Source organism: Procambarus clarkii, chromosome 19 (assembly GCF_040958095.1).
Source record: "Procambarus clarkii isolate CNS0578487 chromosome 19, FALCON_Pclarkii_2.0, whole genome shotgun sequence".
Classification (NCBI taxonomy): domain Eukaryota; kingdom Metazoa; phylum Arthropoda; class Malacostraca; order Decapoda; family Cambaridae; genus Procambarus; species Procambarus clarkii.
The window spans coordinates 13999891-14071979 of record NC_091168.1 but is presented as its reverse complement, the minus strand read 5'-3'; the positions used below and the strand labels follow the sequence as shown (position 1 = coordinate 14071979).

Sequence of the window (72089 nt, the reverse complement as noted above, 5' to 3'; positions counted from 1 at the left end):
AGAACATGAACAAGGTGACACAGGTAGAACATGAACAAGGTGACACAGGTAGAACACGCACACGGTGACACAGGTGGAACATGAACAAGGGGACACAGGTGGAACATGAACAAGGGGACACAGGTGGAACATGAACAAAGTGACACAGGTGGAACACGAACAAGGGGACACAGGTGGAACACGCACAAGATGACACAGGTAGAACACGAGCAAGGGGGACACAGGTGGAACACGAACAAGGTGGACACAGGTGGAACACGAACAAGGGGGACACAGGTGGTAACTGAGTACCCAAATGAGCAACTGAGACATTGGAAAGAATTGGTTCAGTGTCAGAGTAGTTAATAAGTAGAATGCATTAGGAAGTGATGTGGTGGAGGCTGACTCCATACACATTTTCATATGTTGATGATATAGGCCAGTAGGCTCAGGAACCTGTTCGCCAAGTGATTGATGGTTAAGAGACGAGACCAAAGAGCCGGAGCTCAACCCCTGCAAGTACATCTAGGTGAGTACACACCCACATCGTATTATTAACGACTCAAACACAATATACTTGGCGACGAGATCTGGACGACACCGTGTGGAGTCGCAGGTGAGGGCGTCGTCCAGCTGTGTGGCCGCCGTCCAGCTGTGTGGCCGCCGTCCAGCTGTGTGGCCGTCGTCCAGCTGTGTGGCCGCCGTCGCTGCCTCACTTCAAGCGTCATTAAATATCTTGATTAAACGTGGCTTTCCTGTGACTGGCCACCAGTAAGTTCTCACAGTAATTGTTTGGAAGCACTCCTACAGCTGACCCCAAGATCTAATAACCTTAGTAATAATATTGACTTTTATCGTTATAAATTACTGTTGGGTAATGACTAACAAAATATTAAGGTCAAACGGATGACATTCCTGTGGTATGTGTATGTAATTGGTGTCTTAATTATTTTCCCAGTCATAGTTTGTTTTCAATCTCCTACATGGTTAGAGTGAGAGGCGGGACCCCAGAGCCGAGATGCTGCCAGCGAGGTCCCGCAGCAGGCTGTTCCAGCACCTCTCATGTTCTTGGTGTTTGTAAATGATCTTCCAAACAAAATACTCCTTACTCTCAATGCTTAATGATATCGCAAATATTATGAAGAAGATTAAGACAACGGAAGGCCAAGAAGCAGGAGGATGACATAAGTACACAAGGGCTGCTGCAACACATGGCTACTGGAGTGTAACTCAACTTGGTGTCAGGCCGTACACAAGGCGCCAGAGGAGAGATCAAGGCCACCTAGCATCAGGCACACAAACACCACATGTCACACTGAACCTCCCACCAGAACGGCTACAACAACCGCATAACACCAGCTGCATATGCAAGGTTTGCTAACAAAAGAACTGCCTTTGAAGATCTCAACAAGGAATAATTCAAGACCTTATAAACCACGTACGTCAGAGTAATTTTGGAATATCAGACGCCTTACGCCATCAAACATAAAACAAACATTGAGACTGTAAAAACTATGTGACCAGACGCGTCCCTAGAGCTTAGATTTATGAGTTATGAGAAAACTGTAAAGATATGTACTTCATGTCACGAGAAGAGAGATACGACAGGGGTGACATAATCACCACAAATAAAATTCTTTGGAATATTCTCTAGTCAGACAGTACCAAATTATTTACCACAGTGGTACACGAACAATGAAACACAGCTATTACTCGAATAAAGGGGACACAGATGTTACACAAACAAGGGGTACACGAATAAAGGAACACACACACCGAACACGAGCAAGGGGATTCAGATGATTACACGAACAAGGGAACACAGAAGGTACACATACAAGGGGACACAACAAGGAGACACAGAAAGTACATGAACAAAGGGGCCACAGTGGATACACATACAAGGGGACACAACAAGGGAACACAGAAGGTACACAAAAAGGGGCCATAGTGGATACACACACAAGGGGACACAACAAGGGAACATAGAAGGTACAGGAACAAGGGGACACAGTGTATACACTTATAAGGGGACACAACAAGGGAACACAGAAGGTACACAACGAGGGGACACAGTGGATACACTTACAAGGGGACACAGGTGGAACAAACTGCTTCAAAGCCACAGATATATTACGATAAATTTTTTAGCAATCAGTCTTTTAAACAAATTCAGTTCGCTAAGAATCGAGGTGATGTAGGAGTTTATGTGTGCAGGTTCCAGAACCTACACACCAATCCATTCAAATTTGAGAGGTTGGTCCAAAGAACTGAAGCTCAACCACCCACCAATACGATTAGGTGAATAAACACACATACACAGATACCTCGGCAGGGATCGAACCCCGGCGAGGAAGAAACAATGTTGTAGTTTATTTTCCCCTGATGGCCCTGTTCACCTAGCAGTAAATAGGTACCTGGGAGTTAAACAGCTGCTACAGGCTGTATCCTGGGGATTTGTGTGTGTGTGTGTATGTGTTTTAGAGAGAAATATATATATATATATATATATATATATATATATATATATATATATATATATATATATATATATATATATATATATATATATATATATATATTAAATATGACCGAAAAAGTAAGATTAATAATTCTAACACGAATTTTCTCAATCTTTCGTACATTACGCTTCACTGTTGGAGGTAAATCAAAAATCACTTCTCCAAAATTCATTTTTATTTCTAGTCTGACGCGACACGGGCGCGTTTCGTAAAACTTATTACATTTTCAAAGACTTCACAAATACACAACTGATTAGAACGTATCTCTGATTTTATATCTACATTTGAGTGAGGTGGGAAGGGTGATGTGGCATTAACACAAGACAGAACAGGAGGGGATATTAATAGGGTATTAAAAGTATCAACACAAGACAGAACAGAAACAATGGGTATTGAATAGAAGTGTTTGTAGAAAGCCTATTGGTCCATATTTCTTGATGCTTCTATATTGGAGCGGAGTCTTGAGGTGGGTAGAATATAGTTGTGCAATAATTGGCTGTTGATTGCTGGTGTTGACTTCTTGATGTGTAGTGCCTCGCAAACGTCAAGCCGCCTGCTATCGCTGTATCTATCGATGATTTCTGTGTTGTTTACTAGGATTTCTCTGGCGATGGTTTGGTTATGGGAAGAGATTATATGTTCCTTAATGGAGCCCTGTTACTTATGCATCGTTAAACGCCTAGAAAGAGATGTTGTTGTCTTGCCTATATACTGGGTTTTTTGGAGCTTACAGTCCCCAAGTGGGCATTTGAAGGCATAGACGACATTAGTCTCTTTTAAAGCGTTCTGTTTTGTGTCTGGAGAGTTTCTCATGAGTAGGCTGGCCGTTTTTCTGGTTTTATAGTAAATCGTCAGTTGTATCCTCTGATTTTTGTCTGTAGGGATAACGTTTCTATTAACAATATCTTTCAGGACCCTTTCCTCCGTTTTATGAGCTGTGGAAAAGAAGTTCCTGTAAAATAGTCTAATAGGGGGTATAGGTGTTGTGTTAGTTGTCTCTTCAGAGGTTGCATGGCTTTTCACTTTCCTTCTTTCCTTCTTTCCTTCTAGTTGAAGAGACAACTAACACAACACCTATACCCCCTATTAGACTATTTTTACAGGATATTTAATAATATATGTCTACAGGAAAGACTGCTACCAAAATATACTAATATATATATATATATATATATATATATATATATATATATATATATATATATATATATATATATATATATGCGAACAAGCCTGAATGGTCCCCAGGACTATATGCGTCTGAAAACTCACACCCCAGAAGTGACTCGAACCCATACTCCCAGGAGCAACGCAACTGGTAACTACGGGGCGCCTTAATCCGCTTGACCATCACGGCCGGACAAAAGGAAGTGATAGCCGAAGCTATTTGAACCACTTCCCCGCCGGCAACTCGGATGGTAATCTTGGGCATAGCATTTTATCAAATCACCTCATTCTTTGGGGCACACGTGAGGAACACAAATGCGAACAAGCCTGAATGGTCCCCAGGACTATATGCGTCTGAAAACTCACACCCCAGAAGTGACTCGATCCCATACTCCCAGGAGCAACGCAACTGGTTACTACGGGGCGCCTTAATCCGCTTCCCCTTAATCCGGGAAAGTGGTTCAAATAGCTTCGGCTATCACTTCCTTTTGTCCGGCCGTACTATACTGGATCTTATATTAATCAAGAAGGAACAATTGATATTTGACATCCAGTATCTTCCTCACTTGGGAAAGAGTGATTATGTCCTGTTGGAAATTAAAAATGTTTTGCAAAATAATATAGAAGAGAAAGGGGACATTAAAATAGTTGATAAACTGGATTTCAAGAGAGGACACTATGGGGAACTTTGAATTTTTTTTAATGAGTTTAGTTGGACACACTTGTTGATAGGCAACAAGTAGTAAATAAGATGTATGACAAATTTTGCGAAATATACGATGACGGCACAAAAACGTTCATACCAAAACAGAGCAGCAGGACCAGAAAACCGGACTGGTTCAACATAAATTGTGAGAGGGTATAGGGAGAAAAAGATAAGAAAATGGGTTCAATATAGGAAGAGGCCTAACCCACAAACATACCAGCCCTTGAAGCAAGCAAGAAACACATACACAGCGGTGAGGAGAGTGAGGCACACAGGAAAATTGAGAAAGGAACAGCTGTCAAATGTAAAACAGATCCTGGCCTTTCGTATAAATTCATTAAAAAGCAAGCTACATCACACACCACGACCCGCCCCACGACCCGCTCCACGACCCGCTCCACGATCAGCTCCACGACCCGCCCCACGACCCGCTCCACGACCCGCTCCACGATCAGCTCCATGACCCGCTCCACGACCCGCCCCACGACCCGCTCCACGACCCGCTCCACGATCAGCTCCATGACCCGCTCCACGACCCGCCCCACGACCCGCTCCACGACCCGCTCCACGATCAGCTCCACGATCAGCTCCATGACCCGCTCCACGACCCGCCCCACGACCCGCTCCACGACCCGCTCTACGATCAGCACCATGACCCGCTCCACGACCCGCTCCACGACCCGCTCCACGATCAGCTCCATGACCCGCTCCACGACCCGCCCCACGACCCGCTCCACGACCCGCTCCACGATCAGCTCCATGACACGCCCCACGACCCGCTCTACGATCAGCTCCATGACCCGCTCCACGTCCCGCACCATGATATGCTTTATGATCCACTTCACGACCCATTCCACGACCCACTCCATGACCCACACCATGACGCACTCCATGACCTGCACCATGACCCGCACCATGACCCGCTCCATGACACACACCATGACCCGCTCCATGACCCGCACCATGACCCGCTCCATGACCCGTTCCATGACACACACCATGACCCGCTCCATGACCCGCTCCATGACCCGCTCCATGACACACACCATGACCCACACCATGACCCGCTCCATGACCCGCACCATGACCCGCTCCATGACACACACCATGACATGCTCCATGACACACACCATGACCCGCACCATGACCCGCTCCATGACACACACCATGACACGCTCCATGACCCACACCATGACCCGCACCATGACCCGCACCATGACCCGCACCATGACCTGCTCCATGACCTGCTCCATGACCCGCACCATGACCCGCACCATGACCCGCTCCATGACACACACCATGACCCACACCATGACCCACACCATGACCCGCACCATGACCCACACCATGACCCGCACCATGACCCGCTCCATGACCCACACCATGACCCGCACCATGACCCACACCATGACCCGCTCCATGACCCACACCATGACCCGCACCATGACCCACACCATGACCCGCACCATGACCCGCTCCATGACCCACACCATGACCTGCTCCATGACCCACACCATGACCCGCACCATGACACACACCATGACCCGCACCATGACCCACACCATGACCCGCACCATGACCCGCTCCATGACACACACCATGACCTGCTCCATGACCTGCTCCATGACCCACACCATGACCCGCACCATGACACACACCATGACCCACACCATGACCCACACCATGACCCGCACCATGACCCGCACCATGACACACACCATGACCCACACTATGACCCACACCATGACCCGCACCATGACCCGCTCCATGACACACACCATGACCTGCTCCATGACCCGCACCATGACCCGCTCCATGACACACACCATGACCTGCTCCATGACCCACACCATGACCCGCACCATGACCCGCACCATGACCCACTCCATGACCCACACCATGACCCACTCCATGACCCACACCATGACCAGCACCATGACCCACTCCATGACACACTCCATGACCCGCTCCATGACCCACACCATGACCCGCACCATGACCCGCACCATGACCCACTCCATGACCCACACCATGACCCACTCCATGACCCACACCATGACCAGCACCATGACCCACTCCATGACACACACCATGACCCGCTCCATGACCCACACCATGACCCGCTCCATGACACACCATGACCCGCACCATGACCTGCTCCATGACCCACTCCATGACCCACACCATGACCCACTCCATGACCCACACCATGACCAGCACCATGACCCACTCCATGACCCACACCATGACCCGCACCATGACCCACACCATGACCCGCACCATGACCCACACCATGACCCACACCATGACCCACACCATGACCCGCACCATGACCCACACCATGACCAGCACCATGACCCACACCATGACCCACACCATGACCCACTCCATGACACACTCCATGACCCGCACCATGACCCGCACCATGACCCACTCCATGACCCACACCATGACCCGCACCATGACCCACACCATGACCCGCACCATGACCCGCTCCATGACCCACACCATGACCCGCACCATGACCTGCACCATGACCCACTCCATGACACACACCATGACCCGCACCATGACCCACACCATGACCCACACCATGACTCACTCCATGACACACACCATGACCCGCACCATGACCCGCTCCATGACCCACACCATGACCCGCTCCATGACCCACACCATGACCCGCACCATGACCCACTCCATGACCCACACCATGACCCGCACCATGACCCACACCATGACCCGCACCATGACCTGCTCCATGACCCACTCCATGACCCACACAATGACCCGCTCCATGACCCACACCATGACCCGCACCATGACCCACTCCATGACCCACACCATGACCCGCACCATGACCCGCACCATGACCCACTCCATGACCCACACCATGACCCACTCCATGACCCACACCATGACCCACACCATGACCCGCACCATGACCCGCACCATGGCCCACTCCATGACCCACACCATGACCCGCACCATGACCTGCTCCATGACACACACCATGACCCGCACCATGACCCGCTCCATGACACACACCATGACCCGCACCATGACCCGCACCATGACCCACACCATGACCCACACCATGACCCGCACCATGACCCGCTCCATGACCCACACCATGACCCGCACCATGACCCACACCATGACCCGCACCATGACCTGCTCCATGACCCACACCATGACCCGCACCATAACCCGCTCCATGACCCGCACCATGACCCACACCATGACCCGCACCATGACCCGCACCATGACCCGCACCATGACCCGCACCATGACCTGCTCCATGACCTGCTCCATGACCCGCACCATGACCTGCACCATGACCCGCTCCATGACACACACCATGACCCACACCATGACCCACACCATGACCCGCGCCATGACCCACACCATGACCCGCACCATGACCCGCTCCATGACCCACACCATGACCTGCACCATGACCCACACCATGACCCGCTCCATGACCCACACCATGACCCGCACCATGACCCACACCATGACCCGCACCATGACCCGCTCCATGACCCACAAAATGACCTGCTCCATGACCTGCTCCATGACCCGCACCATCACCCGCTCCATGACACACACCATGACCCGCACCATGACCTGCTCCATGACCCACACCATGATCCACACCATGACCTGCACCATGACCCGCTCCATGACACACACCATGACCCGCTCCATGACCCACACCATGACCCGCTCCATGACCCACACCATGACCCGCACCATGACCCGCTCCATGACCCACACCATGACCCGCTCCATGACACACCATGACCCGCACCATGACCTGCTCCATGACCCACTCCATGACCCACACCATGACCCACTCCATGACCCACACCATGACCCGCACCATGACCCACTTCATGACCCACACCATGACCCGCACCATGACCCACACCATGACCCGCACCATGACCCACACCATGACCCACACCATGACCCACACCATGACCCGCACCATGACCCACACCATGACCCACACCATGACCAGCACCATGACCCACACCATGACCCACACCATGACCCACTCCATGACACACACCATGACCCGCACCATGACCCACACCATGACCCGCACCATGACCCACACCATGACCCACACCATGACCCATTCCATGACACACTCCATGACCCGCACCATGACCCACTCCATGACCCACACCATGACCCGCACCATGACCCACACCATGACCCGCACCATGACCCGCTCCATGACCCACACCATGACCCGCACCATGACCCACACCATGACCCGCACCATGACCTGCACCATGACCCACTCCATGACACACACCATGACCCGCACCATGACCCACACCATGACCCACACCATGACCCACTCCATGACACACACCATGACCCGCACCATGACCCGCTCCATGACCCACACCATGACCCGCTCCATGACCCACACCATGACCCGCACCATGACCCACTCCATGACCCACACCGTGACCCGCACCATGACCCACACCATGACCCGCACCATGACCTGCTCCATGACCCACTCCATGACCCACACCATGACCCGCTCCATGACCCACACCATGACCGCACCATGACCCACTCCATGACCCACACCATGACCCGCACCATGACCCGCACCATGACCCACTCCATGACACACACCATGACCCACTCCATGACCCACACCATGACCCACACCATGACCCGCACCATGACCCGCACCATGACCCACTCCATGACACACTCCATGACCCACTCCATGACCCACACCATGACCCACACCATGACCCGCACCATGACCCACTCCATGACACACACCATGACCCACTCCATGACCCACACCATGACCCGCACCATGACCCACTCCATGACCCACACCATGACCCGCACCATGACCCACAACATGACCCGCACCATGACCCACACCATGACCCACACCATGACCCACTCCATGACACACACCATGACCCGCACCATGACCCGCTCCATGACCCACACCATGACCCACACCATGACTCGCTCCATGACCCACACCATGACCCGCACCATGACCCGCTCCATGACACACACCATGACCCACACCATGACCCTCTCCATGACCCACACCATGACCCACACCATGACCCGCTCCATGACACACACCATGACCCGCACCATGACACACACCATGACCCGCTCCATGACCCACACCATGATCCGCACCATGACCCGCTCCATGCCACACACCATGACCCGCACCATGACACACACCATGACCCGCATCATGACCCGAGTAGTAGGGATGGCAACGCACAGACGAATTTTTTTTTTGGAGGAAATTCGTCTGTACGTTGCCAGGGTTTTCAGGTAAATTTAGAAATTCGTCTGTGCGTTGCCAGGGTTTTCAGGAGAATTTGGGCAGTCACAGATTTGGAATTAGGGAATTCTTATGAGAAAAATAATTTCTGAGACTTTAGAAGTTTGTTAAAAGTTCTTATGCTGAAAATAAGTTCATACAAGTTTGTTAAAGTTCTTAAGGGAGAAATTCAAATTCCTGTTTAGGAGCCAGCATTTCCAGGTAAAATCTACGGACATATTTTGCCTGTTTTCAACATCGGAGAAATTCGTGTTTAAGAGCCAGGGTTTTCAGGTGAATTTGGGCAGTCACAGATTTACAATTCTTATGATGAAATAATGTCATACGAGTTTGTTAAAGTTCTTATGATGAAAATAATGTCATACGAGTTTGTTAAGAGTTCGTATTGGCAAATTCAAGTCACTGATATGGAATTAAGGAATTCTTATGAGGAAAATAATTTCTGAGATTATAGAAGTTTGTTAAGTGTTCTTATGAGGAAAATAAGTAGGAAAATCTTATAGAAATTTTTTAGAAATATCGTGTTTGTACTCACAGCATCTCCAGGTAAACTCTATGGACAACCTTTGTCCGTTTTCAATCACACATTTTTCAAAGAGCATTTTCAGAGAATATTGTCTTAGACGTTTTGTTAAGGAAAACAGACAACTTAGCCATAACATTTAGTTTTATAACCATTTACGGCTATTTCACCTGTAAAGACCAAAATTGAACAGAGCCCAATTATAGACAGAAATTCGTCAGAGACCAGTTTGTGCCCAAAATTCTCAGAGACCACTTTGTTAGCAAAATTAGTCAGAGACAGTTTAAAGCTCAAATTTCATCAGAGTTCTGTTTATGCCTGAAATAATAAGAGTCAAGTTTTTTCCTGAAATTAACAGAGTCCACTTTGTTAGCAAAATTAGTCAGAGACCATTTTCAACCCATTTTTCATCAGAGTTCATTTTATACCTAAATTTCGTCAGAGTCCAATTATCAACAGAAATTCGCCAGAGTCCAGTTTTCTAGCAAAATTCGTCAGAGTCCAGTAAAGGCCAAAAATGATCAGAGTCCATTTAACAACAGAAATTCATCAGAGTCCAGTTTTCTAGCAAAATTCGTCAGAGTCCTGTAATCTGTGAAAATTTGACAGAGTCCATTTTATACCCAATTTTCGTCAGAGTCCAATTTATTCCGAAAATTCGCCAGTCCGCTTTGTGACAAAATATTCAGAGTCCAGTTCATGATCGAAATTAATCAGAGTCCAATTAAAGACCCAAATTTGACAGAGACCACATTTACGCTACTAGCAGTCCAATCCCCCTGAAATTTTAAACAGTCATATTTCAGACGTAGTAAATAAGATCAAGTCAGTTACTGAGCTCCAGCTCTTGTCCCCCACCTTACTTCTTTCTCATGTCTTTGGTAATATCCTATCAAATTCCCTGAAATTTATACCATCTGTATTTCAGACCCCGTACATAAGACCAAAACAGTTAACGAGCTTCAGCTCTCGTCCCCACCTTAGTTCTATCTCGTATCTTTGTAAATAACCCATCAATTTCCCTGAAATTTTTACCCTCTGTATTTCAGACATAGTAAATATGATGTAAACAATTATAAAACTCTAGCTCTTGTCCTCTGTCCAAGTTCACTCCTGTAAATTCATTACTATCAGTCCAAATCCCCCAGAGTTTTGAACACTCAACTACATTTTCAAACCCCCCTGCAAATAAATCAAAAGCAAATTATCGAGTTCCAACTCATGTTCTTCACTTAGTTCAATGTTCATCAAATTATTTCAGATCAAGCCTATCTCCAGTCTATCAAAGTAAACATCATTTCCTTTAATACCCTTTTTGTACTCAGCTCTGTAATATTCACACTGTCATATAACACCTTACCTTCAATACCTTTTGTTTACCCAAGTAAGCAATAATCACACGGTCAAAATCTCACCATACACTTTCCCTCCCTTACCTTCTCATCCCCAACTTATCCAATCTTCAATAATCCTACTGCATTTTCATATTTTCTCTATATTCAGCTGTGTTCTTCACATTTTGTCCATGTTATCTGTGTTCGCTCCATGTTCTACAAATGTTCACAGCAGGCTCAGTTCAAATTTTTTCACCTGTTTTTCTCATTTTTTCTGTTTTCTACCATTTTCTCCGTATGTTCATTATGTTTTGTCATGTTTTTCATGTACATCATATGTTCTCTGTATAACTTTTATACACAATATTCATGTTCTCAATGTTCTTAGCTTGTTCTTCACATGTTCAGTGTTCATTCTTTGTATTCCCTATGTTCCTTATCATGTCTTCATATTCTCTATAAGTTCATATTCCCTGCATGTTCACTCTATTCATCAACTTTTTCTTACATGTTTTCTGTGTTCATTCCCTTACTTAACCTCAATTTTTTATGTTCTTTGTTTCTTTAAACCAATTTGTTTCTTCCATTCACTAACTAGTTCTTTTTTCAAATATTATCATCGGCAATACAGTTCCCTCAACAATTTTAGTCACCCAGTTTTATTTGCAAAAACTATGTCAAAGTAATTCTCGTAGTCAACTTAATAGTTCTACAAACCCTCTTCTTAAACAAATCTACACTTTATTCAGTTCCAAATTTACAAAGACAAACCTTTCTTGTAACTTCTTAACTAAAAATCTTTCGCCAATCAACTAAAACATAGTCACTTTCGTCATTTCTCAACTAAACTTATTATCCAATCAACCAAAAATAGTCAGGATTAATCTCATTCAACACCGTTCTTAACTAAAACAACCTTTCTCTTAGCTAAAAATTGTCAAAGGAATCTTTCCAACACTGTTCATAACTAACTTTATCCATCGTCAAGTAATTGAAAATAGTCTTGTTCATCATTTCGTAACAGCCATTATGTTTTCGTCAAGTAAGAAAATATAGTCAAAGATATCTATCATCGTCGTTCTTAACTGACATTTATACTTTGTGGAGCACTAAAATAGTCTCCCTCATCATGTTTTGTCTCTTTTGCTTAACTAAAAGTATTCGTCAGTCAACTAAAAAATAGTTACTTCATCATGTTTCCCTGTCATTTCTTAACTGAAATATCACTTCTCTCATCTGAAAAATAGTCATGTGTTGCCTCTTTCCAACACTGTTCATGACTAAAGTAACCTTTCACTTCGCTAAAATAGTCATATTCATCATTGTTCCTAACTAAAATTATATGTCGTTAAGTAAGAAATAGTGTCAAAGACACTCTTCGAAACATCAAGGGCTTACTCAAAGACATCAAAGTTGCACTCAAAAACATCCTTTGAGACATCAAAAACATCCTTTAAGACATCAAAGTTATTCTCAGACGCATAAAAGCTATTCTCAGAGACATAAAAGTTATTCTCAGAGACATGAAAGTTATTCTCAGAGACATAAAAGTTATTCTCTAAGTATCCTTTCGTTCATCAGAGAAACTTTCTAAGACATCTTCGTTCATTAAAGTTAATCTCAGAGGCATAAAAGTCATTCTCAGAGCTATCAAACTTGTTCTCAAAGTCATCAAAGTTATTCCAAGAGACGTCAAAGTTAATCTAAGACATCATCTTTCATCAAAGCTATTCTCTCTAAGCCATCAATGTTCTTCTCTAAGACATAAAAAGTTATTCTCTATGTCATCAAAAAGTTATTCTCTGAGCTAACAAAATACTACTCATGTTCTCAAAGACATTCTCAAATTCATCAAAGTTATTCTAAGAGCTAACAAAAGTTATTCTCAGAGTCACCTTCGTTCTTCAGGGAAACTTTTCAAAACATCTTTGTTCATCAAAGTTATTCTCAGAGTTATCCAAACATATTCTCATGTCCACAAAAGTTATTCTGAGCTATCAAAGTTAATCTCAGACATCTTCGTTCATAAAAGTTATTCTCAGAGACATCTAAAGTTATTCTCTAAGACATCAAAGTTATTCTAAGAGCTATCAAAAGTTATTCTCAGTCATGATATGTTATTCTCTAAGTAACCTTCCGTTCATCAAAGACACCTCTCGAGGCATAAAAGTTATTCTCAGAGTCATCAAATGTTATTCTCGAAGTCATCAATGTTGTTCTCTTAAGACATCAAAGATGTTCTCTAAATCATAAAAGTTAATCTCTAAGTCACCTTCGTTTATTGGAGAAACTTTCCAAAACATCTTCGTTGATCAAAGTTATTCTCAGAGGCATCAAAGTGATCTCTAATTCACCTTCGTTCACCAAAAGTTATTCTCTAAGACACCTTCGTTCATCAAAGAAACTCTCCTTCTTCCATCATGTTATTCTTTAAGACATCTTCAGTCAAAAATTTATCTCCAAAATGTAACTAGTTCCGCTTTTCATACCAAACCTGCACTTCTGTTAAAATATATTTTCTTAGTCACTTTACCCTAAAACTGTTCTCTGAACTACACTGCTCAAACCTACGTAACCTATCCTCTCTACCCAATGTTACTTAGTTAACGTAACATTCCTAAACCTAACTTTACCTATCCTAACATAACTTACCTTACCTTACCTATCTAACCTAACTTACCTAACCTAACCTAACTTATCCTGCTTAACCCAACTTACCTACATTACCTAACTTAACCTGCTTAACCTAACTTTACCTATCCTAACTTAACTTACCTTACCTTTACCTATCTTACCTAACTTAACCTGCATAACCTAACTTTACCTATCCTAGCTTAACTTACCTTACCTTACCTATCTAACCTAACTTACCTAACTTACCAAACTTATCCTGCTTAACCTAACTTACCAACATTACCTAACTTAACCTGCTTAACCTAACTTTACCTATCCTAACTTAACTTACCTTTACCTATCTTACCTAACTTAACCTGCATAACCTAACTTTACCTATCGTAACTTAACTTACTTTACCTTACCTATCTTACCTAACTTACCTAACTTAACCTAACTTATCCTGCTTAACCTAACTTACCTACCTTACCTAACTTAACCTAACCTAACTTTACCTAACTTAACCTGCTTAACCTAACTTTCCTTACCTTACCTGACTTACATAACTTAAAATGCTTAACCTAACTTACATAACTTAAACTGCTTAACCTAACTTACATAACTTAACCTAACCTAACCTGCTTAACCTAGCTTTCCTTACCTTACCTATCTTACCTAACTTACCTAACTTAACCTAACTTATCCTGCTTAACCTAACTTACCTACCTTACCTAACTTAACCAAACCTACATACCCTACCTAACTTAACCTGCTTAACCTAACTTACCTTACCTTACCTAACTTACATAACTTAAACTGCTTAACCTAACTTACATAACTTAACCTAACCTAACCTGCTTAACCTTACTTACCTTACCTTACCTATTTTACCTAACTTACTTAACTTAACCTAACTTATCCTGCTTAACCTAACTTACCTACCTTACCTAACTTAACCTAACTTACCTACCCTACCTAACTTAACCTAACTTACCTAACTTAACCTGCTAAACCTAACTTACCTTACCTTACCTTACCTAACTTACCTTACCTTACCTAACTTACCTAACTTAACCTAACTTATCCTGCTTAACCTACCTTACCTAACTTAACCTGCTTAACCTAACTTACGTAACTTATCTTACCTATCCTAACCTAACCTAACTTGCTTTACCTAACTTAATCTTACATTCCCAAACTGATGTATCCTAACTTATCTAGTCCAACCAGACATGATCTAACTTACATAATTATTCCTGCTTGTCTTTTGTGTTTCGTCAATCATTTTCTCATATTCATTTACTCATTTCAAGGGTTAATTTCTCAAATGGACATTTTTGCATTTCAAGTGTTATTAGTTTAAGATTGGGTGTTTAACCATTTCAAAGGATTTTTGTTATATATGGGAATTTACTCGTTTCAAGGGCTAATTTCTCAAATGGTCATTTTTGCAGATCAAGGGTTATTTGTTAAAGTTCATCAAGTTGCTCATAAGTTGTATTTATTATGTTTGTTATCATTTATTCTTATTCCCCAACCCCTTAACCTAACCTCTTGTAATCTTAGTGTATTTAGTAGGTTCTATCATATGTTCTTATTCCCCCGACCCTTTAACCTAACCTTTCAGATGTAGTTTATTGTGTTTTTTGACGTATTTGTTGAATATATTATCCTTTTCAAAACCTTTCAGATGTAGTTTTGTTTCTCCTTTGTATATTTTTACCCAAACCCACCATCCCACTTAACCTTCTTTCCTTCTTTTACTTTGTTTCTCCTGCTCCTTCTAACCCCCCTTTCTATCTCTCTCCCTTATTCTCTCTCTTCCTCCCCCTCTCTCACTCATTTGCTCAAATGCTCTCTTGTTTCTCAAATTCAAGTCTTAATGCTCCCATTCTCTCACCCTCACTCTCATTCACTTAGTTTTTCTTTTTCTCAAATTCAAGTCTTAGTGCTCCCATGCTCTTCCTCCCCCCTCTCTCTTATTCTTTTCTCCTTTTTTCATACTCTCAGTCCCTTGCTCTCTTGTTTTTTCTCAATTTCAAGTCTTAGTAGATCTGATTCTTTACTATTGTAATTTTATTATTACTAAGATAAAGAATGAACTTAAATGTGAAAACAAAGTAAAAGAAGGAAAGAAGGTTAAGTGGGATGGTGGGTTTGGGTAAAAATATACAAAGGAGAAACAAAACTACATCTGAAAGGTTTTGAAAAGGATAATATATTCAACAAATACGTCAAAAAACACAATAAACTACATCTGAAAGGTTAGGTTAAAGGGTCGGGGGAATAAGAACATATGATAGAACCTACTAAATACACTAAGATTACAAGAGGTTAGGTTAAGGGGTTGGGGAATAAGAATAAATGATAACAAACATAATAAATACAACTTATGAGCAACTTGATGAACTTTAACAAATAACCCTTGATCTGCAAAAATGACCATTTGAGAAATTAGCCCTTGAAACGAGTAAATTCCCATATATAACAAAAATCCTTTGAAATGGTTAAACACCCAATCTTAAACTAATAACACTTGAAATGCAAAAATGTCCATTTGAGAAATTAACCCTTGAAATGAGTAAATGAATATGAGAAAATGATTGACGAAACACAAAAGACAAGCAGGAATAATTATGTAAGTTAGATCATGTCTGGTTGGACTAGATAAGTTAGGATACATCAGTTTGGGAATGTAAGATTAAGTTAGGTAAAGCAAGTTAGGTTAGGTTAGGATAGGTAAGATAAGTTACGTAAGTTAGGTTAAGCAGGTTAAGTTAGGTAAGGTAGGTTAAGCAGGATAAGTTAGGTTAAGTTAGGTAAGTTAGGTAAGGTAAGGTAAGTTAGGTAAGGTAAGGTAAGGTAAGTTAGGTTTAGCAGGTTAAGTTAGGTAAGTTAGGTTAAGTTAGGTAGGGTAGGTAAGTTAGGTTAAGTTAGGTAAGGTAGGTAAGTTAGGTTAAGCAGGATAAGTTAGGTTAAGTTAAGTAAGTTAGGTAAAATAGGTAAGGTAAGGTAAGTAAGGTTAAGCAAGTTAGGTTAGGTTAAGTTATGTAAGTTAGGTTAAGCAGTTTAAGTTATGTAAGTTAGGTAAGGTAAGGTAAGTTAGGTTAAGCAGGTTAAGTTAGGTAGGGTATGTAGGTTTGGTTAAGTTAGGTAAGGTAGGTAAGTTAGGTTAAGCAGGATAAGTTAGGTTAAGTTAGGTAAGTTAGGTAAGATAGGTAAGGTAAGGAAAGCTAGGTTAAGCAGGTTAGGTTAGGTTAAGTTATGTAAGTTAGGTTAAGCAGTTTAAGTTATGTAAGTTAGGTTAAGCATTTTAAGTTATGTAAGTCAGGTAAGGTAAGGAAAGTTAGGTTAAGCAGGTTAAGTTAGGTAAAGTTAGGTTAGGTTAAGTTAGGTAAGGTAGGTAAGTTAGGTTAAGCAGGATAAGTTAGGTTAAGTTAGGTAAGTTAGGTAAGATAGGTAAGGTAAAGTAAGTTAAGTTACGATAGGTAAAGTTAGGTTATGCAGGTTAAGTTAGGTAAGATAGGTAAAGGTAAGTTAAGTTAGGATAGGTAAAGTTAGGTTAAGCAGGTTAAGTTAGGTAATGTTGGTAAGTTAGGTTAAGCAGGATAAGTTTGGTAAGTTAGGTAAGTTAGGTTAGATAGGTAAGGTAAGGTAAGTTAAGCTAGGATAGGTAAAGTTAGGTTATGCAGGTTAAGTTAGGTAAGATAGGTAAAGGTAAGGTAAGTTAAGTTAGGATAGGTAAAGTTAGGTTAAGCAGGTTAAGTTAGGTAATGTAGGTAAGTTGGGTTAAGCAGGATAAGTTAGGTTAGGTTAGGTAAGTTAGGTTAGATAGGTAAGGTAAGGTAAGTTATGTTAGGATAGGTAAAGTTAGGTTTAGGAATGTTACGTTAACTAAGTAACATTGGGTAGAGAGGATAGGTTACGTAGGTTTGAGCAGTGTAGTTCAGAGAACAGTTTTAGGGTAAAGTGACTAAGAAAATATATTTTAACAGAAGTGCAGGTTTGGTATGAAAAGCGGAACTAGTTACATTTTGGAGATAAATTTTTGACTGAAGATGTCTTAAAGAATAACATGATGGAAGAAGGAGAGTTTCTTTGATGAACGAAGGTGTCTTAGAGAATAACTTTTGGTGAACGAAGGTGAATTAGAGATCACCTTTGATGACTCTGAGAATAACTTTGATCAACGAAGATGTTTTGGAAAGTTTCTCTAATAAACGAAGGTGACTTAGAGATTAACTTTTATGATTTAGAGAACATCTTTGATGTCTTAAGAGAACAACATTGATGACTTCGAGAATAACATTTGATGACTCTGAGAATAACTTTTATGCCTCGAGAGGTGTCTTTGATGAACGGAAGGTTACTTAGAGAATAACATATCATGACTGAGAATAACTTTTGATAGCTCTTAGAATAACTTTGATGTCTTAGAGAATAACTTTAGATGTCTCTGAGAATAACTTTTATGAACGAAGATGTCTGAGATTAACTTTGATAGCTCAGAATAACTTTTGTGGACATGAGAATATGTTTGGATAACTCTGAGAATAACTTTGATGAACAAAGATGTTTTGAAAAGTTTCCCTGAAGAACGAAGGTGACTCTGAGAATAACTTTTGTTAGCTCTTAGAATAACTTTGATGAATTTGAGAATGTCTTTGAGAACATGAGTAGTATTTTGTTAGCTCAGAGAATAACTTTTTGATGACATAGAGAATAACTTTTTATGTTTTAGAGAAGAACATTGATGGCTTAGAGAGAATAGCTTTGATGAAAGATGATGTCTTAGACTAACTTTGACGTCTCTTGGAATAACTTTGATGACTTTGAGAACAAGTTTGATAGCTCTGAGAATGACTTTTATGCCTCTGAGATTAACTTTAATGAACGAAGATGTCTTAGAAAGTTTCTCTGATGAACGAAAGGATACTTAGAGAATAACTTTTATGTCTCTGAGAATAACTTTCATGTCTCTGAGAATAACTTTTATGTCTCTGAGAATAGCTTTTATGCGTCTGAGAATAACTTTGATGTCTTAAAGGATGTTTTTGATGTCTCAAAGGATGTTTTTGAGTGCAACTTTGATGTCTTTGAGTAAGCCCTTGATGTTTCGAAGAGTGTCTTTGACACTATTTCTTACTTAACGACATATAATTTTAGTTAGGAACAATGATGAATATGACTATTTTAGCGAAGTGAAAGGTTACTTTAGTCATGAACAGTGTTGGAAAGAGGCAACACATGACTATTTTTCAGATGAGAGAAGTGATATTTCAGTTAAGAAATGACAGGGAAACATGATGAAGTAACTATTTTTTAGTTGACTGACGAATACTTTTAGTTAAGCAAAAGAGACAAAACATGATGAGGGAGACTATTTTAGTGCTCCACAAAGTATAAATGTCAGTTAAGAACGACGATGATAGATATCTTTGACTATATTTTCTTACTTGACGAAAACATAATGGCTGTTACGAAATGATGAACAAGACTATTTTCAATTACTTGACGATGGATAAAGTTAGTTATGAACAGTGTTGGAAAGATTCCTTTGACAATTTTTAGCTAAGAGAAAGGTTGTTTTAGTTAAGAACGGTGTTGAATGAGATTAATCCTGACTATTTTTGGTTGATTGGATAATAAGTTTAGTTGAGAAATGACGAAAGTGACTATGTTTTAGTTGATTGGCGAAAGATTTTTAGTTAAGAAGTTACAAGAAAGGTTTGTCTTTGTAAATTTGGAACTGAATAAAGTGTAGATTTGTTTAAGAAGAGGGTTGGTAGAACTATTAAGTTGACTACGAGAATTACTTTGACATAGTTTTTGCAAATAAAACTGGGTGACTAAAATTGTTGAGGGAACTGTATTGCCGATGATAATATTTGAAAAAAGAACTAGTTAGTGAATGGAAGAAACAAATTGGTTTAAAGAAACAAAGAACATAAAAAATTGAGGTTAAGTAAGGGAATGAACACAGAAAACATGTAAGAAAAAGTTGATGAATAGAGTGAACATGCAGGGAATATGAACTTATAGAGAATATGAAGACATGATAAGGAACATAGGGAATACAAAGAATGAACACTGAACATGTGAAGAACAAGCTAAGAACATTGAGAACATGAATATTGTGTATAAAAGTTATACAGAGAACATATGATGTACATGAAAAACATGACAAAACATAATGAACATACGGAGAAAATGGTAGAAAACAGAAAAAATGAGAAAAACAGGTGAAAAAATTTGAACTGAGCCTGCTGTGAACATTTGTAGAACATGGAGCGAACACAGATAACATGGACAAAATGTGAAGAACACAGCTGAATATAGAGAAAATATGAAAATGCAGTAGGATTATTGAAGATTGGATAAGTTGGGGATGAGAAGGTAAGGGAGGGAAAGTGTATGGTGAGATTTTGACCGTGTGATTATTGCTTACTTGGGTAAACAAAAGGTATTGAAGGTAAGGTGTTATATGACAGTGTGAATATTACAGAGCTGAGTACAAAAAGGGTATTAAAGGAAATGATGTTTACTTTGATAGACTGGAGATAGGCTTGATCTGAAATAATTTGATGAACATTGAACTAAGTGAAGAACATGAGTTGGAACTCGATAATTTGCTTTTGATTTATTTGCAGGGGGGTCTGAAAATGTAGTTGAGTGTTCAAAACTCTGGGGGATTTGGACTGATAGTAATGAATTTACAGGAGTGAACTTGGACAGAGGACAAGAGCTAGAGTTTTATAATTGTTTACATCATATTTACTATGTCTGAAATACAGAGGGTAAAAATTTCAGGGAAATTGATGGGTTATTTACAAAGATACGAGATAGAACTAAGGTGGGGACGAGAGCTGAAGCTCGTTAACTGTTTTGGTCTTATGTACGGGGTCTGAAATACAGATGGTATAAATTTCAGGGAATTTGATAGGATATTACCAAAGACATGAGAAAGAAGTAAGGTGGGGGACAAGAGCTGGAGCTCAGTAACTGACTTGATCTTATTTACTACGTCTGAAATATGACTGTTTAAAATTTCAGGGGGATTGGACTGCTAGTAGCGTAAATGTGGTCTCTGTCAAATTTGGGTCTTTAATTGGACTCTGATTAATTTCGATCATGAACTGGACTCTGAATATTTTGTCACAAAGCGGACTGGCGAATTTTCGGAATAAATTGGACTCTGACGAAAATTGGGTATAAAATGGACTCTGTCAAATTTTCACAGATTACAGGACTCTGACGAATTTTGCTAGAAAACTGGACTCTGATGAATTTCTGTTGTTAAATGGACTCTGATCATTTTTGGCCTTTACTGGACTCTGACGAATTTTGCTAGAAAACTGGACTCTGGCGAATTTCTGTTGATAATTGGACTCTGACGAAATTTAGGTATAAAATGAACTCTGATGAAAAATGGGTTGAAAATGGTCTCTGACTAATTTTGCTAACAAAGTGGACTCTGTTAATTTCAGGAAAAAACTTGACTCTTATTATTTCAGGCATAAACAGAACTCTGATGAAATTTGAGCTTTAAACTGTCTCTGACTAATTTTGCTAACAAAGTGGTCTCTGAGAATTTTGGGCACAAACTGGTCTCTGACGAATTTCTGTCTATAATTGGGCTCTGTTCAATTTTGGTCTTTACAGGTGAAATAGCCGTAAATGGTTATAAAACTAAATGTTATGGCTAAGTTGTCTGTTTTCCTTAACAAAACGTCTAAGACAATATTCTCTGAAAATGCTCTTTGAAAAATGTGTGATTGAAAACGGACAAAGGTTGTCCATAGAGTTTACCTGGAGATGCTGTGAGTACAAACACGATATTTCTAAAAAATTTCTATAAGATTTTCCTACTTATTTTCCTCATAAGAACACTTAACAAACTTCTATAATCTCAGAAATTATTTTCCTCATAAGAATTCCTTAATTCCATATCAGTGACTTGAATTTGCCAATACGAACTCTTAACAAACTCGTATGACATTATTTTCATCATAAGAACTTTAACAAACTCGTATGACATTATTTCATCATAAGAATTGTAAATCTGTGACTGCCCAAATTCACCTGAAAACCCTGGCTCTTAAACACGAATTTCTCCGATGTTGAAAACAGGCAAAATATGTCCGTAGATTTTACCTGGAAATGCTGGCTCCTAAACAGGAATTTGAATTTCTCCCTTAAGAACTTTAACAAACTTGTATGAACTTATTTTCAGCATAAGAACTTTTAACAAACTTCTAAAGTCTCAGAAATTATTTTTCTCATAAGAATTCCCTAATTCCAAATATGTGACTGCCCAAATTCTCCTGAAAACCCTGGCAACGCACAGACGAATTTCTAAATTTACCTGAAAACCCTGGCAATGTACAGACGAATTTCCTCCAAAAAAAAAATTCGTCTGTGCGTTGCCATCCCTACTACTGACCCGCACCATGACCCACTCCATGACACACTCCATGACCCACTCCATGACCCACACCATGACCCACAACATGACCCGCACCATGACCCACACCATGACCCACACCATGACCCACTCCATGACACACACCATGACCCGCACCATGACCCGCTCCATGACCCACACCATGACCCACACCATGACCCGCTCCATGACCCACACCATGACCCGCACCATGACCCGCTCCATGACACACACCATGACCCACACCATGACCCGCTCCATGACCCACACCATGACCCACACCATGACCCGCTCCATGACCCGCACCATGACCCGCACCATGACCCGCTCCATGACACACACCATGACCCGCTCCATGACACACACCATGACCCGCACCATGACCCGCACCATGACCCGCTCCATGACACACACCATGACCTGCTCCATGACCCACACCATGACCCGCTCCATGACACACACCATGACCCGCACCATGACCCGCTCCATGACCCACACCATGACCCGCACCATGACCCACACCATGACCTGCACCATGACCCGCACCATGACCCACACCATGACCCGCACCATGACCCACACCATGACCCGCACCATGACCCACACCATGACCCGCACCATGACCCGCTCCATGACCCACACCATGACCCACACCATGACCCACACCATGACCTGCACCATGACCCGCACCATAACCCACACCATGACCCGCACCATGACCCGCACCATGACCCGCTCCATGACACACACCATGACCCGCTCCATGACCCACACCATGACCCGCTCTATGACCCGCACCATGACCCGCTCCATGACCCACACCATGACCCGCTCCATGACCCACACCATGACCCGCTCCATGACCCACACCATGACCCGCACCATGACCCGCACCATGACCCACACCATGACCTACACCATGACCCGCACCATGACCCACACCATGACCCGCACCATGACCCGCTCCATGACCCACACCATGACCCGCACCATGACCCGCTCCATGACCCACACCATGACCCGCACCATGACCCGCTCCATGACCCGCACCATGACCCGCTCTATGACCCGCTCCATGACCCGCACCATGACCCACTCCATGACACACTCCATGACCCACTCCATGACCCACACCATGACCCACAACATGACCCGCACCATGACCCACACCATGACCCACACCATGACCCACTCCATGACACACACCATGACCCGCACCATGACCCGCTCCATGACCCACACCATGACCCACACCATGACCCGCTCCATGACCCACACCATGACCCGCACCATGACCCGCTCCATGACACACACCATGACCCACACCATGACCCGCTCCATGACCCACACCATGACCCACACCATGACCCGCTCCATGACACACACCATGACCCGCACCATGACCCGCTCCATGCCACACACCATGACCCGCACCATGACACACACCATGACCCGCATCATGACCCGCTCCATGACACACACCATGACCCGCACCATGACCCGCACCATGACCCGCACCATGACCCGCTCCATGACACACACCATGACCCGCTCCATGACACACACCATGACCCGCACCATGACCCGCACCATGACCCGCTCCATGACACACACCATGACCTGCTCCATGACCCACACCATGACCCGCTCCATGACACACACCATGACCCGCACCATGACCCGCTCCATGACCCACACCATGACCCGCACCATGACCCACACCATGACCTGCACCATGACCCGCACCATGACCCACACCATGACCCGCACCATGACCCACACCATGACCCGCACCATGACCCACACCATGACCCGCACCATGACCCGCTCCATGACCCACACCATGACCCGCACCATGACCCACACCATGACCTGCACCATGACCCGCACCATAACCCACACCATGACCCGCACCATGACCCGCACCATGACCCGCTCCATGACACACACCATGACACGCTCCATGACCCACACCATGACCCGCTCTATGACCCGCACCATGACCCGCTCCATGACCCACACCATGACCCGCTCCATGACCCACACCATGACCCGCTCCATGACCCACACCATGACCCGCACCATGACCCGCACCATGACCCACACCATGACCTACACCATGACCCGCACCATGACCCACACCATGACCCGCACCATGACCCGCTCCATGACCCACACCATGACCCGCACCATGACCCGCTCCATGACCCACACCATGACCCGCACCATGACCCGCTCCATGACCCGCACCATGACCCGCTCTATGACCCGCTCCATGACCCGCTCCATGACCCACACCATGACCCGCACCATGACCCGCTTCATGACCCACATCTTGACCCGCTCCATGACCCGCTCCATGACCCGCACCATGACCCGCTCCATGACCCACACCATGACACGCTCCATGACCCGCTCCATGACACACACCATGACCCGCACCATGACCCGCTCCATGACACACACCATGACCCGCACCATGACCCGCTCCATGACCCACACCATGACCCGCACCATGACCCACTCCATGACCCACACCATGACCCGCACCATGACCTGCTCCATTACCCACACCGTGATCCACACCATGACCCGCACCATGACCCACTCCTTGACCCACACCATGACCCACATCGTGACCCGCTCCATGACACACACCATGACCCGCACCATGACCCGCTCCATGACCCACACCATGACCCGCACCATGACCCTCACCATGACCCATACCATGACCCACACCATGACCCGCACCATGACCTGCTGCATGACACACACCATGACCCGCACCATGACCCGCTCCATGACACACACCATGACCCGCACCATGACCCGCACCATGACCCACACCATGACCCACACCATGACCCGCACCATGACCCGCTCCATGACCCACACCATGACCCGCACCATGACCCACACCATGACCCACACCATGACCCACACCATGACCCGCACCATGACCCGCTCCATGACACACTCCATGACCCACTCCATGACCCACACCATGACCCGCACCATGACCCGTACCATAACCCACTCCATGACACACAACATGACCCACTCCATGACCCACACCATGACCCACACCATGACCCACTCCATGACCCACACCATGACCCGCACCATGACCCACAGCATGACCCGCACCATGACCCACACCATGACCCACACCATGACCCACTCCATGACACACACCATGACCCGCACCGTGACCCGCTCCATGACCCACACCATGACCCACACCATGACCCGCTCCATGACCCACACCATGACCCACACCATGACCCGCTCCATGACACACACCATGACCCGCACCATGACCCGCTCCATGACACACACCATGACCCGCTCCTTGACACACACCATGACCCGCACCATGACCCGCTCCATGACATACACCATGACCCGCACCATGACCCGCACCATGACCCGCACCATGACCCGCACCATGACCCGCACCATGACCCGCACCATGACCCGCACCATGACCCGCTACATGACACACACCATGACCCGCTCCATGACCCACACCATGACCCGCTCCATGACACACACCATGACCCGCACCATGACCCGCTCCATGACCCACACCATGACCCGCACCATGACCCACACCATGACCTGCACCATGACCCGCACCATGACCCACACCATGACCCGCACCATGACCCACACCATGACCCGCACCATGACCCACACCATGACCCGCACCATGACCCGCTCCATGACCCACACCATGACCCGCACCATGACCCACACCATGACCTGCACCATGACCCGCACCATAACCCACACCATGACCCGCACCATGACCCGCACCATGACCCGCTCCATGACACACCATGACCCGCTCCATGACCCACACCATGACCCGCTCTATGACCCGCACCATGACCCGCTCCATGACCCACACCATGACCCGCTCCATGACCCACACCATGACCCGCTCCATGACCCACACCATGACCCGCACCATGACCCGCACCATGACCCACACCATGACCCGCACCATGACCCACACCATGACCCGCACCATGACCCGCTCCATGACCCACACCATGACCCGCACCATGACCCGCTCCATGACCCACACCATGACCCACACCATGACCCGCACCATGACCCGCTCCACGACCTGTTCCATGACCCGCTCCACGACCTGTTCCATGACCCTCCTGCCTACCTTGAGGTTACCTTGAGGTGCTTCCGGGGCTTAGCGTCCCCACGGCCCGGTCGTCGACCAGGCCTCCTGGTTGCTGGACTCATCAACCAGGCTGTTGGACGCGGCTGGTCGCAGCCTGACGTATGAGTCACAGCCTGGTTGATCAGGTATCCTTTGGAGGTGCTTATCCAGTTCTCTCTTGAACACTGTCTAGACCCTCTCCACGACCTGCACCATGACCCACTCCACGACCTGCACCATGACCCACTCCACGACCTGCACCATGACCCACTCCACGACCTGCACCATGACCCTCTCCACGACCTGCACCATGACCCACTCCACGACCTGCACCATGACCTGCTCCACGACGTGTTCCATGATCCTCTCCACGACCTGCACCATGACCCACTCCACGACCTGCACCATGACCCACTCCACGACCTGCACCATGACTCTCTCCACGACCTGCACCATGACCCACTCCACGACCTGCACCATGACCCACTCCACGACCTGCACCATGACCCACTCCACGACCTGCACCATGACCCACTTTACGACCTGCACCATGACCCACTCCACGACCTGCACCATGACCCACTCCACGACCTGCACCATGACCCTCTCCACGACCTTCACCATGACCCTCTCCACGACCAGCACCATGACCCACTCCACGACCTGCACCATGACCCACTCCACGACCTGCACCATGACCCACTCCACGACCTGCACCATGACCCTCTCCACGACCTGCACCATGACCCACTCCACGACCTGCACCATGACCCACTCCACGACCTGCACCATGACCCACTCCACGACCTGCACCATGACCTGCTCCACGACGTGTTCCATGATCCTCTCCACGACCTGCACCATGACCCACTCCACGACCTGCACCATGACCCACTCCACGACCTGCACCATGACCCACTCCACGACCTGCACCATGACCCACTCCACGACCTGTACCATGACCCACTCCACGACCTGCACCATGACCCTCTCCACGACCTGCACCATGACCCACTCCACGACCTGCACCATGACCTGCTCCACGACCTGTTCCATGACCCACTCCACGACCTGCACCATGACCCTCTCCACGTACTGCACCATGACCCACTCCACGACCTGCACCATGACCCACTCCACGACCTGCACCATGACCTGCTCCACGACCTGTTCCATGACCATCTCCACGACCTGTACCATGACCCTCTCCACGACCTGCACCATGACCCACTCCACGACCTGCACCATGACCCTCTCCACGACCTGCACCATGACCTGCTCCACGACCTGTTCCATGACCCACTCCACGACCTGCACCATGACCCTCTCCACGACCTGCACCATGACCCACTCCACGACCTGCACCATGACCCACTCCACGACCTGCACCATGACCTGCTCCACGACCTGTTCCATGACCATCTCCACGACCTGCACCATGACCCACTCCACGACCTGCACCATGACCCACTCCACGACCTGCACCATGACCCACTCCACGACCTGCACCATGACCCACTCCACGACCTGTTCCATGACCCACTCCACGACCTGCACCATGACCCTCTCCACGACCTGCACCATGACCCACTCCACGACCTGCACCATGACCCACTCCACGACCTGTTCCATGACCCACTCCACGGCCTGCACCATGACCCACTCCACGACCTGTACCATGACCCACTCCACGACCTGCACCATGACCCTCTCCACGACCTGCACCATGACCCACTCCACGACCTGCACCATGACCTGCTCCACGACCTGTTCCATGACCATCTCCACGACCTGTACCATGACCCTCTCCACGACCTGCACCATGACCCACTCCACGACCTGCACCATGACCCTCTCCACGACCTGCACCATGACCCTCTCCACGACCTGCACCATGACCCACTCCACGACCAGCACCATGACCCTCTCCACGACCTGTACCATGACCCACTCCACGACCTGCACCATGACCCACTCCACGACCTGCACCATGACCTGCTCCACGACCTGTTCCATGACCATCTCCACGACCTGCACCATGACCCACTCCACGACCTGCACCATGACCCACTCCACGACCTGCACCATGACCCACTCCACGACCTGCACCATGACCCACTCCACGACCTGTTCCATGACCCACTCCACGACCTGCACCATGACCCTCTCCACGACCTGCACCATGACCCACTCCACGACCAGCACCATGACCCTCTCCACGACCTGTACCATGACCCACTCCACGACCAGCACCATGACCCACTCCACGACCTGTACCATGACCCACTCCACGACCTGCACCATGACCCTCTCCACGACCTGCACCATGACCCACTCCACGACCTGCACCATGACCTGCTCCGCGACCTGTTCCATGACCCACTCCACGACCTGCACCATGACCCTCTCCACGACCTGCACCATGACCCACTCCACGACCTGCACCATGACCCACTCCACGACCTGCACCATGACCTGCTCCACGACCTGTTCCATGACCATCTCCACGACCTGCACCATGACCCACTCCACGACCTGCACCATGACCCACTCCACGACCTGCACCATGACCCACTCCACGACCTGCACCATGACCCACTCCACGACCTGCACCATGACCTGCTCCACGACCTGTTCCTTGACCATCTCCACGACCTGCACCATGACCCACTCCACGACCTGCACCATGACCTGCTCCACGACCTGTTCCATGACCCTCTCCACGACCTGCACTATGACCCACTCCACGACCTGTACCATACCTGGTTGATGGGGTTCTGGGAGTTCTTCTACTCCCCAAGCCCGGCTTGACTTGTGAGAGTTTGGTCCACCAGGCTGTTGCTTGGAGCGGCCCGCAGGCCCACATACCCATCACAGCCCGGTGGTGGGAATGTGGTGGTCCGGCACTCCTTGAAGGAAACAATCTAGTTTCCTCTTGAAGATGTCCACGGTTGTTCCTGTAATATTTCTGATGCTCGCTGGTAGGACGTTGAACAACTGTGGACCTCTGATGTTTATACAGTGTTCTCTGATTGTGCCTATGGCACCTCTGCTCTTCACTGGTTCTATTCTGCATTTTCTTCCATGTCGTTCACTCCAGTACGTTGTTATTTTACTGTGCAGATTTGGGATCTGTCCCTCCAGTATTTTCCATGTTTATATTATTTGGTATCTCTCGTCTCCTTTCTAGTGAGTACATTTGGAGAGCTTTGAGACGATCCCAATAATTTAGGTGCTTTATCTCGTCTATGCGTGCCGTATATGTTCTCTGTATTCCCTCAATTTCAGCAATCTCTCCTGCTCTGAAGGGGGAAGTGAGTACTGAGCAGTATTCAAGACGGGACAACACAAGTGATTTGAAGAGTACAACCATTGTGATGGGATCTCTGGACTTGAAGGTTCTCGTAATCCATGCTATCATTTTTCTGGCTGACGCAATACTTGCTTGGTTATGCTTCCTAAACGTTAAGTCGTCGGACATCATTATTTCCAAATCCTTGACATGCTGTTTTCCTACTATGGGCAGATTCGATTGTGTTTTGTACCCTGTATTATGTTTCAGATCCTCATTTTTGCCTTACCTGAGTACCTGGAATTTATCACCGTTAAACATCATGTTATTTTCTGCTGCCCAATCGAAAACTTTGTTAATATCTGTATGTAGTTTATCAATGTCTTCAGCAGAGGTAATTTTCATGTTGATTTTTGTATCATCTGCAAAGGATGACACGAAGCTGTGACTTGTGTTTTTGTCTATGTCTGATATGAGAATAGGGAACAGCAGTGGTGCAAGGACTGTACCTTGAGATACAGAGCTTTTAACTGCGCTCGGACTCGATTTTACTTGATTGACTGTTACTCTTTGTGTTCTGTTCGACAGGAAATTGAGTATCCAGCGTCCTACTTTACCAGTTATACCCATTGACCTCATTTTGTGTGCAATCACTCCATGGTCACATTTGTCGAATGCCTGTGCAAAATCTGTGTATTCGACATCTGCATTATGTTTTTCCTCTAATGCCTCAGTGATTTTGTCATAGTGGTCAAGTAGCTGTGAGAGGCATGATCTTCCTGCTCTAAATCCATGATGGCCTGGATTGTGGAGGTCATTGGTTTCCATGAATCTAGTGACCTGACTCCTGATCACTCTCTCAAATACTTTTATTATGTGGGACGTTAGTGCAACGGATCTATAATTCTTTGCCAATGCTTTACTAGCACCCTTGTGTAAAGGGGCTATGTCTGCTACTTTAAGCGCATTTGGTATCTCCCCCGTGTCCAAGCTCTTCCTCCACACTATACTAAGTGCCTGTGCTACTGGCACTTTGCATTTCTTTATAAATATTGAATTCCATGAGTCTGGATCCGGGGCTGAGTGCATGGGCATATTGTCAACTTCTCTTTCAAAATCTGCCACGCTCGTGCTGACATCAGTTATATTTACAGGTGTTTGAGTATCATTCATAAAGAAATTGTCCGAATCTTCCACTTTCATGCTGAGTATCGGAGTGCTAAACATGTTCTCATACTGCTTTTTTAGGATTTCACTAATTTCTTTGTCATCCTCAGTGTATGAACCATCACTAATACGAATAAGTCCAATTCTGGCAGTGGTTTTCGCTTTTGATTTAGCATATGTGAAGAAATATTTTGGGTTTTTCTTTATTTCTTGAATTGCTTTCTGTTCTAGTTGCCTTTCTTCAGTCTGATAGGAATGCTTCAGTCTCTGTTTGATTTCTTCAATCTCCCTGTTTAAATTATTTCTTCTTTGTATGGAGAGTCGTGTCTGCTTAAGCATTTCCGTTAATTTCTTCCTCCTTTTGTAATTTCGTCTGCGTTCTCTTTCTACATTGGACCTCTTTCTGGCTTTTCAGAAAGAGGTCCAAAAGTCTGTCTGAAAACATGTTCAAAGGAACATGTTTCAGACAGACTTCATATGCTTCAGAAGTCAGTTTTTCTATTCCTTGTGTAGGATTTTTGTTTCTTAGAACATTTTCCCATTGAATGTTTGTAAGTTCCCTGTTTATTTTCTCCCAGTCTATCCTTTTATTATTAAAATTGAATTTATTGAATAACCCTTCTCGCTTGTTGTTTCTCTTGGGCCTACTACCGTTATTAACGTAGGTTTGCACTTCAATGAGCTTGTGGTCCGAGTACGTAGTGTCTGAGACAGTAATGTCTCTCTGATTAGCTCATCATTGTTCGTGAATATCAGGTCCAGCGTGTTCTCGTTCCTAGTTGGTTCTTTAATATGCTGACTGAGCGAGAATTTGTCACAGAATCTCAGCAGTTCTCTGACCTGTGGTTGGATATTTCCAGGTTGACTTCCTACTATATTGTTATTGTTTTAAACTGGGTAGACTGAAGTATGATGTCTCCATGACACACCGTGACCCGCACCATGACCAGCTCCATGACCTGCACCACGACCCACTCCAAGAACCACACTATGACTTAGTCCACGACCTGCACCACGACCCGATCCAAGAACCACACCATGACTTAGTCCACGACCTGCACCATGACCCACTCCACGACCTGCTCTATGACCCGCAACATGACCCGCTCCATGACCTGCTCCATGATCCGCACCATGACCCACACCATGATCCGCACCATGATCCGCAGCATGACCCGCACCATGACCCGCACCATGATCCGCACCATGATCCGCACCATGACCCACACCATGATCTGCACCATGACCCGCACCATGAACCCTACAATGACCCGCACCATGACCCGCTCCATGACCTGCTCCATGATCCGCACCATGACCCGCACCATGACCCACACCATGACCTGCTCCATGACCCACACAATGACCCGCACCATACCTTGATGTGCTTCCGGGGCTTAGCGTCCCCGCGGCCCGGTCGTCGACCAGGCCTCCTGGCCGCACCATGACCCACTCCATAACCCGCAACATGACCCGCTCCATGACACGCACCATGACCTGCACTATGACCCACACTATGACCCGCTCCATGACTTACACTATGACCCGCACCATGACCCACACCATGACCCGCACCATGACCCGCACCATGACCCACACCATGACCCGCACCATGACCCGCACTATGACCCGCTCCATGACCCTCAATATGACCCGCACCATGACCCACGCCATGACCCGCACCATGACCCGCACCATGACCCACACCATGACCCGCACCATGACACACACCATGACCCGCTCCATGACCCGCTCCATGACCCGCACCATGACCCGCTCCATGACACACACCATGACCCGCTCCATGACACACACCATGACCCGCTCCATGACCCGCACCATGACCCGCACCATGACCCACACCATGACCCGCACCATGACCCACACCATGACCCGCACTATGACCCGCTCCACGGCCCGCACCATGACCCACTTAATGACCCACACCATGACCCGCACTTTGACCGGCACCATAACCTGCTCCATGATCCGCACCATGACCCTCTTCGTGACCCCGCACCATGGCCATGCACCATGACCTGCTCCATAACACGCTCCATGACCCGCACCATGACTTGCCCCATGGCAAGTCATAAAATTGCACATAAAATGCGTTCAAAAGGAATTACCGGAAAAATAGGCAGATGGATCTACAATTTCCTGACCAACAGAACCCAATGTGTAATAGTCAACAAAATAAAATCCAGCCCATCAACCGTGAAGAGCTCAGTCCCCCAGGGTACTGTGCTTGCTCCAGTACTTTTTCTCATCCTCATATCGGACATAGACCAGAACACAACCTATAGCACTGTATCATCCTTTGCAGATGACACTAGGATCTTCATGAGAGTTGGCAACATTTAGGACACGGCAAACCTCCAGTCAGATGTAGATCAGGTCTTTCTATGGGCTACAGAAAATAATATGGTGTTTAACGAAGATAAGTTCCAGCTCATGTGCTATGGAAAAAATGAAAATATAAAAACGGAAACCACGTACAAAACTCAGGCAAATCATAACATAGAACGAAAAGGCAATGTAAAGGATCTGGGTGTACTCATGTCGGAAGACCTTACCTTTAAAGAACACAATAAAGTAGCCGTCACAACTGCAAGAAAAATGACAGGTTGGATAACAAGAACTTTTCACACTAGAGATGCTATACCGATGATGATACTTTTCAAAACGCTTGTGCACTCTAGAGTGGAGTACTGCTGCACAATGACAGCCCCTTTCAAAGCTGGAGAAATTGCCGACCTGGAGAGCGTGCAGAGATCCTATACTGCTAGAATTCACTCAGTAAAACACCTAAACTATTGGGACCGACTAAAGAGCCTAAATATGTACTCCCTTGAGCGCAGGCGGGAGAGATATATAATAATTTACACGTGGAAAATATTAGAGGGGCTGGTCCCAAACCTGCACACAGAAATAACATCACATGAGACCAGAAGACATGGCAGGATGTGCAGAATACCCCCGTTGAAGAGCAGAGGTGCAACAGGTACTCTGAGAGAGAACTCTATCAACATCAGAGGCCCGAGACTCTTCAACACGCTTCCGCTACACATAAGGGGCATAACTGGCCGACCCCTCACAGTGTTCAAGAGAGAACTGGATAAGCACCTCCAAAGGATACCTGATCAACCAGGCTGTGACTCATACGTCAGGCTGCGAGCAGCCGCGTCCAACAGCCTGGTTGATCAGTCCAGCAACCAAGAGGCCTGGTCGACGACCGGGCCGTGGGGACGCTAAGCCCCGGAAGCTCCTCAAGGTAACCTCAAGGAAAGGTATGGCCACCTCCATGACCCGCTCCATGACCTGCTCCATGACCTGCTCCACAACACGCACCATGACCCACACCATGACTCGAACCATGACCCGCATCATGACCAGCACCATGACCCGCTCTATGATCTGCACTATGACTCGCACCATGACCCACACTATGACCTGCAGCATGACCCACACCATGACCTGCACCATGACCCACACTATGACCTACACCATGACCCACACTATGACCTGCACCATGACCCACACTATGACCTGCAGCATGACCCACACTATGGCCTGTAGCATGACCCGCACTATGACCTGCACCATGACCCACACTATGACCTGCAGCATGACCCACACTATGACCTGCACCATGACCCACACTATGACCTGCACCATGACCCACACTATGACCTGCACCATGACCCACACTATGACCTGCAGCATGACCCACACTATGACCTGCAGCATGACCCACACTATGACCTGCAGCATGACCCACACTATGGCCTGCAGCATGACCCACACTATGACCTGCAGCATGACCCACACTATGGCCTGCAGCATGACCCACACTATGACCCACACCATGACCCACACTATGACCTGCAGCATGACCCACACTATGACCTGCAGCATGACCCACACTATGACCCACACCATGACCCACACTATGACCTGCAGCATGACCCACACTATGACCTGCAGCATGACCCACACTATGACCTGCAGCATGACCCACACTATGACCTGCAGCATGACCCACACTATGGCCTGCAGCATGACCCACACTATGACCCACACCATGACCCACACTATGAATTGCAGCATGACCCACACTATGACCTGCAGCATGACCCACACTATGACCCACACAATGACCCACACTATGACCTGCAGCATGACCCACACTGACCCACACCATAACCCACACTATGACCCACACCATGACCCACACTATGACCTGCAGCATGACCCACACTATGACCCACACCATGACCCACACTATGACCTGCAGCATGACCCACACTATGACCTGCACCATGACCCACACTATACCTGCAGCATGACCCACACTATGACCCACACTATGACCCACACCATGACCCACACAATGGCCTGCAGCATGACCCACACCATGACCCACACTATGGCCTGCAGGATGACCCACACCATGACCCACACTATGACCCACACCATGACCCACACTATGGCCTGCAGCATGACCCACACTATGACCCACACCATGACCCACACTATGACCTGTAGCATGACCCACACTATGACCTGCACCATGACCCACACTATGACCTGCAGCATGACCCACACTATGACCCACACTATGACCTGCAGCATGACCCACACTATGGCCTGCAGCATGACCCACACTATGACCCACACCATGACCCACACTATGACCTGCACCATGACCCACACTATGACCTGCAGCATGACCCACTCCATGACCCACACTATGACCTGCACCATGACCCACACTATGGCCTGCAGCATGACCCACACTATGGCCTGCACCATGACCCACACTATGACCTGCACCATGACCCACACTATGACCTGCAGCATGACCCACACTATGACCTGCAGCATGACCCACACTATGACCTGCAGCATGACCCACACTATGACCTGCAGCATGACCCACACTATGACCCACACCATGACCCACACTATGACCTGGAGCATGACCCACACTATGACCTGCAGCATGACCCACACTATGACCTGCAGCATGACCCACACTATGACCTGCAGCATGACCCACACTCTGACCTGCTCCATGACCCACACTATGGCCTGCAGCATGACCCACACTATGACCCTCACCATGACCCACACTATGACCTGCAGCATGACCCACACTATGACCTGCAGCATGACCCACACTATGACCTGCAGCATGACCCACACTATGACCTGCAGCATGACCCACACTATGACCTGCAGCATGACCCACACTATGGCCTGCAGCATGACCCACACTATGACCTGCAGCATGACCCACACTATGACCCACACCATGACCCACACTATGGCCTGCAGCATGACCCACACTATGGCCTGCAGCATGACCCACACTATGACCCACACCATGACCCACACTATTTCAGAGTAGTTAATAAATGGAATGCACTAGGAAGTGATGTGGTGGAGGCTGACTCCATACACAGTTTCAAATGTAGGTATGATAGAGCCCAGTAGGCTCAGGAATCTGTACACCAGTTGATTGACAGTTGAGAGGCGGGACCAAAGAGCCAAAGCTCAACCCCCGCAAGCACAATTAGGTGAGTACAATTAGGTGAGTATGGCCTGCAGCATGACCCACACCATGACCCACACTATGGCCTGCAGCATGACCCACACCATGACCCACACTATGACCCACACCATGACCTACACTATGGCCTGCAGCATGACCCACACTATGACCCACACCATGACCCACACTATGACCTGCAGCATGACCCACACAATGACCTGCACCATGACCCACACTATGACCTGCAGCATGACCCACAGTATGACCCACACCATGACCCACACTATGACCTGCAGCATGACCCACACTATGACCTGCAGCATGACCCACACTATGGCCTGCAGCATGACCCACACTATGACCTGCAGCATGACCCACACTATGACCTGCAGCATGACCCACACTATGGCCTGCAGCATGACCCACACTATGACCCACACCATGACCCACACTATGACCTGCAGCATGACCCACACTATGACCTGCAGCATGACCCACACTATGACCTGCAGCATGACCCACACTATGACCTGCACCATGACCCACACTATGACCTGCAGCATGACCCACTCCATGACCCACACTATGACCTGCAGCATGACCCACACTATGGCCTGCAGCATGACCCACACTATGACCTGCAGCATGACCCACACTATGACCTGCAGCATGACCCACACTATGACCCACACCATGACCCACACTATGACCTGGAGCATGACCCACACTATGACCTGCAGCATGACCCACACTATGACCTGCAGCATGACCCACACTATGACCCACACCATGACCCACACTATGGCCTGCAGCATGACCCACACTATGGCCTGCAGCATGACCCACACTATGACCCACACCATGACCCACACTATTTCAGAGTAGTTAATAAATGGAATGCACTAGGAAGTGATGTGGTGGAGGCTGACTCCATACACAGTTTCAAATGTAGGTATGATAGAGCCCAGTAGGCTCAGGAATCTGTACACCAGTTGATTGACAGTTGAGAGGCGGGACCAAAGAGCCAAAGCTCAACCCCCGCAAGCACAATTAGGTGAGTACAATTAGGTGAGTATGGCCTGCAGCATGACCCACACCATGACCCACACTATGGCCTGCAGCATGACCCACACCATGACCCACACTATGACCTGCAGCATGACCCACACTATGACCTGCAGCATGACCCACACCATGACCCACACTATGACCTGCAGCATGACCCACACTATGACCTGCAGCATGACCCACACCATGACCCACACTATGACCTGCAGCATGACCCACACTATGACCTGCAGCATGACCCACACCATGACCCACACTATGACCTGCAGCATGACCCACACTATGACCTGCAGCATGACCCACACCATGACCTGCTCCATGACCCACACTATGACCCACACCATGACCCACACCTTGACCTGCTCCATGACCCGCTCCATGACCTGCACCATGACCCGCTTCATGACCCACACCATGACCTGCTCCATGACCTGCTCCATGACCCGCTCCATGACCCGCACCATGACCTGCACCACGACCGGCACCATGACCTGCTCCATGACCCACACTATGACCCGCACCATGACCGGCACCATGACCTGCTCCATGACCCACACTATGACCCGCACCATGACCGGCACCATGACCTGCTCCATGACTTACACTATGACCCGCACCATGACCGGCACCATGACCTGCTCCATGACCCACACTATGACCCGCACCATGACCGGCACCATGACCTGCTCCATGACCCACACTATGACCCGCACCATGACCGGCACCATGACCTGCTCCATGATCCGCGACCCTCTTCATGATCCCGCACCATGGCCATGCACCATGACCCGCTCCATAACATGCAACATGACCCGCACCATGACCCGCACTATGACCCGCACCATGACCCGCACTATGACCCGCTCCATGACCCGCACTATGACCCGCTCCATGACACTCTCCATAACCTGCACCATGATCCGCACCATAACCTGCTCCATAACCCGCACCATGACTCGCACCATGTCCTCACCAAGATACGCTCCATGACCCGCTCAATGACCCGCACCATGACCCGCTCAATGACCTACACCATAACCCGCACTATGACCTGCACCATGACCCGCACCATGACCTGCACCATGACCAGCACCATGACCTGCACCATGACCCTCACCGTGACCTGCACCATGACCTGCACCATGACCCGCTCCACGACTCGCTCCAAGACCTCTTTGTGTGAGAAGCTGTTATGAAAGCAGTCTTGAACACGCAATAATTCTAAACGAATCATCTGTGGAGATAATTATGATTATATCCACCGTATAATGAATTGTACAATAATAAATATATTAGAGTAATAGACAGTTCCAACACTACTCACAAATTTCCATGTTTTGTGGCAACATTTCCGGCCATTCCGCCCCGAGACTGGAACCTTGAGCTTGGATTTATGTTACATTGTGTCGAATATTTAGATAGTTTTGTTTAATACTGTTTATGTTCACACTTAAAGAGGAGTCTGCGAAGACGAGGAAGGTTTAGTACACTGCGCACCGTGAACAGGTAGGCGCCCGGCGACCATGTAGTCCAGGGTACCAGAGGTTGGCAGTGTTGCAGCAAGAGTTTACCCACCGACCAGCGGTTGGGGGAAGGCCCCAGACAATAATGAGAGAGAGGGTGTGATGAAGGTTGCAACAGAGGAAGGAGATGCGTGTAGATGGTATTCACATACACGACCACAGGACCGGAGATGAGTGAGTGTGTGTGGAAGAAGTCAGAGTACGCTGGACCAGCTGGGGCTCCACCTCACTACTGAGTGGTGCTCCCGATACCTTGTTTATGGTCACTTCTTCACTCCTTAGATAAGCAGTGAAGAAGATTAGACAATCTTATCTAATCTAATTAGATCAGATTAGATTTGATTAGATAATCTGTCAATCAATCCTTAGATACGAAATAAATTATGATCTGTTATTTACTCTACAGAAAATGTTGGAAGTCGTGAGACTATTTACAAATATAAATTACTCCAACAAATTTACTATTTGTTGGAGTTTTCAGTTATTTATATATATATATATATATATATATATATATATATATATATATATATATATATATATATATATATATATATATATATATATATATATATATATATATATATATATATATATATATATATATATATATATATATATATATATATAAGGTGAAAACATGGGGGGGATACATAAGGGATAAATGTGAGGTGAAACATAGGGGTAACTGCAGAAGGCTTATTGGCCCATACGAAGCAGCTTCTATCTAAACACAAAGATTAATCCAGTGTAATTGGCCTATTATGTTGGACATTGTCTTCTGTGTTGGCAAACACAGAAGACAATTGAGTTTTCATTCGCATATAGTCCTGGGGACCATTCAGGCTTGTTCGCATTTGTGTTCCTCACGTGTGCCCCAAAGAATGAGGTGATTTGGTGAAATGCTATGCCCAAGATTACCATCCGAGTTGCCGTCGGGGAAGTGGCTCAAATAGCCTCGGCTATCACTTCCTTTTGACGGCCGTGATGGTCAAGCGGATTAAGGCGCCCTGTAGTTACCAGTTGCGTTGCTTCTGGGAGTATGGGTTCGAGTCACTTCTGGGGTGTGAGTTTTCATTCGCATATAGTCCTGGGGACCATTCAGGCTTGTTCGCATTTGTGTTCCTCACGTGTGCCCCAAAGAATGAGGTGATTTGGTGAAATGCTATGCCCAAGATTACCATCCGAGTTGCCGTCGGGGAAGTGGCTCAAATAGCCTCGGCTATCACTTCCTTTTGACGGCCGTGATGGTCAAGCGGATTAAGGCGCCCTGTAGTTACCAGTTGCGTTGCTTCTGGGAGTATGGGTTCGAGTCACTTCTGGGGTGTGAGTTTTCATTCGCATATAGTCCTGGGGACCATTCAGGCTTGTTCGCATTTGTGTTCCTCACGTGTGCCCCAAAGAATGAGGTGATTTGGTGAAATGCTATGCCCAAGATTACCATCCGAGTTGCCGTCGGGGAAGTGGCTCAAATAGCCTCGGCTATCACTTCCTTTTGACGGCCGTGATGGTCAAGCGGATTAAGGCGCCCTGTAGTTACCAGTTGCGTTGCTTCTGGGAGTATGGGTTCGAGTCACTTCTGGGGTGTGAGTTTTCATTCGCATATAGTCCTGGGGACCATTCAGGCTTGTTCGCATATATATATATATATATATATATATATATATATATATATATATATATATATATATATATGTCGTACCTAGTAGCCAGAATGCACTTCTCAGCCTACTATGCAAGGCCCAATTTGCCTAATAAGCCAAGTTTTCATGAATTAATTGTGTTTCATCAACCTAACCTACCTAACCTAACCTAACCTAACCTAACTTTTTCGGCTACCTAACCTAACCTAACCTATAAAGATAGGTTAGGTTAGGTTAGGTAGGGTTGGTTAAGTTCGGTCATATATCTACGTTAATTTTAACTCCAATAAAAAAAAATTGATCTCATACATAATGAAATGGGTAGCTTTATCATTTCATAATAAAAAAATTAGAGAAAATATATTAATTCAGGAAAACTTGGCTTATTAGGCAAATCGGGCCTTGAATAGTAGGCCGAAAAGTGCGTTCTGGCTACTAGGTACGACATATATATATATATATATATATATATATATATATATATATATATATATATATATATATCGTACCTAGTAGCCAGAACGCACTTCTCAGCCTAATATGCAAGGCCCGATTTGCCTAATAAGCCAAGTTTTCTTGAATTATTATATTTTCTCAATTTTTTTCTTATGAAATGATAAAACTACCCATTTCATTATGTATGAGATTAAAAAAAATTTATTGGAGTTAAAATTAACGTAGATATATGACCGAACCTAACCAACCCTACCTAACCTAACCTAACCTATCTTTATAGGTTAGGTTAGGTTAGGTAGCCGAAAAAGTTAGGTTAGGTAGGTTAGGTAATCGAAAAACAATTAATTCATGAAAACTTGGCTTATTAGGCAAATCGGGCCTTGCATAGTAGGCTGAGAAGTGCATTCTGGCTACTAGGTACGACATATATATATATATATATATATATATATATATATATATATATATATATATATATATATATATATATATATATATATATATATATATATATCTACATTTGAGTGAGGTGGGAAGGGTGATGTGGCATTAACACAAGACAGAACAGGAGGGGATATTAATAGGGTATTAAAAGTATCAACACAAGACAGAACAGAAACAATGGGTATTGCCCACTTGGGGACTGTAAGCTCCAAAAAACCCAGTATATAGGCAAGACAACAACATCTCTTTCTAGGCGTTTAACGATGCATAAGCAACAGGGCTCCATTAAGGAACATATAATCTCTTCCCATAACCAAACCATCGCCAGAGAAATCCTAGTAAACAACACAGAAATCATCGATAGATACAGCGATAGCAGGCGGCTTGACGTTTGCGAGGCACTACACATCAAGAAGTCAACACCAGCAATCAACAGCCAATTACTGCACAACTATATTCTACCCACCTCAAGACTCTGCTCCAATATAGAAGCATCAAGAAATATGGACCAATAGGCTTTCTACAAACACTTCTATTCAATACCCATTGTTTCTGTTCTGTCTTGTGTTGATACTTTTAATACCCTATTAATATCCCCTCCTGTTCTGTCTTGTGTTAATGCCACATCACCCTTCCCACCTCACTCAAATGTAGATATAATATCAGAGAGACGTAAGTTCTAATCAGTTGTGTATTTGTGAAGTCTTTGAAAATGTAATAAGTTTTACGAAACGTGCCCGTGTCGCGTCATGCCCACTTGGGGACTGTAAGCTCCAAAAAACCCAGTATATAGGCAAGACAACAACATCTCTTTCTAGGCGTTTAACGATGCATAAGCAACAGGGCTCCATTAAGGAACATATAATCTCTTCCCATAACCAAACCATCGCCAGAGAAATCCTAGTAAACAACACAGAAATCATCGATAGATACAGCGATAGCAGGCGGCTTGACGTTTGCGAGGCACTACACATCAAGAAGTCAACACCAGCAATCAACAGCCAATTATTGCACAACTATATTCTACCCACCTCAAGACTCCGCTCCAATATAGAAGCATCAAGAAATATGGACCAATAGGCTTTCTACAAACACTTCTATTCAATACCCATTGTTTCTGTTCTGTCTTGTGTTGATACTTTTAATACCCTATTAATATCCCCTCCTGTTCTGTCTTGTGTTAATGCCACATCACCCTTCCCACCTCAGTCAAATGTAGATATAATATCAGAGAGACGTAAGTTCTAATCAGTTATATATATATATATATATATATATATATATATATATATATATATATATATATATATATATAGTAGGCTGAGAAGTGCATTCTGGCTACTAGGTACGACATATATATATATATATATATATATGCGAACAAGCCTGAATGGTCCCCAGGACAATATGCAACTGAAAACTCACACCCCAGAAGTGACTCGAACCCATACTCCCAGAAGCAACGCAACTGGTATGTACAAGACGCCTTAATCCACTTGACCATCATGACCGGACATAATGAGGTGATAGCCGAGGCTATTTGAACCACCCCACCGCCGGCACTCGGATAGTAATCTTGGGCATAGCATTTTACCAAATCACCTCATTCTTTGGGGCACACGTGAGGAACACAAATGCGAACAAGCCTGAATGGTCCCCAGGACAATATGCAACTGAAAACTCACACCCCAGAAGTGACTCGAACCCATACTCCCAGAAGCAACGCAACTGGTATGTACAAGACGCCTTAATCCACTTGACCATCACGACCGGACATAATGAGGTGATAGCCGAGGCTATTTGAACCACCCCACCGCCGGCACTCGGATAGTAATCTTGGGCATAGCATTTTACCAAATCACCTCATTCTTTGGGGCACACGTGAGGAACACAAATGCGAACAAGCCTGAATGGTCCCCAGGACAATATGCAACTGAAAACTCCATTTGACCATTCAGGCTTGTTCGCATTTGTGTTCCTCACGTGTGCCCCAAAGAATGAGGTGATTTGGTAAAATGCTATGCCCAAGATTACTATCCGAGTGCCGGCGGTGGGGTGGTTCAAATAGCCTCGGCTATCACCTCATTATGTCCGGTCATGATGGTCAAGTGGATTAAGGCGTCTTGTACATACCAGTTGCGTTGCTTCTGGGAGTATGGGTTCGAGTCACTTCTGGGGTGTGAGTTTTCAGTTGCATATTGTCCTGGGGACCATTCAGGCTTGTTCGCATTTGTGTTCCTCACGTGTGCCCCAAAGAATGAGGTGATTTGGTAAAATGCTATGCCCAAGATTACTATCCGAGTGCCGGCGGTGGGGTGGTTCAAATAGCCTCGGCTATCATCTCATTACGTCCGGTCGTGATGGTCAAGTGGATTAAGGCGTCTTGTACATACCAGTTGCGTTGCTTCTGGGAGTATGGGTTCGAGTCACTTCTGGGGTGTGAGTTTTCAGTTGCATATTGTCCTGGGGACCATTCAGGCTTGTTCGCATTTGTGTTCCTCACGTGTGCCCCAAAGAATGAGGTGATTTGGTAAAATGCTATGCCCAAGATTACTATCCGAGTGCCGGCGGTGGGGTGGTTCAAATAGCCTCGGCTATCACCTCATTATGTCCGGTCGTGATGGTCAAGTGGATTAAGGCGTCTTGTACATACCAGTTGCGTTGCTTCTGGGAGTATGGGTTCGAGTCACTTCTGTGGTGTGAGTTTTCAGTTATATATATATATATATATATATATATATATATATATATATATATATATATATATATATATATATATATATATATATATATAAATTTTGTGAGGGTACCACCTCTGGTGCCAATGTGGGGACCCATAGCCTCGGAGAAGAAAATAAAAAGTATTCAGTATTCAAATATATATATATATATATATATATATATATATATATATATATATATATATATATATATATATATATATATATATATATATGTCGTACCTAGTAGCCAGAACGCACTTCTCAGCCTACTATCCAAGGCCCGATTTGCCTAATAAGCCAAGTTTTCATGAATTAATATATTTTCTCAAATTTTTATCTTATGAAATGATAAAGCTACCCATTTCATTATGTATGGGGTCAATTTTTTTTCATTGGAGTTAAAATTAACGTAGATATATGACCGAACCTAAACAACCCTACCTAACCTAACCTAACCTATCTTAAGTAGGCTAGGTTAGGTTAGGTAGCCGAAAAAGTTAGGTTAGGTTAGGTTAGGTAGGTTAGGTAGTCGAAAAGCAATTAATTCATTAAAACTTGGCTTATTAGGCAAATCGGGCCTTGCATAGTAGGGTGAAAAGTGCGTTCTGGCTACTAGGTACGACATATATATATATATATATATATATATATATATATATATATATATATATATATATATATATATATATATATATATATATATATATATATTTTATTTAATATGACCGAAAAAGTAAGATTAATAATTCTAACACGAATTTTCTCAATCTTTCGTACATTATGCTTCACTGTTGGAGGTAAATCAAAAATCACTTCTCCAAAATTCATTTTTATTTCTAGTCTGACGCGACACGGGCGCGTTTCGTAAAACTTATTACATTTTCAAAGACTTCACAAATACACAACTGATTAGAACTTGCGTTTCCCTGATTTTATATCTACATTTGAGTGAGGTGGGAAGGGTGATGTGGCATTACATTTGAGTGAGGTGGGAAGGATGATGTGGCATTAACACAAGACAGAACACTAGAGGATATTAATAGGGTATTAAAAGTATCAACACAAGACAGAACAGAAACAATGGTTATTGAATAGAAGTGTTTGTAGAAAGCCTATTGGTCCATATTTCTTGATGCTTCTATATTGGAGCGGAGTCTTGAGGTGGGTAGAATATAGTTGTGCAATAATTGGCTGTTGATTGCTGGTGTTGACTTCTTGATGTGTAGTGCCTCGCAAACGTCAAGCCGCCTGCTATCGCTGTATCTATCGATGATTTCTGTGTTGTTTACTAGGATTTCTACATATAGATACGCTGTATCTATCTGCTATCGGATAGATACAGCGATAGCAGGCGGCTTGACGTTTGCGAGGCACTACACATCAAGAAGTCAACACCAGCAATCAACAGCCAATTATTGCACAACTATATTCTACCCACCTCAAGACTCCGCTCCAATATAGAAGCATCAAGAAATATGGACCAATAGGCTTTCTACAAACACTTCTATTCAATAACCATTGTTTCTGTTCTGTCTTGTGTTGATACTTTTAATACCCTATTAATATCCTCTAGTGTTCTGTCTTGTGTTAATGCCACATCATCCTTCCCACCTCACTCAAATGTAATGCCACATCACCCTTCCCACCTCACTCAAATGTAGATATAAAATCAGGGAAACGCAAGTTCTAATCAGTTGTGTATTTGTGAAGTCTTTGAAAATGTAATAAGTTTTACGAAACGCGCCCGTGTCGCGTCAGACTAGAAATAAAAATGAATTTTGGAGAAGTGATTTTTGATTTACCTCCAACAGTGAAGCATAATGTACGAAAGATTGAGAAAATTCGTGTTAGAATTATTAATCTTACTTTTTCGGTCATATTTAATAAAATATGTCTACAGGAAAGACTGCTACCAAAATATACTAATATATATATATATATATATATATATATATATATATATATATATATATATATATATATATATATATATATATATATATATATATATATATATATATATATATATATATATATATATATATATATATATATATATATATATATATATATATATATATATATATATATATATATATATTGGTGTATACTGGCAGCAGGTTTTCTTTCAAACATGTTTCATTGAATATGACCGCATATTCTGTATTTATTATTTACTTATATTCGTCGAGCGCTTACCCACTGCTCTGAATGGAGCAACGTGAGTAGAGAGTTTGAAAGAGTAACTCAGGTATTGGTGAACAACGGATATAGCAACGCGGAAATAAACGCTGCTATAAGAAGACACTTGGACCGTTGGTATAATTCAGAACCTAGAACAGAAACCACAACACCCCCAATAAAATTATATTACAAATCAACCATGCACAGTGAACATATAAAAGAGGAAAGAATAATGAAAGAAATAATCCGTAAAGGAGTAAAAAGCACTACTCCTAACCAAAACATAAACCTGATAATATTCTACAAAACCAAGAAGACTTCCGAACTCCTTATCAAAAACAGCCCGAAGCCGACGGAGAACCCTCTACAGCAGTCAAGCGTTGTATACATGTACACTTGCCCCCACGAAGGATGTAACCTTCAATGTAAGTACATAGGTATGACGTCGACCAAGCTGACGAGGCGTTTGACATGCCATCTTCAATCTGGTGCCCCTAGGAATCACATGAGACAAGCCCATGACATTACTCTAACAAGAGAAATGTTGAACAAGAATACTTGCATAATAGACAAAACCCAAGATTCAAGAAGATTACAAATTCTTGAGGCAATTCACATAAGAATAGAGCGACCTACCATGAACACCCAAATCACGGAACTATTTACTCTACCCACCATGAGAGTAAGGACAAGACAAGAACATATCGATGCCAACACAGAAGACAATGTCCAACATAACAGGCCAATTACACTGGATTAATCTTTGTGTTTAGAGAGGAGATGCCTCGTATGGGCCAATAAGCCTTCTGCAGCCCCTATGTTTATCCCTTATGTATCCCCCCATGTTTTCACCTTCATTGTATTATCACCTGACCTAATGCGGGTATAAAATCAACTAGTATTGTAAGATCTGTTCACTTGAGAATGAACCATGGAGGTTCGAAACGTCGTGCAAATTATACAAATAAGTGTAATACACTCTATAGTAAATCACTTCTTTTCTTCACCTTAAAAGTACGAAAATGAGTTTTGGAGAACTCCTATTCCAATTAAGCCCTGATGCTAAGAAAATAGTTAGAGGGATAGAAGCCCTAAACCAGAAAATAATAAATACAGAATATGCGGTCATATTCAATGAAATATATATATATATATATATATATATATATATATATATATATATATATATATATATATATATATATATATATATATATCAAACAGAACACTTCTCCATATGAGAAAATCGAACCAGGGGCCAGCAAGTGCCAGGCCACAGCATTAACCACTAGACCAACCTCAGATCATTAAAAGGAAGTGAATTAGGATGGGTTTTCCACCACCCCTGGGAACACAAACCGAAACTATCTCTATTTTCCGCTTGTTACAATTTGTAATAAAGTTGTTACATCTTTATATTAGAACGTTGTTACAAATTGCTATATTGGTTGTTATAACTGGTTAGGTGGTGTTAAAACTTGTTCGAACGTTGTACCAACGTCGTAGTTTCGGTGTGTATTTAGCGGGACGTAATCTCGCTCCCCGACCACACTAGAGGGATGGTCCCTGATCAAACACTCATTTTCTATCAATAATATTTACTAGAGAAAACTCGTGTCTGGAGTATATCATACACTTGCATGAACTCGCAAGGAATTTTTAACACAGAACACTTCCCCATATGAGAGAATCGAATCAGGGGCCAGCAAGTGCCAGGCTAGAGCATTAACCAAACAGAACATTTCCCCATAAGAGTTCTGTTTGTTAAAAATTCTTTGCGAGTTCATGCAACTGTGTGATATACTCCAGACACGAATTTTCCCTAGTAAATATGATTGATAGAAAATGAGTGTTTGATGAGGGACCATCCCTGGGACTATGGCGATTCCACGACCCAGAAATGGCTTCTTAAACCTTGCTGGAATCAACCTCACTGTGGACCAAATCACTCTCCTAAATCTGGGTATAGACTGTCACGTTATGTCCAGACCAAGTGAGATGGCCCGGAAAGTGGAATTGGAGATCCTATTGGACGACATATTCGACCTCGAGACGCAAAAGAAAGTTATCACTAAAGACACCTTACAAGCAGAACTTATTGCAGAAGGAGGAAAGACTCGAGGCAACTACACAAGCACCATACTGTGCCCCGAGCTCAAAGCGGCGTGGAACAGCGAGATAGTCGTCAGGAGAGGTGATAAGTCGCCAATATACGTTATTCTTAAAAAGGACGAATATCTGAAAAAAATGAAACTCATACTCTCTGACCAAACTAAATTCCAAAGGGTAACAAAGGACACTACAGCCGAATTGAAAACAAAGGTAAACAGATTGATCGAAACTGTGAACGCCAAGAAATCCGGACTCCACCGGCTAAAAGTTATTGGGGAATACAAACCTGGGTATGCGTATGGAAATGTCAAGAACCACAAGCCTGGAAACCCACTTTGGCCAATCATCAGCCAGATACCCACACCCACATACAGACTGGCTAGGCAACTCAACAGCTTGCTGACTCTTTATGTACCTTGTGCTTTCAGTCTGACGTCTCCAAAGGAATTTGTTGACTTACTGTGGGGAACATCGGCCACAGGAATAAGAGCCTCGTTGGATGTAGAATCTCTATCTACCAACGTACCTGTAGATGAAACAATCGGGATGATAGCGCACAGAGTGTATCGTGATCCAACTTGTATTCCTCTTGACATACCAGACAACATACTAAGGAAACTACTCCAAGCGTGCACTAAAGAGGCACCCTTCTTGAGCCCAGATGGGCACATGTATAAGCAAGTAGATGGGGTTGCCATGGGTTCTCCCCTAGGTGTCCTGTTTGCGAACTTCTACATGGGTACCATCGAGCAGAAGGTCTTAGTTGACATGGACTTGAAACCCGCCATATACTGCAGGTATGTTGATGACATTTTTACGCAGGTACCTGATGCCAGACGTCTGCAGAAGCTGAAGGAGGCATTTGAGTGGAATTCTGTGTTGAATTTCACTTACGAGATGGAGAAGGCTGGGAAGCTGCCCTTTCTGGATGTAACAGTCACAGAAAGGAACGGAGGCTTCCACACTGCAGTCTACACTAAGGAAACAAACATAGGAATGTGCCTCAATGCAAATAGTGCATGCTCAGACAGGTACAAGAGGAGTGTTGTCAATGCTTACGTCGACCGTGCTCTCAGCCACAGCTCAGGATGGAAGCAAGTCGATGAAGAACTCTGTAGTCTAAGGCAAGTTCTAGTCAACAATGGCTTCTCTAATGGTTTTGTTGAAGACATCATAAAAAGAAAGGTGAAACGCCATGCAAACTCTGAAGAGTTAACTAACACATCACATGTACCCCCTATTAGACAATTTTACAGGAACTTCTTTTCAACGGGTCATAATTCGGAGGAAAAGGTCCTGAAAGATAGTGTTGATAGGTATGTTATCCCTACAGAAAAAAAATAAGAAAATACAATTGACGATTTACTATTAAAAAAAAAAAAAACGCCAACCTACTCATGAAAAATTCTCCAGACACCAAGCAGAACGCCTTGAAGGAAACCAGCGTCGTTTATGCCTTCACATGCCCACTTAGGGACTGTAAGCCCCAAAGAACTCAGTATATAGGCAAGACAACAATGTCTCTTTCCAGGCAATTAACGATGCATAAACAACAGGGCTTCGTCAAGAAACATATAATCTTTTCTCACAACCAGACCATCATCAGAGAAATCGAAACAAACAACACAGAAATCATTGATAGATACAGCGATAGCAGGAGGCTCGAAATCTGCGAGGCACTACACATAAAAAAGTCAACATCAGCAATCAACAGCCAATTAATGCACATCTTTATTCTACCCACTTCAAGACTCCGAACCAATATAGAAGCATCAAGAGGAAGTATGGGAAAATAGGCCTTCTACAGTTACTTCCATTCTTATATTTTTATACCCTTTGGTTCGTGTTCTATCATGTGCAAATGTCAATCACGTCACCCAGAACTTTTGTACCATATCACCTCACCCAAATGCGAGTATAAGTATGGATGTATTTTGCGTGTCTACAGGTTACAGTTGTGTGTGTAAACTGAAACTTTGAAAAAAGCTATTAAGTTATTACGAAACGCGTTCAGGCGTCGCGTCAGACTAGAAATAAAAATTAATTTTGAAGAATTGATTTTTTCAATTACCATCGACAGTGATAAGAAACAAAAGAAGTATTGTGAAAATTCGTGTTAGAATTATTAATCTTACCTTTTCGGTCATATTTAACAACATATGTTTACAAGAAAGACTGTTTTTTCTATTATTTTTATTTTTCTACCACAGACGTGGCCACACATTTACAATGGTAACCATCATATATACATTTTCTTCTGTCCTCCATGGACAGAGTTAGAGATGTGTTAAACATATAGTTCAAGGGTTTATTGAACAATCAACCACAGAAGATGATTCAGTGCTTTTAAAATGCTAAGCTAGCCTACTTACATAAATACATAGATACACAGATTTACGTATGCCCTACATTAAGTGTTTGATGTGTCTTTTACATAGTGTCATTAATGTGCACTTACAAATGTGAAATGTAATTCTGATCAGCTTCCATATATACTTTATACACATACATATACATACACACACACACTAGAGTACTAGAGGAAACTAGTATGGGAACTACCCACACTAGTATGGGTACTAGAGGAAAACCCAGACATAATAGCCCTCACAGAAACGAAGCTAACGAAAACCATAAGAAATGCCGTGTTCCCACAGGAATATTATATTATGAGGAAAGAGAGAGAAGGAAGAGGCGGTGGTGGTGTAGCTCTGCTGGTAAGAAAGGGTTGGGACTTTGAGGAGATGGTTATTCAGGTCTGTGAGGGTTTCAGTGACTACATAGCAGGTACCATAACAACTGGAGGACAAAAAATTATAGTCGTAGTCATATATAATCCACACTGAATGACAGAAGACCCAGACAGGAATATGATAGAAACAACATGGCCACCATTAACATAATAGAGAAAGCAGCTTCTGTTGCCAGCTGGAATGGATCTGGACTGCTAATCATGGAGGACTTAAACCACGGAAAAATAGACTGGGAGAACAGACATCCGAATGGAGGCCCAGAAACATGGAGAGCTTTGCTGCTGGACGTGGCAACAAGACACTTTCTACGCCAGCACATCAAGGAACCAACAAGAATAAGAGAAGATGAACAAGCCATGTTCGATCTGATATTTACCCTAAATTAGTGGGATATAAGGGAAGTTAAAATGGAAGCACCCTTGGCAATGAGTGACCACAGTGTATTAAAGTTTGAGTACCTGGTAGAGCTAGGAATTATCTCCCCCTAAAAAGAACTAGGAAACAAAAGGCTGGCATACAGAAAGGGGAACTATGAGGAGATGAGACGTTTCCTGAAGGAAATACCTTGGAACACAGACCTCAGAGATAAGTCTGTACAAGATATGATGGACTATGTCACCCAAAAGTGTCAGGAGGCAGTAAACAGGTTCATCCCGTCCCAAAGGGGAAAAATCCGAGAAGCAACAGAAGAATCCATGGTATAATAGGGCATGTATGGAAGCAAAGGAACTGAACAGAAGGGCGTGGAGGAACTTCCGGAAAAACAGAACACCAGAAAGCAGAGAGAGATACCAGAGAACCAGGAATGAGTACGTCAGGGTGAGATGAGAAGCAGGGAAAAATTATGAAAATGATATAGCAAACAAAGTCAAGACCGAACCAAAGCTGCTCCATAGTCACATCAGGAGGAAAACAACAGTGAAAGAACAGGCAATGAAACTTAGAACAGGCGAGGACAGATATACAGAGAATGACAAAGAGGTGTGTGAGGAATTCAACAAGAGGTTCCAGGAGGTCTTCACAATAGAACAAGGTGAGGTCACTGTGCTAGGAGAAAGGGAAGTTAACCAGGCGGCCTTGGAAGGGTTCGAAATTACGAGTGAGGAGGTCAAGAGACACCTGCTGGATCTGGACGTTAGAAAGGCTGTTGGTCCAGACGGGATCTTACCATGGGTACTCAAAGAGTGTGCAGAGGCACTTTGCTTGCCACTCTCCATAGTGTATAGTAGGTCACTGGAGACGGGAGACCTACCAGAACTATCGAAGACAGCAAATGTGGTCCCAATATACAAAAAGGGCGACAGGCAAGAGGCACTGAACTACAGGGCAGTGTCCTTGACTTGTATACCATGCAAGGTGATGGAGAAGATCGTGAGAAAAAAACTAGTAACACATCTGGAGAGTAGGGACTTCGTGACAAATTGCCAACATGGGTTCAGTGAGGGTAAATCTTGCCTGACTGGCTTAATAGAATTCTACGACCAGGTGACAAAGATTAAGCAAGAAAGAGAAGGCTGGGCGGACTGCATTTTCTTGGATTGTCGGAAAGCCTTTGACACAGTACCGCATAAGAGGCTGGTACATAACCCTGGAAACACAAACCGAAACTGTCTCCATTTTCCGCTTGTTACAACTTGTAATAAAGTTGTTACATCTTGGCTTAACGTGTTTATGACGTATTAGAACGTTGTTACAACTTGCTATATTGGTTGTTATAACTGGTTAGGAGGTGTTAAAACTTGTTCCAACGTTGTACCAACGTCGTAGTTTCGGTGTGTGTTTGGCGGGAAGCTGGAGAGACAGGCAGGTGTAGCTGGTAAGGTGCTTAAGTGGATAAGGGAGTACCTAAGCAATAGAAAGCAGAGAGTTACGGTGAGGGGTGAGACCTCCGATTGGCGTTAAGTCACCAGTGGAGTCCCACAGGGCTCTGTTCTCGGCCCTATCTTGTTTCTGATATATGTAAATGATCTCCCGGAGGGTATCAATTCATTTCTCTCAATGTTTGCGGACGATGCCAAAATTATGAGAAGGAATAAAACAGAAGAGGACTGTTTGAGGGTTCAAGAAGACCTGGACAAGCTGAAGGAATGGTCGAACAAATGGTTGTTAGAGTTTAACCCAACCAAGTGTAATGTAATGAAGATAGGTGTAGGGAGCAGGAGGCCAGATACAAGGAATCATCTGGGAGAGGAAATTCTTCAGGAGTCAGATAAAGAAAAAGACTTGGGGGTTGATTTCACGCCAGACCTGTCTCCTGCAGCACATATCAAGAGGATAACATCAGCGGCATATGCCAGGCTGGCCAACATACGAACGGCATTCAGAAACTTGTGTAAAGAGTCATTCAGAACTTTGTATACCACATATGTCAGGCCAATCCTAGAGTATGCAGCCCCAGCATGGAGTCCATATCTAGTCAAGGATAAGACTAAACTGGAAAAGGTTCAAAGGTTTGCCACCAGACTAGTACCCGAGCTGAGAGGTATGAGCTACGAGGAGAGACTACGGGAATTTAACCTCACTTCGCTGGAAGACAGAAGAGTTAGGGGGGACATGATCACCACATTCAAGATTCTGAAGGGAATTGATAGGGTAGATAAAGGCAGTCTATTTAACACAAGGGGCACACGCACAAGGGGACACAGGTGGAAACTGAGTGCCCAAATGAGCCACAGAGATATTAGAAAGAACTTTATTAGTGTCAGAGTGGTTGACAAATGGAATGCATTAGGAAGTGATGTGGTGGAGGCTGACTCCATACACAGTTTCAAGTGTAGATATGACAGAGCCCAATAGGCTCAGGAATCTGTACACCTGTTGATTGACGGTTGAGAGGCGGGACCAAAGAGCCAGAGCTCAACCCCCGCAAACACAACTAGGTGAGTACAACTAGGTGAGTACACACACACACACACACACATATATATATATATATATACATATATATATATATATATTAGTATATTTTGGTAGCAGTCTTTCCTGTAGACATATATTATTAAATATGACCGAAAAAGTAAGATTAATAATTCTAACACGAATTTTCTCAATCTTTCGTACATTACGCTTCACTGTTGGAGGTAAATCAAAAATCACTTCTCCAAAATTCATTTTTATTTCTAGTCTGACGCGACACGGGCGCGTTTCGTAAAACTTATTACATTTTCAAAGACTTCACAAATACACAACTGATTAGAACTTGCGTTTCCCTGATTTTATATCTACATTTGAGTGAGGTGGGAAGGGTGATGTGGCATTACATTTGAGTGAGGTGGGAAGGGTGATGTGGCATTTAACACAAGACAGAACACTAGGGGATATTAATAGGGTATTAAAAGTATCAACACAAGACAGAACAGAAACAATGGGAATTGAATAGAAGTGTTTGTAGAAAGCCTATTGGTCCATATTTCTTGATGCTTCTATATTGGAGCGGAGTCTTGAGGTGGGTAGAATATAGTTGTGCAATAATTGGCTGTTGATTGCTGGTGTTGACTTCTTGATGTGTAGTGCCTCGCAAACGTCAAGCCGCCTGCTATCGCTGTATCTATCGATGATTTCTGTGTTGTTTACTAGGAAATCCTAGTAAACAACACAGAAATCATCGATAGATACAGCGATAGCAGGCGGCTTGACGTTTGCGAGGCACTACACATCAAGAAGTCAACACCAGCAATCAACAGCCAATTATTGCACAACTATATTCTACCCACCTCAAGACTCCGCTCCAATATAGAAGCATCAAGAAATATGGACCAATAGGCTTTCTACAAACACTTCTATTCAATACCCATTGTTTCTGTTCTGTCTTGTGTTGATACTTTTAATACCCTATTAATATCCCCTAGTGTTCTGTCTTGTGTTAAATGCCACATCACCCTTCCCACCTCACTCAAATGTAATGCCACATCACCCTTCCCACCTCACTCAAATGTAGATATAAAATCAGGGAAACGCAAGTTCTAATCAGTTGTGTATTTGTGAAGTCTTTGAAAATGTAATAAGTTTTACGAAACGGGCCCGTGTCGCGTCAGACTAGAAATAAAAATGAATTTTGGAGAAGTGATTTTTGATTTACCTCCAACAGTGAAGCGTAATGTACGAAAGATTGAGAAAATTCGTGTTAGAATTATTAATCTTACTTTTTCGGTCATATTTAATAATATATATATATATATATATATATATATATATATATATATATATATATATATATATATATATATATATATATATATATATATATATATATATATATATATATAATATATTAATTTCAAAATATAATACCGTGCGCTGTCATTGGCCATGAAGTGGAGACCTTTCTCAGCCAGCAAGACAATGGCGCACCTCCGCCGCTCATCCGGTCTATATACGTGTTGTCTCCAGCATCCCACATCCGCTTAACATGAAGCACGTAACTATCCGGCTACACCTCACAGTGCGTCCTGCGGGACGGCCTTGACGGACACACCAGGAGCTTCACTACACCGTGTCGTGGGTGTACCACCACCTGGAGTGTCAGTGTTACAGTCTGGTGGGTGTACCACCACCTGGAGTGTCAGTGTTACAGTCTGGTGGGTGTACCACCACCTGGAGTGTCAGTGTTACAGTCTGGTGGGTGTACCACCACCTGGAGTGTCAGTGTTACAGTCTGGTGGGTGTACCACCACCTGGAGTGTCAGTGTTACAGCCTGGTGGGTGTACCACCACCTGGAGTGTCAGTGTTACAGTCTGGTGGGTGTACCACCACCTGGAGTGTCAGTGTTACAGCCTGGTGGGTGTACCACCACCTGGAGTGTCAGTGTTACAGTCTGGTGGGTGTACCACCACCTGGAGTGTCAGTGCTACAGCCTGGCGGGTGTACCACCACCTGGAGTGTCAGTGTTGCAGCCTGGTGGGTGTACCACCACCTGGAGTGTCAGTGTTACAGTCTGGTGGGTGTACCACCACCTGGAGTGTCAGTGTTACAGTCTGGTGGGTGTACCACCACCTGGAGTGTCAGTGTTACAGTCTGGTGGGTGTACCACCACCTGGAGTGTCCAGTGGTACAGCCTGGTGGGTGTACCAGCACCTGGAGTGTCAGTGTTACAGTCTGGTGGGTGTACCACCACCTGGAGTGTCCAGTGGTACAGCCTGATGGGTGTACCAGCACCTGGAGTGTCAGTGTTACAGTCTGGTGGGTGTACCACCACCTGGAGTGTCAGTGTTACAGCCTGGTGGGTGTACCACCACCTGGAGTGTCAGTGTTACAGTCTGGTGGGTGTACCACCACCTGGAGTGTCAGTGTTACAGCCTGGTGGGTGTACCAGCACCTGGAGTGTCAGTGTTACAGCCTGGTGGGTGTACCAGCACCTGGAGTGTCAGTGTTACAGTCTGGTGGGTGTACCACCACCTGGAGTGTCAGTGTTACAGTCTGGTGGGTGTACCACCACCTGGAGTGTCAGTGTTACAGTCTGGTGGGTGTACCAGCACCTGGAGTGTCAGTGTTACAGCCTGGTGGGTGTACCACCACCTGGAGTGTCCAGTGTTACAGCCTGGTCGGTGTACCACCACCTGGAGTGTCAGTGTTACAGTCTGGTGGGTGTACCACCACCTGGAGTGTCCAGTGTTACAGCCTGGTGGGTGTACCACCACCTGGAGTGTCCAGTGTTACAGCCTGGTGGGTGTACCACCACCTGGAGTGTCAGTGTTACAGTCTGGTGGGTGTACCACCACCTGGAGTGTCAGTGTTACAGTCTGGTGGGTGTACCACCACTTGGAGTGTCAGTGGTACAGTCTGGTGGGTGTACCACCACCTGGATGCTGACTGGGACACACTGCTGCTGCAGCTTCACTAACATGTTGACGGGCGACTGAGAATAAAACATTATATATTATTATGTCACATGTTTCCTGCTGTGTCGTGGAGGGTGACATGATAGTAGTGGTGGGCCTCAGTCTTTGTTCTTTCCCTCACTACACTACACCTTCCCTCACTTCACCACACCTTCCCTCACAACACTACACCTTCCCTCACTACACTACACCTTCCCTCACAACACTACACCTTCCCTCACAACACTACACCTTCCCTCACTACACTACCCCTTCCCTCACTACACTACACCTTCCCTCACTACACTACACCTTCCCTCACAACACTACACCTTCCCTCACAACACTACACCTTCCCTCACAACACTACACCTTCCCTCACAACACTACACCTTCCCTCACTACAGTACACCTTCCCTCACAACACTACACCTTCCCTCACTTCACTACACCTTCCCTCACTTCACTACACCTTCCCTCACTTCACTACACCTTTCTTCGCTACACAGTACTTTCCCATGCTACACACACAAGAAACTTGGATTGATACCTTCTCTTGGAAACAACTGCCAGGTGGCGCAGGGGACAGCCCTCCGGCCCTGGTGGAGTGAGTCTTGTCTAAACTTCCACTATGCCTATGCACTCTGCACCAGGCCCGGATTCTTGGAACTCCATATTCATAAAGAACTGTAGAAAACCACTATCGCAGGCCCTCCACATTCTGTGGAGACAAAGCCTAGATACTGGCGTTATTCCTGATATACTAAAAACAACAGAGATAGCACCACTTCATAAAGGAGGAAATAAGGCAGAGGCAAAAAATTACAGACCGATAGCGCTAACATCGCACATCACAAAAATTTTTGAGAGAGTGCTAAGAAGTAAAATCACAAAATACATGGAATCATAGCAACTCCATAACCCCGGACAACATGGTTTCAGAACAGGGCGCTCTTGCCTGTCGCAGTTGCTGGACCACTATGATATGGCATTAGATGCTATGGAAGACAAACATAACGCGGATGTAATTTACACAGATTTCGCAAAAGCTTTTGATAAATGTGACCATGGTATTATTGCACATAAAATGCGTTCAAAAGGAATTACCGGAAAAATAGGCAGATGGATCTACAATTTCCTGACCAACAGAACCCAATGTGTAATAGTTAACAAAATAAAATCCAGCCCATCCACCGTGAAGAGCTCAGTCCCCCAGGGTACTGTGCTTGCTCCAGAACTTTTTCTCATCCTCATTTCGGACATAGACAAGAACACAACCAATAGCACTGTATCATCCTTTGCAGATGATACTAGGATCTTCATGAGAGTAGGCAACATAGAGGACACGGCGAACCTCCAGCCAGATGTAGATCAGGTCTTTCTATGGGCTACAGAAAATAATATGGTGTTTAACGAAGATAAGTTCCAGCTCATGCGCTATGGAAAAAATGAAAATATAAAAACGGAAACCACGTACAAAACTCAGGCAAATCATAACATAGAACGAAAAGGCAATGTAAAGGATCTGGGTGTACTCATGTCGGAAGACCTTACCTTTCAAGAACACTAAAGTAGCCGTCACAACTGCAAGAAAAATGACAGGTTGGATAACAAGAACTTTTCACACTAGAGATGCTATACCGATGATGATACTTTTCAAAACGCTTGTGCTCTCTAGAGTGGAGTACTGCTGCACAATGACAGCCCCTTTCAAAGCTGGAGAAATTACTGACCTGGAGAGCGTGCAGAGATCCTTTACTGCTAGAATCCACTCAGTAAAACATCTAAACTATTGGGACCGACTAAAGAGCCTAAAACTGTACTCCCTTGAGCGCAGGCGGGAGAGGTACATAATAATTTACACGTGGAAAATATTAGAGGGGGCTGGTCCCAAACCTGCACACAGAAATAACATCACATGAGACCAGAAGACATGGCAGGATGTGCAGAATACCCCCGTTGAAAAACAGAGGTGCAACAGGTACTCTGAGAGAGAACTCTATCAACATCAGAGGTCCGAGACTGTTCAACACGCTTCCACTACACATAAGGGGCATAACTGGCCGACCCCTCACAGTGTTCAAGAGAGAACTGGATAAGCACCTCCAAAGGATACCTGATCAACCAGGCTGTGACTCGTACGTCAGGCTGCGAGCAGCCGCGTCCAACAGCCTGGTTGATCAGTCCGGCAACCAGGAGGCCTGGTCGACGACCGGGCCGCGGGGACGCTAAGCCCCGGAAGCACCTCAAGGTAACCTCAAGGTAAGGGTACAGCACTTCGTCCTTACAGATGGTGACTGGTCTTGCAGGCCTGTGCTCACGCCTGGATCCCTCCCAGGTCACATTATGGTCTCGCAAACTCCATTGTTCCTGCAGAACACACTGGCTCTCCCTTCGGAATGTCCGTCCCTCTCTATTGTCTCATATTTTTGGCTATGAAGGGCCTGTTGCTACCATGGACCAGGATATAATTTTGGCTTGTAAAAGCAGGGAAAGTTTCTGTATGATGGAAAACTAGTGAATATCGGGTTGCGCCGGGCTGCGTGCGCACACTCCACAGATACTTAAGAGGTCAGCAACCCACACAGCCCCACTCCTGTGCCTGGTAAGTCCACTACGGCCTCAACATAGCAACTTCTAGTTGAAACTTTTCTAAGTAGCTAAATTTAAAACAACAACAACAACATGTGAATATAATTATGTAATAAGTTAACTAAGTTATAAATATAAATACATATAAATATATACATACTTATAAAGTTAGTTTACAATAATATTAATTATTATATACTACATAAATTAATTTAAATAAATAGCCCCATAACAAACGAGTTGTCTTCAGGGTACAGAAATCCACAAACATTTACTTGCCACAGTATGCGTCTTTATTCAATCTTTGGCGGCTTTGTTTACATATATATTAAACAGTTTGTGAGCAACGGTTAGGATAGGGTAGGATAAATTGGGTTAGGTTAGATTTACTTGAAACGTAGAGATGACGTAGGGTGACGGAAATTTGCCTAGGTCTTAGACCCTCGTCAGACTCTTAGCTAGAGACGACAAGTTTGCCAACTGTGCGCAGCAAACACACTTTTCAGGACGTTGTGTGACTGTAACCTTCCAGCCCCCGCCCACAGGATGGGCGGGGGATCCATAATAGACTAAATTAACTCCTCCGTAGTTTTCCAGTGGAAAAATATATATATATGTATTTCATGGAGCGAGTGTACTAAAACTATTTCCGGTCAATGTGGTTATTCATACAACTCAAGGTCACATTTTCTGCGACATTCTAAATTATTATATATATATATATATATATATATATATATATATATATATATATATATATATATATATATATATATATATATGTCGTACCTAGTAGCCAGAACGCACTTCTCACCCTACTATGCAAGGCCCGATTTGCCTAATAAGCCAAGTTTTCTTGAATTAATTGTTTTTCCACTACCTAACCTACCTAACCTAACCTAACCTAACTTTTTGGGCTACCTAACCAAACCTAACCTATAAAGATAGGTTAGGTTAGGTTAGGTAGGGTTGGTTAGGTTCGGTCATATATCTACGCTAATTTTAACTCCAATTAAAAAAAATTGACCTCCTACATAATGAAATGGGTCGCTTTATCATTTCATAAGAAAAAAATTAGAGAAAATATTTTAATTCAGGAAAATTTGGCCTTGCATAGTAGGCTGAGAAGTGCGTTCTGGCTACTAGGTACGACATATATATATATATATATATATAATAATTTACAGTACTTTCCCATATATATATATATATATATATATATATATATATATATATATATATATATATATATATATATATATACAGTACTTTATATATATAATTTACAGTACTTTCCCATATATATATATATATATATATATATATATATATATATATATATATATATATATATATATATATATATATATATATATATATATATATATATATATATATATATATATATATATATATGTCGTACCTAGTAGCCAGAACGTACTTCTCAGCCTACTATGCAAGGCCTGATTTGCCTAATAAGCCAAGTTTTCATGAATTAATTGTTTTTCGGCAACCTAATCTACCTAACCTAACCTAACCTAACTTTTTCCGCTACCTAACCTAACCTAACGTATAAAGATAGGTTAGGTTAGGTTAGGTAGGGTTGGTTAGGTTCGGTCATATATCTACGTTAATTTTAACTCTAATAAAAAAAAATTGACCTCATACATAATGAAATGGGTAGCTTTATCATTTCATAAGAAAAAAAATAGAGAAAATATATTAATTCAGGAAAACTTGGCTTATTAGGCAAATCGGGCCTTGAATAGTAGGCCGAGAAGTGCGTTCTGGCTACTAGGTACGACATATATATATATATATATATATATATATATATATATATATATATATATATATATATATATATATATATATATGAGGCATTCTTTGGGGCATAAGAATGCCCCAAAGTATGAGGTGTTTTGATAAATTACCATGCACAAGATTACCAACCGAGTGCCGGCTGGGGGATGGAAATAGCCTCGGCTACCATCCTCTTTTGTCCGGTCGTGTTAGTCGAGCGTTAAGGGATCCTGTACGCCAGCAGAGTGCTCCTGGCAGTATGGGTTCGAGTCACTTCTGTGGTGTGAGTTTTCAGTTGCATATAGTCCTGGGGACCATTCAGGCTTGTTTGCATTTGTCTTCCTCACTTGTGCTCCAAAGAATGAGGTGATTTGATAAAATACCATGCCCAAGATTACCAACCGAGTGCCGGTGGGGGGATGGAAATAGCCTCGGCTACCATCCTCTTTTGTTCGGTCGTGTTGGTCGAGCGGTTAAGGGATCCTGTTCGCTTTGATAATTGTTTTGAAATATTGACACAACGTTCCATTCGTATTTGAACGGGGTTTTATATACTTACTATATTGATGTCACGTTTGTAATGGGAAAACATGTTTTTTTTTTAAAAAAAAACTGTGTTTTTCGTGAGTTTTTCATGTGAGGGAAATCTTCGAAACCTCTTTACCGATTGCTTTGAAATTTTGACACGACATTGCATTCCAATAGGCGCGTGTTTTTATATACCTACTATATACATGCCTCACCTGTGACAGGAAAAAACATGTTTTTTTTTTTTTTAAAAGAGCGCCATCTGTTGGACGTAAGAGCAACACACACACTGTAATCTCCAAAAGTTCTTCACAGATTGCTTTGAAATTTTGACACAACGTTTCATTCGAATATGCATGTGTCTTTAAATACCTACTATATAGATGCCTCACCTGTGACAGGTAAAAACATGCTTTTTTGAAAAAAACAGTACCAACTCTTGCACGTAATAGCAACACACGCTATACTAAATTATGTTACGATTCCATTTCAATATTTTCAATTGCATTGATAAATTGGATTTTCATAGATTTCGCTTTATTTTTATTTTTATTTAATTATTTTGTGTGACATTGAGTTGAAATTAAGCTGTATTGTTTCCCATACTGTTCATTTTGTAAGTATATGTATAGATGCCACACCTGTGACAGGTAAAATCATTCTTTTTTTAAGAAACAACGACGTCTGTTGCACGTAAGAGCATCACACGCTATACTAAGAACGCTACAATTCCATTTCAATGTTTTTTATTTCATTGATAAATTGAATTTTCATATATTTCAATTTATTTTAATTTTGATTTAACGATTTTTGTGTGAAATTGCGTTGAAATTAAGTTGCATTGTTTACCATACCGGTCATTTTGTTAGTATAGATTATTTCTAATTTTTTCATTGTTTTTCATTTCTTTTTTTTACTGTTTTTTTTATATATTTCAGTGATGGGAACATCAGATCATTTGATGTTCCCAATTTTCTGATGGGAACATCAGATCATTTGGGAATGCATCGGACGAGGGAGTGGGGAATGGTGGGAAGGACGATGGGACGGGAGTGGGGGATGGTGGGGAGGACGTGGGGACAGGGGAGGTGGAAATTGTTGGGAGGACGAGGGGACGGGGGAGTTAAAGATAGTGAGGACGAGGGGACAGGGGAATGGAGAACAGTGGGGGGAACAGGGGAGCGGGGAATGGTAGGGAGGACGAAAGGACATGGGAAATGGGAGATGGTGGGGAGGATGAGGGGATGGTGGAGTGGTTAAATGGTTGGGAGGACGAGTTGATGGGGGAGTGAGGAATGGTTGGCAGGACGAGGGGACGGGGGAAGCGCAAATGGTGGGGAGGATTGGAATTAAGGGGAAGGTTGCTGTGATTCAGCAACCACAGCAACACGTGGCCGGATGGCGCTAGTATATGGCGTAGGCAATTACTACTCTGGAATCTGGTTGACCAGGTTTGTGTGTGGCTAAAACAGCACCTAAACCAACAGGACTAGCATCCACCGTCAGCTTATTGACCATTGATGGGTCAAAGAACGCAGCAGTCGCATTCTCTACTAGTGCATCTTTCACAGCATCAAATGCATTTTGCTCTATATCACTCTAATACCATGATGCATTTTTCTTCAGGAGCTTTCATAGAGGCTTCGTAATGCTAGCAAAATCTGGAATGAAGCGAGAACAGTAGTTTGCCATTCCCAGAAAACTATGTACTTCAGTGGACGTTGAAGGAGATGCAGCATTCTTGATCTCTGCAACTTTCTTAGGGTCTGGAGACAGACCTTTGTCACTAAGTACATGTTCAAAGAATTCAATTTTATACTGACTGAACTCACACTTTGCTCGGCTTAGCGTCAGATTCTTTTCTAGTAAGCGTTGCAATGTTGCACGAAGAGCTTTGTCGTGTTCAGTTTGGGTACGGCCATAAACAATGATGTCATCAGACATGTTGTCAGCATTAGGTATGTCTTGCAATACCTAGCTGATGATGTGCTGGAATACCTCGGCAGCACTATTAATACCAAAACTCAGGCGCTTGTACCTATACAGACCTCGATGTGTCGGAAACGTTGTGATGAAGTGACTCTCCTCATCAAGTTCAAGCTGATGATAGCCCTTGTTTTAATCTAACTTGCTAAATACAGTTGCACCATTCAAGCGGTAAATCATATCATCTACAGTGGGTGTAGGATGGCGTTCACGCATTATTATCTTGTTGGGAACACGCATGTCCACACAGATGCGTATCTCATCTGGATTCCTCGGCTTTGGTGGAGTGACAATTAGGCTTACCCATGGTGTTGGGCCTGTTACTGGCTCAATGATATCTAGTTCCATCAGCCTATCCAGTTCGGCATCGACTTTCTTGCGAGTATGGAATGGCTGTTGGCGATGTGGTTGGGCTACTGGAATTACATCTGGGTTGATATGTAGATGTACTTTGCTATCAGTATAACAACCTATGGATATAAATCGATCAGAGAATTCAGCAACAATAGCATCAACATTGTCTGCAGATTCCACTGCTTCAGCATTAGAAAGCTGAAGTAGCCTCAATTTGGTTGATGTCTTGTAACTGAGTAGGGACTCCTTTGCTTTCCTAACAACATGAAATGTAGTAATGAACATTGCACTCTTTGACTTAATCTCCGCAGTGAAAGTTCCACTGGCAAGGCTACCTTTGAAGCATAGGCAGTGGCTTTACCATTGTAGTTTTCAAGCTTTGGGAACTGTTTTTTGAATTTCTCAAAGTGGCATTCAGCAATGGTGTCAATATTTGGTCTACTGTCAATGAGAACTTTGAGACAAATACTAGCAATGTATACTATAGTCTCTGGGTTGTTTGGAAGATTATTCCATTTGAGATTGCTTGTATTCCATAAATGTAATCACATTGTCATCTGAGATTGGTTGTAATGACATGTTGTCCTGTACATTATTAACATTCTGGATATGAGGTGCAATATTGTGTTTGCCACCTCGACCCCTATGACCTGATCTTCGTACAGTGCTTTTATTCACTGACTGTGGTTTCTTTAGTAGCTCATCGCAAGTGTTATGTTCTGTGTTGCTGTGGAAGTCTTGGTTGTAGGGTTGATATAAAGCCATTGCTTAGTTACTGACTTTAACACATATAATGATACATGACTAGCAGCGTCCAAGCTTGGCGGGCGTCCTGCACGCTCTCTGTTGTTTACATACTATATGCTGGCGTATGACACGCAGCGCATACAAACGGATGGTGCCGTTTGCTATGAACATGCCATATCTGTGCTGTGAGAAATAATGTACATAAGATAAATTATTCATAGGCTTTCTGTAAACCCTAAAGTTTAGTGAAAAATCTTCCCTATGAATAAGTATTTCTAAAAATGGCAAACATTTATAAATTTCAGTCTTTATAGTAAATTTTATACAGGTGACTTGATCATTAAGTTTAGCTAAGAAATCGTATGAATTTACAATTGTATTCCAAATACACAAAATACCAACATATGTAAACCAATGGAATGTTTCAATGGAATAAACCATTGAATGGGGTAATTTTTGAAACAAATTTTTTTTCGAAAAATTCCATGTGCAAGTTTCAAAGCAATGTAGATAAAGGATTCCCCATTCACATTCCAAAAGTCTGCTAATAATACATATTAATAAAAGTAAATTTACATTATTTTAGTTTGGTGTTTGGTGAAAGTAGAAGAATCTTAGAGATCATTCGTTTTGGAAATATATTCCTCCTTGTTTAATATAATGACAGTGCTAGACTTATCAGCCTTTGTTATATAAATGGAGGAGTCGACTTTTAACAACTGTAAGCTTCGTCTAAAACTTTCAGGGAAATTGTTTGTTTGAGAAGTAAATATTGAACCATAAACAATACGTTTACCCAAGTTTAAGTTTTCTTGAGAAAGAACGTTCCCATGCGGATCCCAAACTATCCCATGAGGCCTATCATAAGCTCTGTGGGATCCATTTCTTACTAGTTCACCAAAATCCTGTCCCCATTGTTAGGAACTATTTCATCTTCACATTTGACCAATGTTACTGAATTAGTTCACAGATTGAATATTGTTCCAATTAATCCTGATGTCAAGTTGATCAGTTTTGACGTTCTTTGTTTACTAAAGTTCCGGTAGATGATATTCTTGATTACCTTGCTCATGAATTAATGAACCATGTATTACCTCTGCCTTCTGTTATTATTGTCAATATCGTTAAACTATGTATAAAATAATGTAAATTTTCTTTTAATATGAGTATTTACAGACTTTTGGAATAACAATGGGGAATCCTTTATCGCCATTGCTTTCAAACTTGTACATGGAATTTTTCGAAAAGAAATTTGTTTAAAAAATTTCCCCTGGAATCATTCCATGGTTTAGATATGCTGATGATAGTTTGTGTATTTGGACTACAAACAAAAATTCAGACGAATTTTTAGCTAAACTTAAAGATCAAGTCACCTCTGTAAAATTAGTCATAAGACTGAAATTTATATATGTTTGCCTTTACCATTCCCACAATCACGAATTAAGCCTACACGAATTACTACACGAATTACTCAGACATCTGCTATAGCCCTGGACCACATATGGACTAACATAACAGCCCCCCCCCCTTGCCTCTAGTATAATCACTGACAGAACAACCGATCACTATCCTACCTTCCTGTCAGCAAACATGGACATAACACCATCGGTTACCAATAAACTTACCTTTAGACTACACAGCAAAGCAGCAATAGGGAACCTCATAAATGCACTTCTCAATATAAACTGAGAATCTGAACTCAATAATACACAGGATATAAATTCATTAGCTGACATCTTTCTCTCCAAAACACTAAGAATGTAACTAAGCCTCTACAACACTCACTGTCCTCTCCTCACTAAGCAAGTAACTGCCAGAAGATTAAACAACCCCTGGCTCACAAGTGGCATACTTAAAGTAATTAACAAGAAACACAAATATGAAAAAAATGGACTGGCCTAGTTACAAAAGAAGAAGTTAAGAGATACTCATCAATGCTTACTGATATAATACGAAGAGCCAAACTTTCCTTTTATGAAAACAGATTTAAAGAAACAAACGGAAATATGAAAAGTACACAGAAAACAATCCCTAACATCCTAGGATCTAAACAACAGTCACATAATAAGCAGATAAAACTCTCCAAAGATGATTACACACTTCCAACAGTCTTAGAAATGGCAATTGAATTCAATAGCTTCTTTTCATTAATTGGTGCTATCCTTGCCAGAAAAATCCCAGAGACCCAGACACATGTTACTACATATCTCATAGGCAGCTATCCTAACTATCTACACCTTTTACCAGTCAGCACGACAGACATTATATCCACAATTCAATCACTTAAAACCAAAGCTGGGAACATTAGTGAAATACGAGCCATGATATATAAGAGTGCTGCCCCTGCTCTTGCACTACCCATTGCTCTGCTGTTCAACAAATCTCTAGTGTCATTCTTTTCCCGATATCCTGAAAAAAGCAAGTGACGCAAGTTCTTAAAGGAGACGAGACAGCTGACATAAACAACTTCAGACCAATATCAAATCGACCTATAATTTCAAAAATATTTGAAAAAATATTTACAAACAGCTCTATTCCTACTTTGTAAAATTCAACATATTAAGTCCTTGGCAGTTTGGCTTCTGTTCCCAAAAAGAGTACTAATGATGCCATTATTAGTCTGCTTAATATAATCTACACAGTCCTTGACAAAAATGAGTTTCCAATTGACCTCTTCATTAACTGAGAAAGGCCTTTGATACTGTAAACCATAACTAACTCTTACTTAAACCTCACCACTATGGTATCCAAGGCCTTGCTCTGAACTATATTCGTCCCTATCTCAGTGACAGACACCAATATGTAGCCATCAATATCATAACTTTCCCCACTTTACCATTTTTTTGTATTACTTTCTACCACAGACGTGGCCACACATTTACAATGCTAACCAGCATATATACATTTTCTTCTGTCCTCCATGGACAGGATTAGAGATGTGTTAAACATATAGTTCAAGGGTTTATTGAACAATCAACCACAGAAGGTGATTCGGTGCTTTTAAAATGCTAAGCTAACCTACATACGTAAATACATAGATACACAGATTTACGTATGCCCTACATAAAGTGTTCGATGTGCCATTAATGTGCATTTACAAAGGTGAAATGTAATTCTGATCAGCTTCCATATATACTTTATACACATACATATACATACACACACATATACGTACATATGCATATATACATACATGTATACATACATATATACACACACACATGCATTCACATACATTTGTCTCTTTTACTCTGACAGGGTGAGATAGCTGATAGAGAAACTAGTGTGCAATTAAGCACTTAATCACTGAAGGTGATGAAGGTGCTTTTACAAGCTCAGGTTATATAGTTACATCACATACATACATTGTATAATTGATACATTACATGGTTAATCTTGGGTACAAGTCCAATATATCATCAAGTGTTCCAGTACTCATATAGTAATTACAGAGTTCAGCATACCTTAGCCCAGGAGGGCGAAAGTCAGTCAGTATGGGACATTCCACAATATAATGTTCAAGGGAGTGCATGTTTTCTCTTTCACAAAGTTGACACATTGTGTACTCGACATTTGGGTCTTGAGAAAGCTGCCAGATACGTCTATATCCCAGACGAATTCTGACACTATAACATCACATTGTCGGGTTCTTGTTCTATTAGTCCCATATGTGAATGTCTCCTCACGATATCTATCATAATATTTAATGCTACAACTTTCCGGTCTTTGTGAATTGTTAGGTCTGTGAGATCTTCATTAGATATTTGTTTAAGTATTCTCTTTGTCACTGCTAATGAAACACCCATCTTGAGGTTATCTTGAGATGATTTCGGGGTTTTTTAGTGTCCCCGCGGCCCGGTCCTCGACCAGGCATCCACCCCCAGGAAGCAGCCCGTGACAGCTGACTAACTCCCAGGTACCTATTTTACTGCTAGGTAACATATCAATTTCCATATCAATAACCATATCAATTTCTACCACTGGTTTTCTACAGGCTGTCTTTGCAAGCATATCAACAGTGTCATGCCTTGAGATGCCAACATGTGTTGGTATCCATAGGAATTTAATTTCAAATCTGTTTTCTTTAGCAGCTAAAACATTCATTCGAATATCACTGACTATTTTCTGGGTGTCACTACTATGTGCGTTCAATGCCAGGAGTGCACTCTGCCAGTCACAGTATACAAGTCCACTGCCTTTGTCTTTTAAAAATTCAGTGGCAAGGTATATGCCTGCAAGTTCGGTTTGAGTTGTACTTGCCCAGTCATTGACGCGCTTCATTGCTGTATGTACGAGAGAAGATTGTTCAAATATATTGCATGCATATCCTGTACATCGTCCACCTTCTTCTACAGAGCCGTCGGTATAGCACTGATACACATCGTTACCCATACTCTGAGTACTTTCAGTGATGCACTTTACCATTTACCATTTATGGGTACCACAGGGCCACATCTTAGGACCTCTCCTATTTCTTATATTCATCAATGATTGATGAATCTTTCTAACATTCTTAAACTTATACTGTTTGCTGGTGATACTACCTTTATCTTTTCTAATCCCAACCTCCAAACACTAAATAATATTGTAAATAAAGAATTAAAAAAAAGTCCACAAATGGATGTCAACCAACAAACTCACACTAAACATAAAAAAGACCTTCTAAATTATATTTGGTTTTAAATCATAAAATCATATTCAACTTCAGTTCGAAAATGTTAACATCAGCAATAAAAATGAGGAAAGGTTCCTAGGCCTATGCATAGACAAGAGATTGAATTTTAGCACCCCATAAAACACACAGCCAAAAAAGTCTCAAAAACGGTCGGTATACTTTCTAAAATCAGATATTATATTCCCCACTCTGCTCTCCTCTCATTATGCTATGCACTAATCTATCCATATATCTTACATATGGTATATGCATGGGGTTCAACCACTGCAAATTACCTCAAGCCTATCATCACTCAGCAAAAATCTGCTATCAGAACTATAACAAACTCTGTCTTCAGACAACACACAGCCCCTCTGTTTAAATCCCTTAACAGGCTAAACATATACTCACTCCACACATTCTTATGTGCTGCTTACGTGTACAAAACCTTGTTCATAAATGCTTATCTTGATCTGACACTTTTCCTTGGTAGGTGTAATAGAACCCATGAGCACCACACCAGAAATAAATATCTCCTTGATATTCCCAGAGTCAAACTATAGCTGTGTAAATATTCTATGCAAATAAAAGGACCCAGTTTATGGAACTCACTCCCTGGTGAATTAAACAAATTTCCAACCTATGACTTATTCAAAAGTAAAACCAAAACGTACCTAATTTCATCCTAGTGGCTTTGCATTAGCGCTGTCCACTCAGCTGTCAGGCTCTTGAGTGGATATGCCATGCCTTAATCCAACTTAATATAGCACCCCCAATACCGTGAGCCTCTATCTTTGTAATGTCTTTCATGTAGCACTGTATCATAAGCTTTGCTAAAGTCAGTGTACACAACATCACAAACCTTACCACTATCATTTGCCTCAACTATGCTGGAATAAAATGATAACAAATTTGTTAAACATGAACGGCCATTAGTAAAACCATGTTGTGAATCATTTATTAATTTATGTCTTTCAAGACGAAGACGAATGGTATTTGCAATTATTGATTCAAGTAACTTTACCACAATCGACGTTAAGCTAACTGTCCGATAGTTTGACGCAAGTGATCTATTTCCATTATTGAAAATTGGTACAACATTAGCAACCTTCCACGACTCTGGCACTCTGCCTTACTCTAATGATATTTTAAATATGGTAGACTCCTCGAGTCTACCATAAAGGAGCTACCATAAGGAGCTCGTAAAGCTCCTCTTCGCATTCCTTATGCTCCCTGGCAAACACTTCGTCCGGCCCTGGGGATTTGTTTGGCTTGAGTTTCACTAATTTGTTTAATAACATCCTCCCTGGTAACTGCTGAACTAGTCAACCTGTCCTCTTTCCCACCGACATAGACTTGTTCGGCAGAAGGCATATTGTTAAGTTCCTCTTTAGTAAATACACAGATAAAATATTTATTAAAAATACTACTCATCTCTTTATCATTATCAGTTATCTGACCTGTTTCCATAATCTACAGATGTCATAAAGACTTCGAACACATTTACCGTGCTGGAAGACGAGTGCTGTAGGGAGACTGCAGTTCACTCAAAAGGCAATGCAACGAAGGGAGTACAGGTCCCTCAAGGTGCTCACAAAGTAAAGGAAGTAGCTAAGCGAATTTTGGTTGTGAGAGATTTCCAGGTGAGGTATTTGGATAAAGCTTTTTGTGCCAGAGATAGGGGGGAACAAGTTAAGGGTTTGCTATCCGGGAGCAGGAATTTGTGATATAGTAAATAACATGAATGATATTATGGCTGGAAATGGGAACATACCCATTATTTGTATCAGTGCTGGGGGAAATGATGTAGGACGAGTTAGGAGTAAGGCACTGATAAAGAGGTTTAAGACAGCC

The 72089-nt window shown here is 43.8% G+C and overlaps 5 protein-coding genes and 1 pseudogene across 5 annotated transcripts; 4 read left to right on the top strand and 2 right to left on the bottom strand.

The window, feature by feature from the left end:
- Positions 1-4957: 4957 nt before the first annotated feature.
- On the bottom strand, positions 4958-8959 carry LOC138366299 (uncharacterized protein DDB_G0282077-like; annotated as a pseudogene).
- Positions 8960-21444: 12485 nt separating this feature from the next.
- On the bottom strand, positions 21445-25965 carry LOC138366297 (uncharacterized; the record flags this gene model as incomplete). The annotated part of the gene is made up of 5 exons (XM_069327324.1): positions 21445-21576; positions 23215-23265; positions 23659-23765; positions 24979-25061; positions 25457-25965. Coding segments are annotated over 5 exons (882 nt in total), but the record flags the coding sequence as incomplete, so codon positions are not given.
- Positions 25966-32353: 6388 nt separating this feature from the next.
- LOC138366296 (putative uncharacterized protein FLJ46204) lies at positions 32354-32674 on the top strand. Its single transcript, XM_069327323.1, has one exon. The coding sequence runs from the start codon at positions 32354-32356 to the stop codon at positions 32672-32674; it is 321 nt and encodes a 106-aa protein (XP_069183424.1).
- A 1909-nt stretch (positions 32675-34583) lies between these two features.
- Positions 34584-36704, top strand: LOC138366295 (mucin-3A-like). Its single transcript, XM_069327322.1, has one exon. It carries the CDS (start codon positions 34584-34586, stop codon positions 36702-36704), a length of 2121 nt encoding a protein of 706 aa, XP_069183423.1.
- A 201-nt stretch (positions 36705-36905) lies between these two features.
- Positions 36906-37733, top strand: LOC138366294 (putative uncharacterized protein FLJ46204). Its single transcript, XM_069327321.1, has one exon. The coding sequence runs from the start codon at positions 36906-36908 to the stop codon at positions 37731-37733; it is 828 nt and encodes a 275-aa protein (XP_069183422.1).
- Positions 37734-37934: 201 nt separating this feature from the next.
- On the top strand, positions 37935-38906 carry LOC138366293 (uncharacterized). Its single transcript, XM_069327320.1, has one exon. It carries the CDS (start codon positions 37935-37937, stop codon positions 38904-38906), a length of 972 nt encoding a protein of 323 aa, XP_069183421.1.
- The last annotated feature ends 33183 nt before the right edge of the window (positions 38907-72089 follow it).

Excerpts from the sequence above, each read along its gene's own strand:
- LOC138366294 (XM_069327321.1), top strand. The coding sequence starts at position 36,906 with ATGACCCACACCATGACCCACACTATGGCCTGCAGCATGACCCACACC.
- LOC138366295 (XM_069327322.1), top strand. The coding sequence starts at position 34,584 with ATGGCCACCTCCATGACCCGCTCCATGACCTGCTCCATGACCTGCTCC.
- LOC138366296 (XM_069327323.1), top strand. The coding sequence starts at position 32,354 with ATGACCCACTCCACGACCTGCTCTATGACCCGCAACATGACCCGCTCC.
- LOC138366293 (XM_069327320.1), top strand. The coding sequence starts at position 37,935 with ATGACCCACACCATGACCCACACTATGGCCTGCAGCATGACCCACACC.